Source organism: Camelus ferus, chromosome 5, assembly GCF_009834535.1.
Source record: "Camelus ferus isolate YT-003-E chromosome 5, BCGSAC_Cfer_1.0, whole genome shotgun sequence".
Taxonomy (NCBI): domain Eukaryota; kingdom Metazoa; phylum Chordata; class Mammalia; order Artiodactyla; family Camelidae; genus Camelus; species Camelus ferus.
The window spans coordinates 38,839,773-38,911,861 of record NC_045700.1 but is presented as its reverse complement, the minus strand read 5'-3'; the positions used below and the strand labels follow the sequence as shown (position 1 = coordinate 38,911,861).

General features: G+C 33.9%; 1 long non-coding RNA gene across 1 annotated transcript; it reads right to left on the bottom strand.

The window, feature by feature from the left end:
- Positions 1-56,957: 56,957 nt before the first annotated feature.
- On the bottom strand, positions 56,958-68,342 carry LOC116663641. The gene is made up of 3 exons (XR_004319893.1): positions 68,210-68,342; positions 60,619-60,827; positions 56,958-57,280 (listed from the first exon to the last, which is right to left on the bottom strand). It is a non-coding gene; the product is annotated as an uncharacterized LOC116663641 (long non-coding RNA).
- Positions 68,343-72,089: the final 3,747 nt, after the last annotated feature.

The following is a 72,089-nucleotide window of genomic DNA, read 5'->3' as shown; positions in this document are numbered from 1 at the left end:
ACCTATTTGGAGGGAGATTTGACATCAATAAAATTTAGACTTCCTACCAAATACTTGGTATATCTTCCTTTATGTTCCTCAATAGCTTTTGACGGCTTTCTTCCTATATGTTTGTGCAATTTTTATTCATTTCAATCCTAGATCTGGTATTTTAATTGTTATGGTGAATTGGATCATTCATTCTCAAACTTGCAAACTCCATAGGATGTGTATGTATATATATATATATATGTATACACACACACATGTATATGATAATTATGTGTACCGATAAATGCTTAACAGGAGACTCTCTGGAGGAATAAAAAGAAATCCCTGATTTTTATAATTTGCTGATTTTCTTGGTATAAATATTTCTACTATGGCCAATTTCAAGTTATCAGCATCAATGCCACCAGATATAGAATTAGGAAAGTACGCTGAATTTACTCTTGTGAACTGTTGTAAACCTATTCCAGTACATCACTGTTGCTTACATCTTTTCTAGTCAAATAATTTTTTAAATGATTACAATCAACTATTTGTAAAGTTCAAAGTAAACTTTATAAATAAGAATTTAAAACCTAAGAATCTAAGAACCAAGGAATTTAAGTTGAGAAAAAAAATCAAAATACTTAAACATATTTTTTCTTTGAGTTTATTACTCATCATTACTTCTGGTATACATTAGTTGGGGGAATATTTATGATAATTTGTCTTGGTCTCCCTCTTAGGGGCTCTTGATTTGTGGTTTTCCTTTTCCTTTTGATGCTTAATCTACAATTGGACTTAGAGATGAATGAGGTATACTGCCTTCAATGTGGAAGTCCACCAGACTCAACATGCTTTAAGTCTCCACTCAACTGCAAGTTCTCTGTGCCAAGCAGACTATGAGAAACCACTTAAAGTGTAAGGTTCTTGTGAAATTCTCAAAGCTTTTTAATGTGTTCTCTGTTGGGGCTTCTCCCCAATGCTTCCTCCAACATCAGCTGGTTGGATTTTGTAAGTGTCTGTATCAGGCAGAGTGGAAGCTCACAGAGCACTAGGAATGCTACGGAAATTAAGTGGAGTTCTGAACTTTCTGGTGTTCTTTTAACTCCTTTTGCCATGATAACCCAAATTTACTTCTTATGTCACTAGCCTCATTCTCTTTTGCCTTTATGTCTCAATCAAAAGCCGTCAATGTTTATTTACATTAAGTGAAAATTATAAACAAATGCTGTATCAAGTTGCTTGGGGCTCAGCTAAATTTGACTCCATCATCTTTCTTTGCTACCTTTCTTGCCATCCCAAACTGAAGTTATAGCATCTTTTCAAATATGATTTCTTCCTTGAGGGTTTTCCAGACATTTGTTTGGAAAATATTTCACTTCCTTTGCCAGGATTATGAGTTTGCTAGGTCTGCCATAACAAACTACCATTGACTGGTTGGCTTAAATAACAGAAATTTGTTTCCTCATAGTTCTGGAGAGTAAAAGTCCAAGATCAAGATGTCTGCAGGGTTGATTTATTCTGAGGACTCTCCTGTTGGCTTGTAGATGGTCATCTTCTCCCACGGTCTTCATATGGTCTTTTCTCTCTATGTATCTGTGGCCTCATTTCCTCTTCTTATAAAAACACCAGTCGTATTCAATTAGGGTCCACCCTAAATTATCTCAATTAAACTTAATTACCTCTTTAAAGACCCTGTTTCTAAATAACAGTTACATTCTGAGGGTTGGATTTCAACATATACATTTTGGGGTCAAACAATTCAACCCATAACACCAGAGTTGAAATTCAAACTACTGTCTTAGTTGGCAATTTTCTTAATCTACCTCTTTGATGATACTTAAGCTAGTTTGTCATCTTTAATTCTCTCTTTCTTTTTTCTATATTTCCTTGGACTTTTCAATAGTATTTGGGGAGAAGGGGAATATAAACATATAAACTTGAGTTGATATCTTTATATTCAAGTCTTCTGATGTTTTCCAGTGCCTGTGTAGGAAACAAAGAGAAGAGAGAACATACCGTTAGTGATCACTGTAGGGTACTCATCTACCCTAAACCCAAAGGGCATGAGCTGTGTGTGTCCATCTGCATGAATCTTTAGTGGAGAATAAAACTGAAATGCTATCACATTTAATACTCACTTGAATTACTCCAAAATACTTATAACCTACATTTTAAAACTGATTAATTAAATTTAATTATAATTAAATATTAATACTATTTGTGAGTTAAACATAAACACCAAGGGGATATTTATGCATTTTCTGAGATCATGGCCAGACTATCACAATAATACTTATTTTCTTGGAACAGTTTATATATGTGTGTGTGTGTGTATATATATATACATATATATGTATATATATGTATGTATGATATATATAGAGAGAAATAAATTTAAAATATTTATGCCTTCTTGTGTCTAATTGTAATCTTATTTTCTAGTCATATCAAGACTTGAGTCTTTATCAACTATACCAGCACTGTTAACAAAGATGGTTAAAAATGGGTTTTAAGGTTTCATATTGTGAGAACATTTTCTGTGAATGTATTCCATTCTCTCCTCTTGATGCCTCAACCCACACAATGAATATAACTGTTCCCTTTAATTAAAATGAGAAAATACATTATTTACAAAGCTTAGTCTTAAGCAGAGCCACATACAAGATCTTTAGTTCCCATAATGGGAGATGCACTGTGAAATGGAATAAAACGATAAATTGATAAATCAATTGATAAATTGACAAATACATGGTATGATTATTTGTTCCCTGTTGCTGCCTATCTTTTATCAGTGGCAAGTAAATACAAGAATTATAAAGTCTCTGTTTAATAAAAAGAAAACCATGAGTTGTGTAACTTATCCTACAGTTTCAAAAAGTTTTTGAAATTAAAATTCTTCATAGATCTTTTCACCTTCAACATAATTTTATCTCTTTATAATAATTAACAAAATTCTGTTTGATGATTTCTCCAGTTATTTATTTCAGAAGAACCAAATTAGTGAAGGTAAAAATAGCTTTTAATGGCATGTACTTTATTTTGTATTTGTCCATGGATGCTTTGGTTATACATTGGAAAAATGAGAACAAATGTATTATGAGGTAAACTTCAGATACCAAATAAGTATTCCCTGAAAGGGGTAAGAAAAAAAATGAGCTGCTTACTCTGGGAATTTGTCAGATCTCTAATCTGTTTGGAATTACTTTGATGCCATTATTTAAAGATTAGTTTTGTTATTGTTGGAAGCGAACTTCAGTCTGGCCTTCCCTACCTATGCTGTCTTAACAGTTGTTAGGATTATGGAATTAGGATTTCCTTTCATTCTGCCTGAAGTACAGTTGGGTGTTTCAGCTTGCCAGTGGAATTTTCACATTTGTGCTCATTAAGATGGATATTTCCTGAGAAGGGGGAGGAAAGAATGCAGAATTGGGGGAATCAACTTCAATGGGGCACTATGCTCACACATATTTGATCATATGGATGGATGAAAAGAAATATCTCCATAGCTTTGTGTATAGGTTTCATATTAAATGAAAGAGACACAGTAATGTAGAGAACTATATTTGGAAAACTATTCACACACTCAAAGCATTTCGAAGATATTTCTACCACAGTATAAAAACAGAAAAAGTACACTCTTGTATTATGATGTTTATTTATCCATAGGCTAATACATAGGAATTTAAAACCTAATGGCTGTTCCTTAGGGGAAGCAGGGAATCTAATACGTATTTCATTTTAACTCTGTTGAAAATAAAACGGCAAGGGGCTACTCTGCTTTAGAGACTCCTGGCTTAAGCCCCACTTTTTAAGGCAACTTTTTTTTTAAATTGAAGTATTGTCAGTTACAATGTGTCAATTTCTGATCTATAGCATAATGTCCCAGTCATGTGTGTGCATATATATATACACACACATATATTTGTTTTCATATTCTTTTTCATTAAAGGTTATTACAAGATATTCAGTATAGTTCCCTGTGCTTTACAGAAGAAATTTATTTTTACCTGTTTTTATATATAGCGGTTAACCTTTGCAAATCTCAAACTCCCAAATGTATCCCTTCCAACCCCCTTTCTCCCAGTCACCATAAAATTCTTTACTATGTCTGCGAGTCTGTTTCTGTTCTGTAGATGAGTTTGTTAGTGTCCTCTTTTTTTCTTTCTCTCTTTTTTTTTTCAAGATTCCACGTATGAGTGATATCATATGGTATTTTTCTTTCTCTTTCTGGCTTACTTCACTTAGAATGACTATCTCCAGGTCCATCCGTGCTGCTGTAAATGGCATTATTTTATTCGTTTTTTAATAGCTGAGTGGTATTCCATTGTATAAATATACCACAACTTCTTTATCAAGTCATCTGTCGAATGGACATTTAGGTTACTTCCATGTCTTGGCTATTGTATATAGTGCTGCTATGAACATTGGGGTGCATGTATCTTTTTGGATTAGAGTTCCCTCTAGATATATTCCTGGGAGTGATTGCTGGATCATATGGTAAGTCTATTTTTAGTTTTTTGAGGAGTCTCCTTACTGTTTTCCATAATGGATGCACCAAACTATGTTCCCACCAGCAATGTAGAAGGGTTCCCTTTTTTGCCACACCCTCTCCAGCATTTATCATTCATGGACTTTTGAATGATGGCCATTCTGACTGGTGTGGTTGTAGTTTTGAGTTGCATTTCTCTAATAATTAGTGATATTGAGCATTTTTTCATGTGCCTTTTGGCCATTTGTAACTCTTCATTGGAGAATTGCTTGTTTAGGTCTTCTGTCCATTTTTGGATTGGGTTGTTTTTTGTTAGTAAGTTGTCTGAGCTGTTTATATATTCTGGAAATTAAGCCCTGATCAGTCACATCATTTGCAAATACTTCCTCCCATTCTTTAGGTTGTCTTTTTATTTTGTTTATAGTTTCATTTGATGTGCAAAAGCTTGTATGTTTAAATAGGTCCCATTTGTTTATTTTTGCTGCTTGGTAGGCTACCCTAGGAGAATATTGCTAAGATTTTTGTCAGAGAATGTTTTGCCTATGTTTTCTTCTAGGAGGTTCATTGTGTCTTGTCTTACTTACATTTAAGTCTTTAAGCCATTTTGAGTTTATTTTTGTGTAAGGTGTGAGAGAGTGTTCTAACTTCATAGATTTACATGCAGCTGTCTAGTTTTCCCAACACCACTTGCTGAAGAGACTGTCTTTTCTCCATTGTATATTCTTGCCTCCTTTGTTGAAGATTAATTGATGGTAAGTCTTTGGGTTTATTTCTAGGCTCTCTATTCTGTTCCATTGATCCATATATCTGTTTTTGTGCCAGTATCATGATGCTTTGATTACTGTAGCTCTCTAGTATTGTCTGAAGTCTGGGAGGGTTATTCCTCTAGCTTCGTTCTTTTTCTTCAAAATTGCTTTGGCAATTCTGGGTCTTCTGTGATTCCATATAAATTTTAGGATTATTTGTTTTAGTTCTGTGAAAAATGTCATGCGTAATTTGATAGGGATCACATTAAATCTGTAGATTGCCTTGGGCAGTATATTAAGGTACTTTTAAAAATTCTAAAGTCTCCAAGCTTGGTCCTGAGGAACATAGAAGACTAGGCTGAATCCATCATTACTCTAATAAGTTCTGGTGCTCAGCAGTGAGAAGCTGAATAATCAAAATAGCATTTACCTACTAAACATCAGATATATTTCTCTATTTCTTATAACCCTCAGCTACTCTGTTAAAGTAGGTTATTTTAACCACTTTTATAAAGGGGGAAAAAATGGACTCAGACAATAATGGTGGTACCAAGATGTGAACATAGGACTGACTGTGTTACTCAAAAGCTATGCTGATTCTAACTCATGTTGTTGACTCTGAAATATCAAAAGCCTGGACTCATTCCATGGCTTTTAGTGACTACAGTGCAAATCACAAAAATGGGTGGGGGGAAGCACAGCAGAGGTGAATCATGGTTCTCAACGTTCCTTTTCCACCCAAGTTGTTCAATCAAGCAACTGTAACCAAAAAATGAAAACATCTATTTATAGATTCTATAACCCATTGCTCAGTGACTTCCCAACTAGGGTGCCCTGGAAAGACCTTGGGTGAATAGCAGACGTGCTGAGATTCATAGATATGGAGTATCTGAGTTCTTGAAGTAGTGTGTCTACACCTTGGCCCAAGATGCTTGTCTATCCTCCTCCCAGTGATCCCACCAGGCTTGTAAGCATAGGGTTTCTCTACATTTCAAGAACATCCTTTGCATAAATACTCCAGTTCTGTCTTCTGCCATTCTTCATTTGTCACAGCAATATTCAGATACTAGTATTTCCAGGATACACCAAGTTCTTCTAAACCACTGCGTCTTTCATCAGGCTGACCTTTCTGTTTGAGATGCTAACATCACTGCCACCTTCTTACTAAATTCAGCTTGTCTACTTGGGGTCTCAGATCAAAGACAGTTCACTCTGTGGCTTCTTCTGTAAGACCCAGATAGACTGAAGCAACCCTCCTAGGCTCCTACACACTTTGTATTGTTATTCAGTATAAAAGTAATTACTCAGATTAAAATGGTTTATTTTGATCTTTCATGCCTATCTTCTCACTGTACCCAAAAGCACATTCTGATAGAAACAAATGCTCTTTCTGCCTAAATTGGTGACTGGATAAGAGTAGACCCTCACTAACATTTACTAAATTAATTGCTTAATAACTAATACAGAAAATAATGTTTCCATGTCCTCTTCTTTTTAGCTTTTCTTTCGGCAAAGAAACCAATATTTATACCATCCATGCAATTATTAACAATGAAATTATATTCTCAGGATTATGCATTATTGTGTACATAGAAAGGGTACACCATAGTATCAAGTTACCATTTGACAAGGAAATTAAAGAAGAAAACCACGAGCTAAGAATATTTTTAAAAAATTAAAATAAGAACAAATGCTGTATTCTTGAAGAAAATTGTATTGGTTCCCTGGTATTTTGTCTTAGTGCTCCTTTAATTTAAGCACTTAGACTTAAGTGACAATGTGACTGTAAAGTCAATGGACAGAATCTTTTTTCTTTTTATTTAACAGTAGAACTACCAAAGGGAATTACTAAAGAGCTAAGATATTTTCCATGAATTACCATCAAAGGGGCTTTTGTATACTACTTTCAATTAGAGTTTTAGAATTTATATTCAGGAACACTGATGCTGTGTTCTTTATTTTTTGGAGTAAGTTAAAACTTGAATTTGTTTAAAATAACACAGTCACAGTGAAACATTAAGAATTTGCCTAAAAGTTCTGTCATTTAGGGAGTATGTCAGATACTTGGATCTCTAGCATAAATATTTTCTTGAAATGTCTTGTGAAAATATGGCACTTTAAGAATTATTTCATAATGGTTAATTGTATAGCATCTTTCACCGTACATAAACTTTTTCTTCCACTATTTTTCAAAGATACGTAAGAGTTTAACAACATAAAATTAATCTCATAAAATTCAGAGGAGAAGTTTTATACTCAAGCTTGTATATCTAGAAGTGTTACTCAGGATTATTTATTGGGAATTAGAGAATTAGCACTTGGAGCCATCAAGGGATTACTAGGAAAAATTAGCAAAGTTACTTCATTTTGCTTTGCTGTAAATGTGCTGGGATCAATATCCTGGTAACCACATTTTTTTTCTCACTCATAATTACTTTCTTTAGAAAATTATTGAGAATTTTGGGTAAGAGAATATGCAAAATAAGGTTTTTTGATCTCTTCTCAAGTTATTCTCCAGAAAGTTTTCATAAAATTTTATACCATTAGCAGGATATGAATGTTTGTTTTTCTCATCAAAATTATGTTACTATTTTTAAAGAATCCCTACAACTTTCATCAGTTAAACTTTTATTTAATTTCATGTTGATTTGTGGTGAGGGTTAGTATGGTCATAGCTACTTGTGTCTGTAATGTGTGTGAATATCTGAATCTTTTCTCCATGTGGAAAAACGGCTGTTTGTCTTTCTCTTGTGAATGTCCAAAGGCTTTGTATGTAGTAGATATGTTAATTTTGCCTGTAATATGTATTTCAAATTTATTTTTCTACATTGTTATTTGATTTTTAACATTATTTATGTTGATTCCTGACATACAGAAATTTTTAATTTTAATGTAATCAAAATTATTATTTCCTATTATGGTTTTTGTGTTTTATTTCCTGCTTGTACAGATTTTTCACCCAGTAAGATAATGTTCATGTTCACCTGTGTTTTCTTGGAGTGTGTTTTAGTCCACTGTGATGGGGATAATGGTATGGGGGATTATATTCTAAAATGTGCCTTAGCATTGAGCATGAACAAGCCCATGCTACTATTTTCCAATCACGTGAGGCTTTATGCTTAAAGATCTTGAACATTCCTTCCAACTGAAAAACTTTCCGATTTTATGATTTTGCATTGTGATATTATTGCTGCCAGCATAAACCTTCACACGTTACTAAATTCATTGGATGTTTGTTCTGAGTCTTTAGAAGTTTTTATGGAAGTTCTGTTTTTGGTCATCCCTTCCATGATGAGACCATAAAATCTTAAAGGTGATATGTGCTTCTATTAAAGGTTAGAAAAAAAAATTCTGATGTATCTTGGGGCTTTTGACAGAATGGCAAGTGAGAATCTTGCATTGCTTCACTAGACAATGGCAGCAGAAAGGACTAGCAGAATGCTGTTTAGTAAGCTCTTCATCCAAAAAAGAATTGTTTTCTGCACTACCATGTCAGTTCTGGTAGTGCTATTTTATTTTGTCTCATGATTTTCCCCCCTTTGATGTGCACCTTACCTCTATTTGCTCTCATGATTATTTTGCATGAATCATAGACACACGGGCTGTGGGGAAAATGACAGGTCATTGTATTCAGACCTCTGTACCTACTGCATGTTATTGCCAGACACTTACATTATTCCCTTTAGAATTATATTTAATCTCTTCCTGAATGTCTTATTGATGATTCCTCAATGACCTCTTTGGGTGGCTATTCCATTGTTAAATTGCTCTTGCCTTTAGGACACTTTCTCTTATAAGTAATTTAAACATGCTCTTCTTATTTCTTGTAAAACATTCTGAGTCAACCATAAATGAATCTTCCCTCTACTGTTTATTATTTCTTTCTTCTCCAGTAAAATACCACATGTCATGGGAGGCGAGCTCTCCATTCAACATGTAGGCCATTCACAAGAAACCTAACGGATTTATAACATTCCCTCATCTATGAAAGGAACATCAAAATGTTCCTAAAATTCCTTTCCAGCTCTAATATTCTGTGATCCTATGATTCCTACATTTGGTTATGGAACTTCTAAATTAGTCTTTGTCCCATAGTTTGTCATGCCTGTGAACTACTAAATCTTGTTCTTTAATTTATTGTTTTTAATTTTTAACCAACAAAAACTATGAATTGCATCTTATAGAATTGTTAATACCTACTTTTATTGAATACTTATTATGTACTACTTTATATTATTGAAATATTTATGTTTTAAAATTTTCTCTCCTAAAGATATTTTCTAGATTTTTGTTGGAGTTAAATATATATACACACAAACACATAATATATATTTAATTTATTCCATTGAAGCTATTACATTCAACATACCCTTTTTTCATTCTTTTTCCTTCTTGTACTATCACATTGTTTTTCCTTTTTCTTTGTCAAGAATTTCTGAGGACATCTGTTCCATGAAGACACTTCACAGAGCTCTTGTCCTATTCTCTACAACACTGTTTTTCAATTCTTTTTATTTCTTTATAGCTACCAAGAATGCTTGTTTATGTCCATATATGTTCAAGAACTCTAGAGCTAGCTAATGTTTCCAAAAAAAGAAATATGTTTAATTCCTTTGGAAACTCAACTTGGAAAGTGGACTGTTTAATCGATAATCTCATGCTGAATAGTTTCTTTGTTGTAGGAAATGTTTGTTTAATTGTTGATAAGGTGAAATAATCTGTTCATAATAGTGAGGAGGTTGGATTCTTAGACTGTCTGCACATGGAAAGACCTAGACCTACCAAGAGATTCTTTTTTGTTATGAGTATTGAACTGAAAGGCATTTCTTGGTCGCTCTTGAGGCAACATTTCCAGATGTTTTACTGAACAAGGTAGAAGACTGGCTAGGAAACTGGCATGTTCTTAGGGCATCTGACAATAGAAAGTAGGTGCAATACAGCCTCCAGCTTTACGCTAGGGAGGTCTGCAAGCAAGGTTAATTCCAGCCTCTGTGAACCTCGGTGATTTGGAGCTTCCACCTGAAAACCATACACTCGTATCTTCCTTCTAATGTCCTCATTTTTTTTGAAAGTTCAACTTCTGGAAAGACTATTCAACAATGTTTTCACAGCTTCTCCTCCCAGTCATGTATCACCGCATTAAATTCATCTCCCCTCCTTGCTACCCTACTCCACGTCTCCACTGTCTTGACCTGCCCTCAGCAATGTGGCTTCTCTGTGTTTTAATCCAGTGGATGCATCTCAACCCTTATCCTACATGAACTAAGTGATAAGTTGCCACTATTGACTATTTTCTTACTCTTGAAACTTTTCTCCATGTTGGTTTCTGCGACAGTCATTTTTCTCTAGTTTTCATCCTGCTTAGGTGAAATAATGGTTAGGTATTCTGACTCTGGTGACAGATTGTCCGTGTTCAAATTCTGACTCCTTCAATTGCTGTGTGAACTCAAGGGTACCAATTAAATTTTCTGTGTAAAATAGCGGGGATTATAATGGTATCTGCTTCCAGAAGTTGTGAAAATTGAAACATTACATCTAGAGGCACTAAGAACATTGCCAGGTAGGTAGTAAGTATCATATACATATTAGCTATTCTTCTTCCCAGACTCATTCCTAGGATCTTTTTCCTCCTTGGATTCTATTTTTCATGTTCTTCAGGTTTCCATCCACTGCCTTTTTCTCTCCTTCTACTAGAAGGAGAAATTTTATGAAATTTTATGGGCAATTTCATCCTTTCTTAGGTATAAATAACCAATAGGATACTGATAGTTTCAGTGTAAATCTCTCAGTTGGTATCTAGACCTGAATATACAACTACCTACTAGTTAACACTTGGACGTCCCATATGCATTTCAGACTCACTATGGTCCAAATTGAAATCCTTTTTCCATCACTTTTCTCTCCCTTTCTATCACAATCCACTCACTGATTGGCAACATCAGCTATGCCCGTCTTTTCCAGGATGTGGTGCACACCCACAGGTGAGCAGGTGATGTGAAGGAAAAAAATATTAGGACTTCTATTTATATTTAAAAATCAAGAATGAAATTTATCTTTTCAGGTATTTAAAACTTGAATTGACCCTGGCTTATCCACTGAGCCAGTGTGTCAGACAGCCATGAGCTAGGCAGGCTGTGAGAAGAACAGAAATACAGGATTGACAACAGTGCCTTTACTCTTTCATTTGCTTTCAGCATCTTATGACAGCATCTTGCAGCTTTTGTGTTCCCAATTAAGCAGATTTGGGGGTTTCATTATATAAAACTCATAAAGAGGACAATTTGCCTAAAAAGCTTCCTTCAAATAAACCAAAACATAAGACAGAATTTTAACTTCCTGACTTCAAACTTTCACCCACATCATCACTTAAGTCACTAAGTTCATATCCATTAAGCCACATAGTATCACTAAGTTCTCCACTCCAGTATCTTCACTCCATCCCTTGCCCACACCTTAACTGAGGCTCTCCTTACTTGTTATTCGATAGTATATAGCCTCCTAAATGATCTCTCTCTCTAGTCCACTCCCTCTGCAATCTACTCCTACTCTATTTAATATTACCCTCTTCACATAATATACATCTGACCATGTAAATACTCCCCTATTTAACATCTACTTGTCTTAGTCTGATCAGACTGCCATTACAAAATACAGACTAGGTGTCTTCAACAACAGGAATTAATTTTCTCACAGTACTGGAAGCCAGAACTCTGAGATCAGGGTACCAGCGTGGTCAGGGTCTGGTGAGAACTCTCTCCCTGGCTCGCAGACAGTTGGCTTCTCTCTGTGTTCTCGTGTGACCTTTTCTCTGTGGGTGCGTGTGAATATATCTATATCTATATATCTGTCTTTTTATCTATCCATCTATATATGTATCTAGAGAGAAAGAGAGATGAAGAGAAAGAGAGTGACCTCTTTCTCTTCTTATAAGGCTACCAGTCCTATCAGATTAGGACCCCACTTTTATAACCTTATTTGACATGAATTACTTTCCAAAAGACTCATCTTCAAATGCAGTCATGTTGGGGATTTGGGGCTTCAACACAGGGATTTGAGGAAGCGGTACGATTCAGTCCATAGCGTCATATATTGGTTCTCTGTCTCCCACCTCATTAGATGCCTGGGCTCTTGGTCCTGACATCTGTGATCTCCGTGATCCTACACCAGCCTGTCTTTTCTGCCTCAGCCCCTCAATATGTCTGACCCATACGTACTAGTTCCCTAAAGCATACCATGTTAGCTTCTTGATTATTAGTCTAGATTGTCCTCCTATGCTCATTTAAAAAATTTCCCGTTCAACCTTGTAAACACAGTTCAGGCATCTTCTCCTCCAAGAAGCCCACAATGTAGTACATTACTTATACTCTATTTTATATCCCTTCACCCCGAGTCTGGGTTAGGCGTCCTTCCTCAGTACTCTGTATAGGTTGATATCACGCTATATTATAACAGTGCATTTGCTTGCCTGTGTCCCCAGTAGATTACAAATTCTTTGAGGGCAGGGTTCACGCTTTATTATTATTAAGATTATTTCTATTCCATAATGGTTAATATCAGATAGTTAGATGCTCAAAAAATTCTTACCAATAAAAGTTTTTACCATCACATATATCTATACAAACTGATAACTATGATTATCAATATCACCATCATAAACTACAAAGTCTTCTACTCTCAGTGAATGTTGAATAACGCCGTTGTACTTTATAGTACATGAGTATGGAGTGACTAAAAGGCAGACAGTAAAGCACTGCTTAACTGTGCAGAAAGGGTGCCGAAGGCTGGGAGTGGAGAACAGGACAGAAATCTGTTATCACATGTCAAATAACAGTAACATATTTGAGAAGGTAAAATATAACCACAGCTAAGAAATATCCCTCTGTCATCAGCTAAGAGGCCTGGATTCTTCCCACCTGAATTCCTGTCACCATGGTCAATCTGTGATAAATCACTGCCTAACCACTTACAAATGACCAACACCTTCCCCCCTGCAGTCTCTACAGTCTGAGGAGCCGTCCTGGCACGCTCGCACCCAGCTCCCTGAAGAGTGAGCGTGGCACTGATCTTGATTTGAATCCCAGTCCAGTTCCAATGACTCAACTGAGAGGGATGAAAAAACCATAGCAACTTTATGTGTATAGGTTAAATGAGAAAATATCCTGGTGGCCCAGGATAGGAAAATTGACCAAGGTCTCCCCTTGCCAGGTTTGCTACTGTATATGCTTTCTTAGTTTTACTTCCAAGTCCAGGGGGTAAGTGGAGCTATTCTCTAGGCAACCTCAAAAATTTTGCTTTGTCTTAAACTCTGTGTTACCTCCTACTGCAGTTTGGAGGAAAGTCTGAATAGAGCAATCCCCGCTCCAGTACACACATGCCCTGACCCATGGCCAAGAAAGACTATTTGACCTTGTGGAACTGCCATAGTTCCCTCTTCTTATTTGATTATATGAGAACAATCATTTCATGGGTAGGTCAAAAGGCCACCATGCATTCCCTTCCTATCCTCTGGATGTCATTGTCATTGCAAGCCTGTTGTCCTATACCATAAGTCTGACAACTGTCAACACTTCCTAAAAATATTGGGGTTCTTAGGACACATATTTAGGCATTAAAAGTTATTTTCACAAAGAATCAGTTTTTACATATGTAGTCAATCATCTTTAGTGTTACTTGGAAGACAAACATTAGGGTATAGCCAACAAATGACAAAAAGTGGTCCAGTATAATTAAGAAACACTCCTTCTCCATCATTGGTGAAGTGTTTGCAATGTTCAATAATTTCCAAAATTTGTACCTGCTAGTGGTTAAAGGGAGATAAAGCACAGTTGGATAATTCATCACAAGATGATTTTTATAGCACCTGCAAAATACAGCTGTGGGTTCTTTCTTTAGGTAACATATGTTTCTGTGTTTTTGAACTGATGACCTGCTTTACACTTCTCAAATATCAGCCTAACAAAATTCCCTTAGAATGGAAGAAATTTTAAACATGTCAAATAGTATGTGAAGCTGAGAATCCTCTAAGGCAGAGGAATCCAGTTTTTAAGAAAGTAGAGAAATAAGCAAAATGACCCAGACAGAAAACTTACCATAAGAGAGAAAATAGCTGGGAGTGGAAAACCAAGTCTTCAGAGGACAAAGATAGGAAAATAATTGGTTCAGAAGAAAAACTTCTACCTGAAGTAGAGAAAGAGCAGGTTGATAACCCTTGTGGAACTATGAAGGAAGAGAACCAGGGCTGTCTTCATAATCATGGAGGCAGAGATGGCCCCCAGTATTAGAGACTATTGTGGAAGTTAAAGGATGGAAGAAAAGGAAGTCATTGTTCACTGGGAAAGGGAACTAAAATGTTTTCAGGCCAAAGAAAATTCAATACTGGGATTGAAACTATGAGAAAATAAAAAGATAAATGAAACAGTAGATGGAAAGCCAAAAATTAATAACTTTTTAGAGAAATGATTGAAAGAATAATGCTTATTCCCCAAATTATTGAGTTTATTCACGTTTCTGTTCCTATGAAACCTAACTATCATTTCAAAACAAATGAAATCAGTTATCATTTTTCTGTTTTCTACACATCAGTTTATAGGTATGTATTAAACATTTACACATGTCAAACATGATGTGTGCAGAGACTGCTCAGTGTTATGTGAGATGGTTATGCAGGTAAGCTTTGAGCCACTAGAACTGGAGTAGGGGGGTGTGAATATATTTAAAAGTTATATTGACAGTGGAATTATATCTACATTTCTTTATAATTCTAGCAATCTTTTCTGTTTGGGCTGCATCTGGAATTTTTTTCTTTCTTTCAAGAAGAATAAAACCCCAATACTGCAGATTATGGAATTATAGAAATAGAGACATAAATAAGAGCATTTCAAATAGATAAGCAATTCTTGGAGAAAACAGATGCCTTTAAATATCATTTTAAAGGTTATGTATTAAAAATTGGAGAGTGGGGGTGTTCACACTAATTTTAGTAGCATTATGCAAAAGAAAAACCATCCCAACATAGGAAAACTTTGGACAAAGAAAGTGGACATTTAGAGGAGTGTCATTAGATGCTAAATGATTCAGGAGAAAAGTATTGATCTGACTCACTCTCACATAACATTTCCCAGTCACATCTGTATAAAGATTTTCTTTTAAAAAAATTGATTATTTGTGAGTGTAAATTTAAAATTAAATTAAATTAAATATTGCAGTGCAATTCAAGAAACATTGGGAGTTACCCTAACCTTCAGAAATCTAGTGAGCTTCTCTTGAAACTCCTGTCAATTCCAGAACCCATGGAAATCAAAACTCCACTGGAGTAGTTGATGTTGGTGCCCTGCCTGTATCCCGTCATTCAACTTTCAACTTCCAGCACCTGCATTTTTACCTCTCTCTCTTTGGGCCAGAAGTGCCAAGAAATACCCTGTGAGAGTAGCCCTTGACCAGTGATTGACAGGAATGGCATATAAATATCCTAGTCCTCGGAGGAGAATAACTCTGAGGTGTATGTTTCACACTGGCTCCCTTTCCCCAGTAGAATTAAGTCCAGTCGCCCACAGTGGCAAATGACTTAATAATGAACTTCTGGGGGCTGCCTTTCCTTCCTTGTCTCATTTCCTCCTTTCCTACCGGTGGTTTCTTCTCCTCCCAAATGAACTATTTGCACTAGAACTCTTGTCTCGGCGTCTGCCTCTGGGGGCACACAACCTATGACACACTGTGAGATTCACGTGTACTCCCAGGGTCATTACACTTTTAGAGGCCCTGCATCCTCATAGGCTAACCAAAAGTGGAACTCGTCTGCTGCTTCAGTTCCCAAAATGAATAGTCACTCCCACAACTTTTACAAATTTAAAATACTTTATTGGGAATTTAGACGGCTGCCTAGGAGGAGTCACTTTTCTCAACATGCAGCTTTTCTCTCTCTCCCCTTTCTCTTCCTCGATTTCCCTTTTGCAGATTGCTTGAGGAACCTCAAATTCTTCTGCCTTCTACTACAAAGAGCAGTTTCTTCTAATTTCTTCTTCCTTTCAGAACTTAGTGCTGGCCAGCCAGCCAGAGACTGAGAGTCCCAGCTACTATTTCAAGAAATTCTGCTTTTCTCAGTGATCACTCTCTCCCTTAAAGGGACTCTGGAGCCAGCAGTTATATTTTCTACACTTTGTTATGGTCACAACCTTACTGCATGACTCCTATGTTCTTAAAGTTTTTATTCTTATATACAATAAGAATAAAGTAATTTTCTTAAAGTTCTGAATAGTTATCTGGATTGGGTCCACCCTACTTGACCAGGGGTGGAATTAAGTTCTACTGAGTGTGAAGCTTGTACAATCTGGGGTATGATTTAAGAAGAGAAAAATACAAAAATATGTTGATGAGCCTTGGAAAGTCAGGAACTCGGAAACAACTTTAGCTTCACGGTGAATCAGCGTTGGTACCTGGCTTTTTTACGCAGAGTTGGCAAGTCAGGATTGTAGCACCTCACAAAATCACCCCTTATAAAACAACCAGAACAGTGAGTGCTTACAGTCTTCTGGGCATTGTTCTAAGTGGTTTACTAGATTAATTTGTTTAATCTATTTTTATCCCAGAGTTACAGATGAGGAAACTTTGGAACAGATAGGTTAATTAACTTGATAGACGCCATGCAACTAATAAATGGCAAAGCTACAGTTTAGATCGTGGTAGTGTATCTCCAACAGCAGTACATATATATAACCTCTTTGCTATAGTGCCTTGAAAACTTTGTCTTCTTGGCCCCTAAATAGCTCCCTATCTGCGAAAGGGAGTATACACCAAAGATAAATCCAGCATAAACAACAAAACTCAACTTGCTACCTTCTTATTACCTTTACAGGTAGTTGAATCAGCCATGTACTCAGGCAGAGGGGTATGCAAAGGTCCACTTACCTCACCGTCTTCCTCTTGGGGCAGTCACAGCAGTAGGAAACTCATTACTTGATTCCCATCAAAATATAACTAAAGTGCCCTATTTAGCCCCAAACATATATATATTAGCATAGGCCTGTTAACCTGTACAGTGTTTTAATGATACAATTACTGCAGGTCCAAATACAGGCTTATTGAGACAACCCAAATTCCTGGGTTAGTAAATGGGCCCAGGGTAGTCGGGTATAAACTCCTACTGAGATTATAATAAATACCCACTGGTGTATTTTTCCAACTTACAAATAGCCACTACCACGGTTGCCTTTTGTCAACTATACTTCGAGTTCATAATCAATCTTCCTATTCTAGTTGTTTGAACCGGAAGAGAATTCTTTCTCCAACCTAAGAAGAAAAACGGTTTTTCTTTGCCAGGAATGCATGATCGATTCTGGTATATCCTTGCTCAGTTAGGAGCAACTGTAGAAGTGTGGGGTGACTGCATATTTTCTCCTTTGGGGTTATAATACACCAGTGTATCATTGATAACGTTGGGACTTTTCTGTTTGTTTCCTTATATTTTAATCTAGCTTGAGTTCATTTCTGTTAATTACAGTGTACAAAAATCCTAAATAACACAGAGGTACAACCCAAACTTTTATTTATTTTAAAAAGCCTTTTCATGAACTTAGTCTCTATTCAGAATTGTAACTAAAAGTAGCTACAACACTTTTAGGATATTACTAACAAAAGCCAGAATGTTCAGATTAATCTATGACCAGGGATATGTCTCAGGGTGATGTGGCCAGGACTGGTAATTTCTGAAAGCAGTGGCGATTTCTCAAGTTAAATTGTATTAAATGTGTCTTTACCAGATAATTCCATAATTCCATGTTCTCCTTTTAAAGATTGAGGTCATCTTATTTTTAGTTTCCAAAGTCATTAATATATTCTGTTTTCTCTTCATAGAAACTTTTGATAATGAATCCTTGCTTTATTAGAGCTTGGGGCTTTTTAAAAGTTCAATTTCACTGCAAAGTCAAGGTCTTAAGAATTTCCTAAGAGTAAATGATTTTTGCTTTATTTTCATCTCATTTACTGGATTGCTTATAGCCTTAACTAAACTTTGATTTAAGATTTCACGTGTGTATGAGTATGCATGCATGCATTTCTGTATGCGTTTATGCACGTTATGGTAACTGTCTAAAATAAGTTATTATACTGAAAACAGAGGCAGGTGAAGATCATTAGTATTAACTTATTAAATGGAAATAAATTCTTTAGTTAATCAGGTATAATCCATATATAGATATTATTTAGAAGTCCGAAGTAAATTGAGTATTTTCTGGGGCACAGGATGTTTCCTTACTAATAATGCCTATTTTGGTTGCCTACCTGTTTATTGTTAGATTTTCTATTCAATAGATAAGCAATTCTAGAAGCTGAAAAACATTTTAAGAAGAATAATGTCACTCATTTAATTTTTCCAAGCAGATGGTGATATATTTTAGTCACAAAAATTGGAAAACGAGTTTGTATTTTCTTCAAATTGTGTATCTCATGAGTAGTTTGAAAGGTTTGGATTATCATCCTTATACCTTCCAAAGGATAATAAAACAAAATTACACAGAAGAAAACAACATAGATTTGACTCTTCCCAGAAGAGCTAACAGTATTTGCATATAATTACAGTCTCCATTGTTATTTCTTTAAGCAAATATTTAAATTTGGAGCTATGTTTACTATTTAAAGTAACATAATATAATAGAAACTGTAGGAACCCTCAAGCTACATGTTTTAAAGTATCTAACACTTGAAAATTGCGTCCTCATACAACACTAGGAAGACTCACTGGGGAAAATGAAATTTTATAATACCTGATTGTAATTTTCTTTTAACAAGCTGAGCAAACCATATGTAAACATTAGAACTATAGTTAAAGCTTAAAGAGCATGCAAGAAAGAACAACCCTTATGCAACAAATATTTTACTTATGGGGCATGTCTTTTTTTTCACTGATTTTGATCATTTTGTGTAAAACATATCCCGCATGAAATACATCAAACATACAGAACAATTCACTTTTCTTTATTTATAGTTTTGTCATATATATACTCACCCTGAAATGATACTTTTTTTGAACTTTACTTTTTACTATTTTTGAATTTTATGCACATGAAATGACACTATCTGTATCTTTGATTACTGTTTTTCAACTTTATAACTTTTTAAAAATTTATCAATTTGTAGATTATTTATTTTCACCTCAAATAATAGTCTAATTTTTAAGATATATTGTTTCAAGATATACTGTTTAACCCATTATACTCTTGGTAAATACCATCTAGATTGTTTCCAAGTTTTAAAATTTTATTTATTTTTAGTATTAATGTATTGCTGTGAACATTCTTAGATATATCCCTAAGCTATATATCTAGAATTGAAATTGCTGAATCAAAGTATAAGTGCACAATTTAAACTTAATAGAAGTACAAATTATTTTGTAAAATTGTGCTACTTAAAAATTTTATTCTTATATGCATTTCATTACTCTAAATCATTGTCAAGGTTCATAATTTACTAATATTTTAATAATTATTAATCTGATGGGTGAGAGACAGTACATTATTATGGGTTTAACTTGCCTTCCTCTGATTACTAAGGAGGTAGAATAACTTTTAGTATATTTTGTGCCATTTGTTTTTTGTTTAGTTTGAAGTGCTTATTTGTGTCATTTGACCTTTTTTCCTATTAGACTGTTGGACTTTTTATTATTGATTTGAGGGAATTCTTCATATATTATATATTCTAATTATACATTATTTATATATTATAAATGCTAATTCTTTGTCATATATGTTTGTTATTTGTTGTGGATTTTCTTTGAGGGAAATCATCATTTGCAAATAAGTTTAATATTTTCTCTATTAGGGAGTTATATGTTATAATTTTATTAATTTAGAAATTTTAAGATGCATATAAAATTTAACAAAATCTACATTTAATAAAAATCTTTGCCCTTCTGTCAAATAATGCTAGCATTAGCATTTAGAATGTTTAAACTCTGATCATCTACTTCCTAATATGCTATTGTATAAGATTTTTATTCTGTCTTGTTTTTTTACCAGCCCCACAAAGTAGTTATTACTATAGTTTTATAGACCTAATCTGTTTAGACATTTTGCCTCATGCAATTGCTTTGTTCATCTCAGATCTCCCTTCTTGAAAGAAGTACATACTTCAGTATTTCTTTTAGTGAGAGTCTTTAGCTTTTAACTTAGTTTTCTTCATTTTTCCCCCCTAGAAACCTGAATAAAGTGAGGGACCACATCAAGCAATTATCGGGAGGAAGAATAGTTTAAGAAGAGAGAATAGTAATTCAAAGGTCTTGAAACGGGAACTTTTTGGCAAACATTGGGAAACAATAGAACACCTCAAGAGGAAAAGAAGGAAAAAGGAAAACTTTTCTAGCAACTGGATCTTATAGGGGAGAAGTGTTACTAACACACTTCATTTTCATTTGACACTAGAACGTATTTTTCTTTTTTTTTTCCAGTTTTATTCACACATAACTGGCATACAGCATTGTAAAAGTTTAAGGTACACAGCATAATGATTTGACTTACATATATCACAAAATGACTTCCACAATAAGTTTAATGAATAGCCATCATCACATATAGTTACAAAATGAAAAAAAAAAGTTTTTTCTTGTAATGAGAACTCTTAGGATTAATTCTCTCAGTTTTCTTAATGTAAAAAAACTTCATGTTTTTCTTCTTTGAATTTTTTTGCTGGACATGTTATTCATTATTTACAGATGCTTTGCTGTTTGTAGAAATCATTTGACCTTCTTCTTTCCCTCTGTTGTTCTTGTTGAGAAACCAGTTATCTGTGCAATTATTACTTACTCATTGTGAGTCTGTCTTATCTCTGGCTACTTTTGAAATGTTCCAATTTAATAATTCCCTTTTAGCCTTGTCTAAATTTCTTTTTTAGTTATTCCATGAACTAATTAATTTACCATGTTTTATATTTTCTAGAAATTCTATTTCACACTTTTGCAAGTTGTCAGTTTCTAATTTGTGATGAACATGAATAATTATTTTATAATATGCTAAATATTCTTATTTTATGTTCTGTGTCTGTTCATTCAAATATCTGCAGTGTTTGTGAGTTTGATTCTGAAGTTTTTGCTTCTGCTTATACTCATTTATAATGTCTTGTTTTTACATGTTTTAGTGACTTTTTAATTTATGAGACTATGTGTCTGTAAACTTACCTGTGGAAATTCTTTGACGACTGGATTAAGGATAGACTTTCCATAGATTTGTGTGTGTTTCTATTAGGAGCCTGGGGGGATTATTAACGGAGTACCATTTTAAGCTAAACATTTGGCTTGGGATTTTGGGAATCCAAATAGGAATCTGAATTCCAGTTCCCAAACCTTATGAGTATAGAATGGTGATTAGAAATTTTCAGGAGAAACATTCCCCCCGCCCCCATTTTCTCTAAATGCACTCAGAAGCAAAGCCAAAACAGTTAAGTGTTCTTTAAAGTGATAGGTTGTTTCTCAGATAACTTACAGAAGACTTTATACTTTTGAGGGATATCTAGCTTCTGGAGGTCAGTATCTGACCTCCACCTAACTTCTGTCCTGCTTTCCCAGATGGTACCTTTGACCAGGAAGGTCAGTAAACACCCTCAAAGCAAAGGCTTCAAGGCTTCCTTACTACCATAGAACTGGTTTTTAATTGTCCCTTGCCTCTTAGGAAATCTCTTATTTTTCCCACTATCTTACGCATCCTTTTTTGTCTTTTGATATTTTATCAAACATGTTTTTTGGTTTTTCTCTCCTTGAAAAATGTTTCTTTGCACATTTAAAGTCCATATTATGAGAAATCAAAAATGTATTATTTCCCTCTCTCTCACCACCAAATTTAGGCTCTTTGGGTGTATAGAAGATTGTAAGTCTAAGCAGAAGCATGCTTTTGGCACCCTTCTCTGGTTCAAAAATGTGTTTGGGCATTTGTAAGTAGTATGATCTTGGGAAAGTTCTTTAACCTACTTCTACCTCAGTTTCCTTATGGGGTTAATAATTGTACCTACCTTGTAGGGTTGGTAAATTATTAAATGAGTTTAATAATTAGAATGGTAACTTATACATAGTATGTACACATAGTATATGTCATAGAAAATGCTAATAGTGGTGGTGGTGGTCTTTCTGAAGTAATGTCTTCTTATTAGAATTGTTTGCATAGGCAAGGATGGTTAAGTTAGGACAGGGAAAGTCTGTAAAATTTGACTTGTAAACTGAGTTAAAGATGAGGGTCTTACTAGTAATAAAAGCCATACTTTGGGAGGAGGGGTTCCTGTCTCAAGATGGAAGTTGTGCACTTTGATACTCAGCTTGCTCCCCTTAAGGGTCAAATCATTGATCTCCATGGCAGTAGGTCCAGAGTGCAAAGCTGCTAAAACTTCTTGATAAAAATCACCTGCATCTTTGTTTAAAATGGTTATTTTCAAAACCCTTCCTTGAAGATTTCTGATTCAATAAGCCTATGTTGGGTCCTAGGCAATTAAGTTTTAAAAAGTGCCTGTAAGAGAGGAAAAACTTTTCCTTTACCCTCTTCTGTTCAAGACCTGGGCATAGTAAATTAAACTGACAAAAAACAGATTGACAGGAGCAAAGATTTATTATACATGTAGGAGTGGTCATTGGTGAGTAACTCAAAAAGGTGGTTAGAATTTAGGACTTATATACCTAGCTTAGTAGCGGAAAGACATGAGGTAGAAAAGACTCCACTGGGAAGAATATAGGTTTCTTTAAGAAGGATCAACTTTTTTCCCTTAGAAGAACAAATAGGAGATAAGAAAACTTGTGATAATATTTGTCTACACAGGAATGCATGGTCTTTGCGTTGTCTCCAGGGCTGTAAAACCCTCCTAGTAAACGGATTTATGGTAGGTTTACTTTTAGTCTCTCCCCTAAAAGTGGAAGCAACCTCAGAGGGAATTCATGGCAGTCCTCATTTTTCAGAAGTTTCTGCTTCTAATTAGATGAGGGAGGCTCTGAGAAGGCCTCTTTCTGCATCTGTTGAATCTCAAATGTCTTCCACCAAAAATAATCTTTATACCAACTCTGGAGTTGCAAGTGGGTCCTCACAGGCCCGAGGGAAATCTAGGAAATCACTAACCTATGTCATCAGGTACTAAAATATGCTAATTCTGATTTCACTAAGATAACAGACCTCAGGGAAGTCACTTACATTTCATTGCCTTTCATTTCACTTAGATAATCCTGTTGACCCTCTGTCATCAGCCAGTTGAAGAAAAGTGGGTATGAAATACATATGAGCATTTGGAGAAGAAATAACAGATCCAATTGCAACTAAATAATTTTCCATGGATAGTTTTGACTCTCGTTTTGGTGTTTGCATTTTAGTTATGTCCTCTAATTACGTCCAGGCAGATCGATAACCGTTTCTTGAATCCTCTTGTACCACGGTGCAATTTCCTCTTCCATAGTTTCCCTCACATTGACCCAAACCTCCTTCTACCTACTTAGAAGTGTCTTAAAAATAAACATTTTTAGTGACTTCACTTGGAATGTGTGGAGAGCGAGCTCATAAATGGAGGGCAGCCAGCTCAGCTCATATCATGTATCGGAGGGTAGTTGAATCCATTGTGAATAACAAGGCTTGTCTTCACATTGTGAACAGCTTTGTGAAGAGATAAATAGTCCTAGATTTCTGCAAGTCATAAAGCAGAATATCTCATGCATGTTAGAAAAACAGCTTTAGCTACTAACATAAAGACACACCTTCTGGTTTCTCTCTAATATGTATCCCTGATTGTACTTCACCAAATTCTTATGAGTTGAAGTTTTCATCATGGCTTTCTCACTTTATTTAGAATTTTAGGACTGTGAGGCTCCAGATTCAGATATATTAAAATATTCAATTGAAAACATGTTCCCCAACCAATAAGAAAGTTTGCAGTTTAGATATTTTCTGCCCATTTACTACAGATTATGCATGCTTAATTGAAAAACGGATAAGACAGCGTGTTTCCTGCCTTTCTCACTATGTAATCCTGCTTCCCCAGACTCCACCCCCTGCAGCCAACTTCACTAGAATAGAAAAAGTAGACATGACTTGTAATAAAAAGTACCTTATTTTCTCTATACATTGCATCAACTCTGATTATTGAGTATAGCCTTATGGCTCATTTGTTTCTAGCATTGTGAGTTCTGAGGAAGGAGCAATTAGACTTTAACAATGGGATTCCAGAACATAATGGACAATATGCCAGGTATTTAGTTTCAGTATCTTCATTTCTATTCACATCTCTATGTACTGTCCTTAATTTAATTTTAGTGCCATTATTGTATCTTCTGTTTAATTTTTTTATAGCTTGCTATAATTAAGCTTTTATTTGGAAGTCATTTTAAAACCACTGCTTCGTTGTCATGGAACTGTTGGTAATATGTGATTACATTATGTTGTCTTTTGCCAGGACACTCTTGTAAATGAAGCATTATCCTCAGAGATTTTCTTGGCTGAAAATGTAAGTAATTAAAAATGAAAACAAATATTATCTGTTACATATGCTGCAATAATAAATACTTCAGTATAATACAAGTTAATGTCTCTTTTGGGATACAATTTAATCCTGCTACAACATGTTTTATAAATGGACAAATAAACGGTTAAGCGCTTAATATCTTATGTATTACGGCATGCAGATGCCCAGGGCTTTTATATGTTCTCTTTTTGTGTATTTGTGCATTCCTTAAGAGGCATTATCAAGAACATGTTAGCATTATTTGTTATTTTAGAATAATGCCAGCTGTGGAGATGTGAAAATACAACAAAAAATTCCCAATTAACACCAATATAAATGATAGTCTAGGAAAATGAGCACTCATTGTCTATAGATTTTAGAACAAAACTTAATGCATCCTATTTGGAAGGTAATTTATCCATATGTATTAAAAGCCTAAAAGGTACATAACCTTTACCCGTTAATTTATTTCTTGGAAATTATCCTATAATCATTGAAATACACACAAAAGGGAGTGCACATAATATTTATCATTTTATTATTTATAATATCAAAATATTATAAATAACCTAATCTCTATATATCTATAGAGAACTGGTTTAGTAGAATATAGGAAATTCATAAAATGGAATACTATGTAGCCATTAAAAACCAATTTGTAAGGGCAAAGCAAATGACATAACGTAAAAGTATATATTACATGGATGAGGAATAATGATCAAAATAGCCTTAACCAAGAACAGCATTCCAATGATTATCTGCATCTGTTAAAAAAAACTGTTGGATTTCATGTAAGTAGTATCAGTAGCTTATTACTGATTTTGTCCACACTGAAGGAAATCTCCCAAAGAAAATTATTAGATTGACTAGTTGAATAGACTGATTTTTAAAACAAACAGGTTTAAATGTTTGGTATAATGTAAACAGCTCAGACTTTCACAAACTATTTTCTCAGCCTTTAAATAGCATGCATGAAACAATATGTTGTACTAAAAATCCAGGCAACTATATAAAAAATCAGATTTTTAAAAGGAGGTAAAATATTTTCAGGGAAACTGCTGTGAGGTGCTTAGAAATTATATCTTTTTTGGTACAAGGATAACTTTACCTAAGTTTGGTTAAAATGGAACATATTTTTTGACTCTGGCCAAGTGAGATTATCAAATTCTTTCTTCAAAATAGCTGTAAAACTAGGCAAAAGCAACTATTGCAGCCCACAGAAAATTGACAATTGCCATAAAACAATCTGAGAAGAATTCATGCTTGAAAATATGCTTAATGAGTGGAACATTGCTGTACACCAGAAATGGACACATTGTAATTGACTGTACTCAATTTTAAAAATGTGCTGAATTTTAAGCAATATTATTTTGAGTCTGTGCCATTCTGGCTGAGGCTACTTTCTATTCTGCCCCTACCCCACCGTCCTCCCCAGTTACCTCTGCTAGGATGCGGTGGTTTGGCAGCACACTAAATTTGGAGTGGTGGGTGGTGTCCGTTCCCAGCAGCGTTGTTAGTAAACATGACTTCACAAAGGCAGGTGAAAAGGGGAGGGCCAATGATTCAATGTAGTTAGCCTTCAGCTGCCAGGTAAGCACAGCTTAATTCTGTTGGCTGGGTCAAGCTTAATTCTATTAAGGTTGTATACATGCTCTGTATACATATTCATACACTCTCAGGCAACCCTTAGGCTGTGCACGTGCACACAGGAGACTTGAAAGAGCCCACATAGAAGGTAAAATCGTGAGCAGATCTTAAATATTATCACCAGAAAAAAAAGAAATGGGAATTATGTGATATGATGGATGTGTTAGCTAATGCTGTAGTGGTAATCATTTTGCAATATATAGGTATATCAAATCAACATGTTGTACGCCTTAAAGTTACACAATGTTATATGTCAATTATATCTCAATAAAGCTGAAAAATGGCCTGAAATTTGGAAATGACACAGGTCTATCAGTAAAAGAAAAAGGCATACTAGCTGATCACTGACCAATTCGACTAAGATATTTAATACACACACACAGACATATTAGGTATATGTGTATATGTATATATCTAATATGTGTTTTATACACACGCACACGCACACATACATATACATTTTTTTTTTATGTTTTAAAAACTCTGGAGTTAGAGTATACAGTAACTAAAAAGAAAAACTCAGTAAACAGCAAGAAACCATGGAGGCCAGAGAAAGTGGCACAATATTTTTCAAGAACTGAAAGAAAACAGCTGTCAACGAGAATTTTATATTCAGTTAAAATTTCTTCACAAATAAAGGGGGAATAAAAAAATTCTCAGAGTCTAAGAAAACCTATTCTAAATAAATGACTAAAAGAAATTCTCTAAGCAGAAAGGAAATGATAAAAATAAGGAACTTTGGAACATCAGGAAAAAAAGAAAAAACAAACAGAACAAAAATATGTCATAGATTTTCCTACTTCACTTGAATTTCCTAAATTATGTTAAATGATTTAAGGAAAACTTTTAGCAATAATATAATTAAATTAAATAAAAATATTTGAAATATGTCAATTAAAAGACAGAGATTGGTAAAGTGGATAAAATAAAGATAACCAAACTATATGCTATCTACTATAATCTCATTTCAAATATATTCATATAGGTAGGTTAAAAGTAAAAGAATGGAAACAGATAAACCATAAAGACATTACTCAAAAGAAAGCAGGGGTAGCTAATATAAAGTAGATTTCAGAACCGAGAAAATTAGCTGGAAGAGATAAAAACATTTGATAATGATGAAAGGGTAATTCCATCATGAAAAAATATTATTCCGAAATGTGAGTACACCAAACAACAAAACTGCAATATGTGTGAAGCAAAAGTAATAAAACTGAGGGGAGAAATATCCAAATTCACAGTTACAGTTGGAGATTTCACCACTCTTCTCTTAACAAATAATGGAAAAACTAGAGATAAACATCAGTAAAGGTATAAAATAATTCAATAACATTATCAATCAGTAGGATCTAATTCACTTTTTTAAATTGAAGTACATTAAGTTACAATGTGTAAATTTTTGGTGTACAGCACAATGTCCCAGTCATGCATATGCATACATATATTCCTTTTCATATTCTTTTTCATTAAAGGTTATTACAAGATACTGAATATAGTTCCCTGTGCTCTACAGATGAAATTCGGTTTTTTAATCTGTTTTTGTATATAGTGGCTAACATTTACAAATCTCAAACTCTCAAATTTATCCCTTCCTACTCTTTCCCCAGTAACCATAAGATTGTTTACTTTGAGAGTCTGTTTCTGCTTTGTAGATGAGTTCATTAGTGTCCTCTTTTTTTCTTTTTCTTTTTTATATTTTACGTACAAGCGATAGGGCATTTTTCTTTTTCTTTCTGGCTTACTTCACTTAGAATGACGATCTCTAGATCCATCCATGTTGCTGCAAATGGCATTATTTTATTCCTTTTTATGGCTGAGTAGTATTCCATTGTGTAAATATACCACAACTTCTTTAGTCAGTCATCTGTCAATGGACATTTAGGTTGCTTCCATGTGTTGGCTATTGTATATAGTGCTGCTGTGAACATTGGGGTGCATGTATCTTTTTGAATTAAGAGTTCCTTCTGGATATATAGGCAGAGTATTCTATATATGTCACTTAGATTCTGTAGCTTGATTGTGTTGTTCAGTTCTGTATCCTCATTGATTTTTTGTCTAGTAGTTCTATTAATTGTTGAGAGTTATGTGTTTAAGCTCCCAACTATTTCTCTTCTCAGCCCTATCAGCTTTTCTTTCAAGCATTCTGATGGTTTCTTCTTTAATGCATAGACATTTAGGAATGTTGTATCTTCATAGTTGTATGTTGTTTGGTCATTATGTAATGTTCCTCTGTCTTACCACTCTTATTCTGTAGTATTGGAAGTTCTAGCTACTGTAGTAAGACTAGGAAAGAAATAAAAAGCATACATACTTATTGAAAAGGAAGAAATGAAACTGACTATTTGCAGATGACATAATGGTTTACATAGAAAATTCCAAGGAACCAATAAAAAACAAAACATAACAAAACAAAAACCTATGAATGAGCAGCAAGGTTGCAGATACAAGATCAACACACAAAAATTAACTACATTTTTATCTACTAACAATGAATATGAGGAAACTGAAATTAAAACACAATGCTGTTTATAATTGATCCAAAGAAATATTTATTTATAAATCTTATGTATGTATAGGATTTATACTGATAATTCAAAGCTCAGAAAGAAATCAAGGAAATAGCTCAGTGGTAGAGTGCATGCTTAGTATGCATGAGGTCCTCGATTCAATCCCCAGTACCTCCATTAAAAATAAATTAATTATAGAGAGACATACATGTTTATGGATTGGATGACTCAATGTAGTTAAGATGTCAGTTCTCCCCAAATTGCTCTTTGTTTTGCGATCAGTGTGATTCCTATCAAAATCCCAGCAGTAGCTTTTGTACATACAGATAAGCTTATACTAAAATTTACATGAAAAGGCATAGGCAAAGAAATAGCAAAAAACAAAACAAAATAAAACAAAAACATTGAAAAAGAAAGTTGAAATGGGATGAATCACACTAAGTGATAGTAAGACTACTATCTTACTAAATATCGATATATTGATAATTATTGATATATTGCCTACAGTAATCATGACAGTAAATATTGATGTATTCCTGCAGTAATCACGACAGTATGGTATTGGTGTTTGGATAGACACATAAAACAACTGAACAGAATGGAGAACCAGGAAAAAGTCTCCACAGATATGTCCAAATGATTTTGACAGGGGTACAAAAGCAATTTAATTCAACAGAGAATGGGAGAATGGTACCTATTTCAACAAATAATCCTGGAGCAATTAGGCATCCATGGACCAAAAAAAAAAAAAAAAAAAGTAAAATTAAAAAATTATAAAACTTTTAGGGGGAAAAAAAAGAAGAAAATTTCATTATCTAGGCCTAAGCAAAGAGTTCTTAGAGACATCAGAAGCATCATTCATAAAAAGAAAGATTGATAAATTAGACCTCATCAGAAGTGTTCTCTGAAAGACTGTGTCAAGAGAATAGGAAGATAACTGCCGACTGGATAAAAATACTTCAAATCATTCTGGTTAATAGTTTCACAGCTGCTTATAAAACTATATGGGCATTTACCATCAGTGATTGCCTAGGACTTGGGAATAAGAATAGAGATTAACTGTGAAAGGGCGCAGGAAACTTTTTAGATTGATGAAAATGTTCTAAAACTGGACCTTAGTGATGTTTTCACATTTTTATAAAAAATATACCAACATTACTGAATTGTTTATTTACAATGGGTGACTATTATGATATGTCAATTATTTATCTCAATAAACCTACTCAAAAATAAACACTGATATTATTACATGTAGCAAGTATTTTATTTGAGCAAATGTACAATACTGTTGAAAAAGCCTATGTCCTTCAGTTAACCCTTGTATAATCCAGAATTTTGATGACTAATTGTTCATTTTCTTCTGTTTCCTATGTTTTGTGATGCAAATTACTCATGTCATTGTTTTAAAGTGAATATTCACTTGATAAGTTCATAATACATTCTGTAAAACTTAATTTAAGAAAACGGATTCTCTTTTCAAACTATGTTCTTATACAACCCATTGATTTCATCATTTTTAGAAACGTACTTCACACCCTAGTGTTTCCTGATGCTTCAGTAGTTTTTTGAGCAGGTGAACACACAGATGTATAGCTATCTTTATCAGGAAACATTTGTTTAATGTCCACCTGTGCACATGTATATTAAATACTCAATTTATTCATTTTGTTTTTTGCATCCTTATATGGTAAAAATGCTGTAACAGTATTTCTCATACAATATTCTAAAATCAAAAATTAAAAGAACTCTCAACAATGTTGGAGTAGTGTCAGATGCAGAGCTAGAGAATGGGAAAAATCTAGAGGAAGCACTGAAATCAAAGATAACATTGCATGTCTTAAGTAGAATTAAATCCTGCCTCCTGGTCTTTAAAATCCAACTCTAATTTGCTCCTTTTCTCATTGACAATGTATGTACTTTTATTTTTAATATCAGACCATCACAAAAAAAGCCCTTTTTATGTGGCTTACCTGTACTTAATGGCATGCAGAACTGCTAAACATATGTGGTCTTTGACCTTAAAGCAAATAGTTTAAAACAAGTAACACATATATGAAAGGTAAATGAGCGACTAAAACGTATGATTCTAATACTATGCCTTCACCCTTAAAATATGCTTATTTGTTCTTAATATTTTATGAAAATGGTAATGGGCATTCCTATAACATAGAGTCATTTCATTTTACATGTATCTTCTTTTACTTTTATGGCTCCATGTAAGGATTTCTGAGGCTTGTGTTTAAAGGGGTATAAAGAAAAGTAAGGGATGTCACAAAATAATCTATATAGAGAATTTAAAAGTTAAGCTTCCTTATTTTGGTCGTTGTTAATTTTGAAAGGTTTTTTTTTTAAGTCTCAGAGAAGAGGGCCAACTAGATTTTACAGCGCTGCCTGCCAAATTCCCAGGGTACCCACCAGTGTTGAAAGTCTCGTGTCTTTGCTGAACGTGTGAGTTAGTTGACCAAGCAGTGACTCATACAAAGGAAGAGGAGAAAAAGAAACCCTAGTGGGACAGTGGAGTAAGTACTCATTGTCATCTTCTCCACTGCAGAAAAAAATGGAAAATGCCACTATTAATTAAATATCTGTCTTGTAAAGGCAAAGTGTCTTCAAATAAAGCCTAACAGAAGTGAAGAATTACAATGAAAGGAACATATGTCCAACATACAGATGGTTCTATCTCCACTTCTCCAGTTTTGAAACCAATTGATACTTTAGAATTGTTACAGGAATCTCAGATGGCATGTGTGATGACTGTTCCAAAGCAATAACAGAGAGAAAGAAAGGTATGTATTTTATTTTAATTGAAGTACAGTCAGTCTACAATGTTGTGTTTATTTCTGGTGTACAGCATCATGCTTCAGTTATACATATAAGGAAGGCATTATTAATCAGAAAAACTTCTAAATTTTTTAAATAAAGGAAAATGGTGAAATATATCAATAGAATCCACTATGGCATTCGTATTGTGTTCATTCAATGTCACAAATGCTTAGATTCAATTAAGAGAGGGGGCTAAAACACAATAATAAAAGTGTCTCATATTTGTATACCACTTCTCTGTACAGGATGGAGACTTAATAAAAAATGGGACCTACTTTCTAAATCAGCAGAAAGGATTTCTGAAGGAGGTAGGCTTTTAGTCCTTATTTATTGAAAATTGCTATGTTTTTCAGGCTCAAACCATGCATCAGACATTAGCCCTCCTGTACACTCTTTCCTTTCCCCCCTTCCTTTTTGCTCAGTGGATGATAAGGATACCAAATCAATAGCTGAGGAGAAGAAGTAGATATAACATTCCCAGAGATGCTGGAGACAGGGAATAGAAGCAACAATTCATTTCTCTGTCTCAGGTTAGATTGTATTTATACCACCTGCTATGCTTGTGGGAATAGAATCTATAGTAGTGTCTTTAGACCCAAACTTTCTTTTAGTGACTTTCCTTTTTCTATTCAGTGTGATAGGATTTTTTTTTTTTTTTTTTTTTTTTGTCTGGGAGAAGTAGCCTATGGCACTTGGCTGAAGAGATGAGACTTCAATGAGATATAGGAGACAAAGAGTGACAAATTAAAATGACAAGGTTGTCTTATAAGATTGTGATCCAGTGAAATGAAGTATTTCTGGCCCAGTCAGTGTAGACAGCGTTATGCTATGTTGTAATAGATTGCAAGACCTGGGCAGCCTATATATGTCTTTGAGATAACTGAATTTGTCACTATCAACACTCCTCCAAATTGTGTCTTTCCTGGCTTTTGAGAATAGGTGTAATGGACATAGCAATAGATACAAGTCAAGTATTTAGAGATTATCTTATCTTTCCTAAAAAACTACTTAAAAATTTTTTAATTATATGTTAGTCATTGGCATGAAATTTACCAAAGGAAAAGCCTTAAATAGATAATTAATAGCCCTGAAAGTGATGGTGAACTTTTGCATTTTGTCTAACGAGTGTCATGTTACACCTGTTCCCTCATAATGCTGCCTGGTAGTTGACCATACATTCTCTCCTGAGCATCCAGTCTGCCTGCCAGACCTCTTTACCTGGTGTTAACAACATCATTCCAAATTCATCACACATTCAGTAAAATTTGTAGACTTTCTTATATAAAATGTGGAAACACAATTACATATTATCAGACAAAATTCAAGTTTAGTCTGTATTTAGCTGCTTGGTACTGAATAGGGAAAGGAGAGAGAACAGAATTGTAAGCATGCTTGAGTAGGAGAAAATCTAGAGTCATCTCTAATATGCCCTTCTTTGTCATCCCCTACAAAAAGTCACATAGTTGTTTCTTTGCAATGTTTCTCACCAACATTTTCTCCTTTCCAGTCCTCCTTCCACCTTCCTCACCCAGGTTCTCATTTTTTTTCAAAGTGAGAAATATAATTAATTTAGGGATTCTAACCATGTTACAAAGTACTCTCTGTGGAATAATGAGAATACATAAGAGGGTAATATTTTGCTTTTATCAAAGTTCCTCTTGATGATTGCAGTCAATTATGTTAAAGAATTGGGGCTAACCATAGTAGGTTGTATTTGTTGTATATTTTGGAAATATTCTAATTTGGAAATATTCTAAGATTTCTTGAGGACTCAAGCCAAGAAAATGTTACACCCTCATAAAATAGTTGGTGTCTTCAGCTGTGGATGGCCATGTTTTTTATCTTTTGGCTGGCTGCAGATGTTTAGTTTCTGGTCTATTGATGCAATGACTACAAAAACTAGAGGATGGTTTCCTTTTTTAAAGCTACGTGACACTTCTAGGATGGCAAGATGATCATATTTGTGTTACTTAAATGCCATGGCCATTTTCCTAGTTTAGAGTATACATTACTTTTCATCGATATAGTATGAGGAGTATTTAGGTGATTGCTGTTTTCCAAACCAAATTCTAAAAAGTTAAGATAATTAGTAAAATCTTGAATAAATGAGTAATGTCAAACTTGATTATTGCATAAATCTTAGACTCCGCAAAGTTCAGGGATCTTGGAGCAACTTTTTCATACCCAGCCTTAGGAGTGGGTACAGCAATAGCCGTCTGGATGCAAAAAGGTTTGAATGGAACAGTGTCTTGTAATTCAGAAATACAAAGGAAAAGTTAAGATAGAGCTATGATTCTTGGGAATAAAAGAGTCCCCTTTGTGGAATCAGGAAATCTTACATACACATTCCCATAACATGAGGAGATAGAAACTACCTCTCAAAGAGCCCATCTTCACCAATTATTGTCTTACTTTTGAAAAATTTAGATTGCTTTACTCAGTTCCCATTTTTGAATTTTCCCAATGTGTTGAGTAGAGGAAATTAAAAGAGAAATAAAAAAATTTCATAAATAAATTAAAAATACTCATAAAATTCAAGATCCAAATGTGGCTTACTTTTCAGATCCATGCAGGTAAGAATCAATGAACATAATCTCTGTTTTGTAAAGTTAGTGTTCAAAAATTGATATTTCTCAATACACAATTTTTCCTCTAGAGTCAATGGAAAGAAAAAAATAGATGACTCATTTCAACATCAAAGATAACAGTATAGGAATGAACTCAGTGATTGTCATAGTAGACTCAGTTGGATTTAAGATGAATAAATAGTTTTAATAAATTGAATTAATTAGATTGGGCTTAAGTGTACATGCAGACTATTTTCTCAAATGATATACAATAACTTGTTCAAGAAGTGCTGGTGTATAATTGCCTGAAGTCAGAGGATAAAAAAGAGAAAAAGCTGAAAATCCATTATGTTCGTGTTAACAGTCTAACTAAACTAATTAACTGCTATCTGAATTTTCACACCTCTATTTCATGATCTTTCTTGCTGCAAACCTCCAAGCTTCAAAAGCAACAAACAAAAAGCATTTGAAAGAGAACAGCACTAAATATAATGCAAAATATCACATTTTGGAAATCAGTTGCTCTTATTTTCTCCACCTTCATATATTTACATTGCTTGACCACCAACCTTGTCATATATACTCTGTCTTTATACTTATGTCTAATCACCTATGTGCACAAAAATAAAATAATAAAAGTTTCTATACAGCTATCTTAACTGTGCTATGTGTATAGCTACTTTTAAAATTTAATATCAAGAATTAGAATTCCTAATACTCTAGATAAAGTTTAGAAGATCTGCGAATTCAAACTTTTAAAATAATTAAATAATAAATTCAAGTCAAATACCAATAACCAGCTCTTCACATTTGTTACACAATATTGCAAATGTCTAAAAGGTTTTCTTTAGTTGCTTTCTGGATTTTAATGAATTAAACACCCAGTTACAGCTAGAATCAGTTTATTTGCATACCCTTCCCTAACTGGGATTGGCTCTTTTATATATATATATATATATTTTTTTTTTTTTTTCTTTTCTTTCCCCAAAAGCCCTACCTCCAAATACCATCACACTGGGCATTAGGATTTTTTAAAGGTCTTTTTTTTAAAAAAATGAGGTATTGTTGATGTACAGTATTCTATAAGTTTCAGGTGTAAAGCATAGTGATTTACGATTTTTAAAGGTTATATTCCATTTATACTTATTATAAGATATTGGCTATACTCTCTGTGTTGTACAATATATCCTTGTAGCTTATTTATTTTATACATAGTAGTCTGTACCTCTTAATCCCCTATCCCCTACCCCTATCTTGCCCCTCTCCTTTTCCCTGCTCTTTTATATTTAATTTTTTAAAAGAGACATATGAAAAGGAAACAAGTTTTTTAAATTATGAAGTTATGTTTATATAATAGGAAAGTGACCAGCAGCCAATAAAAATCAAAGACAAAACTGTTACATTGAACCATATGAAATTTCCAAAATGTGATTTTTTTGTCTTATTATATAAATGGTTATTTAATATGGGTCAGTCACATTTTATTCTAGTTTAAATCAAAATTCCTCATTTCCTATGTTCCAGTTGACAAAGGCTGTATAATATAATGAAAGATCTCCCCGAAAACCTTAGGCTCATTACTATTTAATGTCAGTATGCCAACTTTACCCCTGAAAATTTGAAAAGTATATTCTTATTATGTCCTGATTTCTAAATAACAGTGTCTTCTAAGTCACTGTAATAAAATGTAGTTTATTGAAGTTGCAGTTATGCACATAGAATATTGTTCTCTTGTAGAAGATATTCTGATGTTACTCAACAATTGTTTTATAGATATGTATTTTATTTGTGACTTACTTTATATAATGTAATTTAGTTCAATTTCATTTATAAGAAATGATACTGATAGTATTTTACATTTCAGTAAATACATTTGCACTATATTATTTTATGTAGTTAATATTTATAGCATGTGTAAAATATAATAAGCCATAATATCTTTATATTGATTATTTCTTTGTAGTTTCTGATTTACTTTAGAATTGTGAACAAAACTACCCATGAACAATTTTCTTATTGTTCTTAATAAAAATTCTTTCTTAATGACTTTTCATCCATGATTCATGAATAACTGAATCTGGAATTACATAATCAATTTAAATAAATTAAGGACACACAAACCACAAATCATGTTATGTTCTAAGAGCTGAATCTGCTACTAGTCAGTGTCATATTCATGAACTGAAATCTTTGAGAATGATCAGACCTTAATTTCTTGTATTGCTAACCCTCTTTCATGCTCTCTGGTGTACAGATTGTCTGGCTAATTTCTACAGTTGAGTTTTGACTGCGAAGTGACTTTGAAGTTCAGCAGGACACAATTCCTGTATGTATCCATGGCTAGTTGTGCAATTTGCGAGAACACTCAGTTAATGAATCCAAGGTCATGAGTTCACTACTGTGTGGACCTGTTTGTTATATTCAGAGGTTATGGATCACACCACTCATCACATAACTTTCTTGCACATATATGTTACGTGTCACTAGAGAGGGAGAGGTCCATGTGATGGTGTTTGGAAGGATCAAAGCAAATCCACATGCACAGTTGGGGAAACTATTAGAGTGCATGTTTGCTCAAGACTGAGTCAGATCTTCTTCACCCAGGATGCCTTCTGTTCTGTGTTCTATGTTCACATGCCCTCTGCACTCTCGTCTCACAGCACGGTAATGATGGGTCTCTTCAAGTTTGGGGGAGAGAACCCATTACTAATTATGTTCTGCCTGCCTGCTGCATCCTTGATAATGAAAGTGACTCAGACACCCAGAGTCACTGTCAGAAATCTTGTTTTTCCAGCCCTCATTTATGGATTTTGAGTTTTAATCAAGATCATTAAGAACATAAAATTTCTCAAGTTGAGAAACAAACTTCACATACCTAGAATATTCTCATATATTATGAAAAATTGAATCAAAAAGCAATTTTTCTTTCTAGTTATTTACAAAATCATTTTATAAAACTTTTGTTTGTTATCACCATCTAGTCCCTCCTAACCTTTAAGACATAATCTCAGGTAATTTAATGTAAGCAGGAAAGTAACCAACAACATGAAGGAAGATACAGAGTTTAGAACTAATATCCACTCCACTGGATTTCATTTTCTAACAACTTAATCCTTTGCCTATAAATATTTATGTTCTTCAAGTGTTAATAAAATTATAAAGAGCAGTCACCAGTTAGTGCTAGAATGCAAGCCTCCAAATGTAAAGATTTGGAATAGCTGCCAGCCACATAATAGTATATAAATAAGGCAAAGAATATTTACAAATAAAATTTCCAAAGTCTAAAAGTAAGAGTATTAAAACAATTCAACCAGACATGTCAATATTGAAATTTCTATGTAAATGTCCCAAGTTATATTATAACTTAATAGTTACTGGTACTGAATTGTAGATGGATTTCTTATACACACTCCAAAAATACAAAAAGGGTTGTAGTTTATACCAAGAACTCCTGTAAAAGAAAAAGATAGGAAACAAACTAGACAAATGGTCAAGTACAGCATTGCTACTAATAAAGGGAGAAATGCAAATTAAAATAGCAAACTACCTGTAGTAACATATGATAGTACTCAGTGAAATTTAGTGTGCAGTTATCTCTACCACATGACTCTACAGTTCCATCCTTGAGTATGTACATTATCTAGAGAAACTCTCGCTTAGGTCCAAAGGAGATGTGTACAAAGGTGCTTACTTCAATGTCGTAGGGGTGTGTGTGTGCATATGCGTGTGTGCGCATGTGTGTTGGAAGGAATCTAAGGGTCCATCAGTAAGGAGCTGGGTAAGTACGTGCGTGGATGTGCATGGTGAAACAGTACACAGCAGTCAGAAGCAATAAGCTACAAGTACACAGAGGAAGTCTTAAAACTAGAAAATGAAACAAAAACACAAAACTCAGAAAAGTAAAAACAAGAACTGTATGATAATAGGTATGTACAAGTAACAACCCCAATATACACAAAACAGTTTTTTGAAGGATTCTTACATATTTTACAAATTTACTTTCATATTAGAGTGAGTACCTATTACGAAGAGGAAGAGGGGAAGGAAGATGAGGACAGTGAAGGAAAAAAGAGAAAAAAGATCACTAGTTGATCACTGTTGCAGAGAGGAAGGTAACAAGGTATTGTGAACTGAAAAATTTAACTTGTTCTCTTGCAGCTGAGATTATAAAAGAGAAAGACAGTGGAGGAGGAGGAGGAAGAGGCAGAAGATAGAGGAAGCAGAGAGGCTCAAACCAGTTACTCCTAGTCTACTAAATTGCTCAGGATGTTATTTTAGGTAAGTTTTGAAGTCAAAGTAAAAGTGAAGTCTGTTCTCAGAACACCGTTGACACCAGTGCATTTAGTGGATGGAAATGATTAGTTTACCTTATACTTTCAGCAAAGACACCGCTGGTTCTCATTCATCATGTGCATCGTAGATTCTGGCAGTGATACTATCAGATTTTATTAATTCAGGAATTGTTTCTCTAATAAGGCTATTTGTGTGATGACATGCCCATGTGACTTCCAACACATTTGGTGAACTATTACAATCTTAAAAGAGTACATTGGGCATATTGAGCTTGATTAGAAAAAGTGCCACTGATTGCCCTACAGCTAAACTCTTTATTAATTTGTACCATGCAATTCCTAGTTTGAAATTCATAGGCATTTAGAAAATTAATCCTTCACAGAGAGAGGATAATTCAGGTGGTGAACTTAGTAGAAGGAAGGCCTTTTGGGTATTTACTCTGGACACATTATTCCCAGCAGACCTAAATGAAGAGCACTCTCTGAACCATTTGCTGCAGAAATCCTTTCAGCAAGACAAGTTCAGATGTTGGTCTTCATCAGCTTATGGTGAGTGAATAAATCTTGCATTTTACATGGTCCTTTGCATGAGTCTTAAAGTGCTTTACATAGTGCTGCTTTTTTTTTTTTTAAGTGGTCAGAAATATAAAATCTCGGGCTAGGAGAAAACAACTCATACTACTAACCACACACACACACACACACACACACACACACACAACAAAACAAACAAAACAAACAAAAACGCCACCCATTCTTCCTCCATGGAGAAATCTGTGTTGACAGGAAAACCTTTCACCATGAAGTTGACTGTGACATCACAAGCATAAGATTATAGGCAAATTTTCTACCAGCCAGCTACGTGGGAACTTCAAGCTGAATTCTATTTTTGGTGATTTTGGTTCAATTCTCAGAGGAGTTTTGTGGCATAATTATCAAAAAGTGCAGAATTGACTCCAGAGTGTAAGTATGTGAAGTAAAAGCTGGTTTCCATAGAAAAGGCAGTGGGATGATTAAACTCATATTAAATAACATTATTTAATAGTTCCATATTTCTTCCACATAACTCAAAGGACCAAAAATAAATTCACAGAGCATTACAAAATAAGTGTATATCCAGTTGGAAACATTGTTCAAAGGGTGATTAGCTGTAAAAATTTTTTCAAACTGAGTATGAATAGGTAGCACCTTGGAACTCAGTCTTAACCTGTATGATAGTAACACAATAAAGAGATGCCTATATGCTGTACATACCATGTGCAAATGTGTGTATACACACACACACACACCAGGGACACCTCCCTGCAGACTGAAAGCATAAATGAAACTTGAATTTAACAAACACACATATATCTTCAACTTTGCAAAGATCTATCCTCGGTTGTCTAAAGAAAAGTAAAAAGTATTTTTTTTAAATAGGTACATTGAAAAAATTTGGGGGTGGGTATAATTAGGTTTTTATTTATTTGTTTATCTTTAATGGAGGTGCTGGGGATTGAACCCAGGACCTTGTGCATACCTACCAATGAGCTATACTCTCCTCCCTGTCAGGTATATTTTAAAAAATTGTTTTGCTTATTATATTATTGTCCATGCTGACAAAAATTTATAGGATAATTAATAGAAAACACTTTGAAACATTTCAGGTCCACGTTTTCTCCTTTTTCTGTCAGTATGTTCTAATATTGCATCTAAAGCTAATCACGAAGACTGACTTTTTAGTTGATGATGACAGTACTCATGAAGCTGTTGGCAAATCAGAACTGTCTCCTGAGCTGGGGAAAGTGACCAAGTATGTCTTTCCTTTTTGTTGTTGCCGTTTTAAGAAAAATCAATGGAGCTGAAAAACAATCATGCCAATTCCTAATGAGCACCTAGACTGGAGACTGTGGGCTGGTGCAGTATGAACTAATCATTTGAGCAAGGTTAGGCGGTTGATTGACATTAGCTGGGACATATAACATTTCAGGTGTCTCCCTGTGAATTTGGCTATGTACGTAATAGTTTCTGGACTGCTTATAACCTCCCAACCTTCAGCTAAGTCTACATCTGCCAATATCTGCATGTAGAACAGAGTGTCCTGATTCCTTTCTGATAATGCGGTAATAGCTGAGTATGACAAGCTCACCCTCTGCCAGTCTTCATGCCTAACACTTGATTTTGTGATACTTTCTTAATCTTAATTTAAAATAAGCTTATATAGTCTACTAATAATATGGTATGTGATTTTCATGAATAGGTATTCTGGGGAAGGGGTCAGTTTTAGAAATAAGTAGGTTGTAGTTGAAGGTCCACTGGGGCCTTAGGGCCGTAACACATCTGTGGCCAATTCTGAGCAGATTTCCAGGACATTTCAGCCATAGCCTCTGCACTATGCTGGCAGGTTTGTAAACATCTTTAAAATAACAAAGTGGGTGAGAAGGGTGGGGAATAGTGATACAGTAGCAACCAGATTGACGGACACACCATATGATTATCTTTAATTCCTGATTTTTTTAAAATGTGCAGATTATTAATTCTCAGAGCATGTCTAGAGCAACAAAAGAAATGATCTAAATGTCTATTACCACCTATTATCTGGGACTACATTAAGAAGGTGCTGGTCAGCTTGGCTTCATTTGTCCTCCAGACGCTGCAGAGATGTGAGGCCAGGCCAACTGGGGTTAAAGCAGGCAGAGAACTGATACAGCTGGGGATCGTTAAGAGTGATCAAGGGCCAGCCCCAAGAAAAAGTCAGCTGAAAACAAGGCTGAGAGCTCTTCCAGGCACAGAGGCAGAGTTGTGTGCATTCAGGAAACAGCCTGACCCCATCCAGGGAACTTTGTTGATTTAATTAGATTTTGTTTAAAATTCCAGAGTAGGAGCAGCTTGGTCAGCTTTGATGCAAAAATTGGCAGGGGGAAAGAATTGTTAATTTTCAAAAGTAATATTATTGGAGCATTTAAGAAATATTAAGAATTTTGGTCATGGTAAAAAAAAATATGTAATACAGCACACAAATGACTCCATGCTGATATTATCATAAAATATTATCATCTTTTCTTGACCAATTAATACATAGATTGTGGATTTTAGTGGGAGCCTGTTCATTTATGTACTTTTAGGTTATTGGTATTCCTTCTGTTTCTGGCTCACATTTTCACTATCTCACAGTACTTTCCGGATGACTTTCCAAATAAATTATTTGCACTCAAATCCTTATTTGAGAGTCTATTTGGTGAAACTAAATCAGGACGTACAAAGCCTAGCAATTACTTAAATTCGATCCTTACCTCACAGAGCTATTTTGAAGATGACATTTGATAATACATGTAAAAATAATTTTTAATACTAAAGTGATACATGTGGAAGTTATTCAGTTTCTTCCACCAAAACTATGAATTCTTTAAGACAAAAGAAATTTATTTCTGTGCCATTTGTAATTTGCAGAATTAAACAAAATAGAGAAGGAATTTAATATTAATAAATATCATGGACAAATGCTAGAATTCTGATGCTTACTTGGTCACCTAATGTATTTTGAGAACTGAAAGAGGATTTGTTGTTCCCATGGGTACATATTTATGGGACATACTGCTGCTGAGTTCTGCTTTCCTCTGTGGTTCTATGAGAGTAGGAGTAAACACAAAAGTAGGGAAGGGAGGCAATGAAAGGGGCAAATAGTACAGTCATCCCTCTTCCCTCCGTATCCTTGGGGTATTGGTTCCAGGACCACTCGGATACTAAAATCCAGGTTGCTCAAGTCCCTTCTACGAAATTGCATAGTATTTGCATTACTATACAATGTAAATGGAGGGCTGACTGTATTAGCTTAAACTTCCTAAAAGATCCTTACCTATGCTGCTCCTTGCTTAGAAAAACAGTGCTGAGGAAGACAGACAAAACTCTTGAGTCCTTAGAGTTCCAATTATTTTCTAAGGATAGGTTAAAACCAAGTAAGATGATCGAGGAGGAGATGGACTCAGTTCATTTTTGCAGGCTTTCCATGGAGCCCTGGAAATTTCATCTCTTCTAGAATTTGTTTATTTAGGCATAGCTTACACAAGCGGTTCTCAAAGTGTGGTCCTTAACCATGAGCGTTAACATTATCTGAGCATTTGTTGGAAGTGAAAATTCTTTTTCTATTGATATTTGTATATATTGCAAAATGATCACCACAGTAAGTCCAGTAACATCCATTACCATACAGAGTTACGAATTTTTTTTATTGTGATGAGAACTTTCAAGATCCATCCCTAGCTACTCTCAAATATGCAATACAGTATTATTAACTATAGACACCATGCTGTACATTACATCTCCATTACTTAACATTTTAAGAGTAGAAATTTATACCTTTTGACCCTCTTCAACCCATTTTATCCACCCTAGCCCCCTGCTTCACGCAGCCACCTGTCTGTTCTTTATATCCATGAGCTTGTTTTTTGTTTTGTTTTGTTTGTTTTTAGATTCCATGTATGAAATCATATGGTATTTATCTTTCTCTATCTGACTTATTTCACTTAGTATAATGCCCTCAAGTTTCATCCGTGTTGTTATAATTGGCAGGGTTTCATTCCTGTTTATGGCGATAGATAGATGTATATCTCACATATTCTTTACCCATTCATCCATCAACGTACATTTTAGTTTGCTTTCATGTCTTGGCTGTTGTAAATAATGCTGCAGTGAACATGGGAGTGCAGATATGTTTTTGAATTAGTGTTTTTGTTTTCTTTAAATAAATATTTAGAAGTGGACTGCTGGATCATACGGTAGTTCTATTTTTAACTTTTTGAGGAACATCCATGCTGTTTTCCACAGTGGCTACACCATTTTACATTCCTACCAACAGTGCACAAATGTTTTCTTTTCTCCGTATCCTCACTAACACTTGTTATTTCTTGTCATTCTGATACAGCTGTTCTAACAGGTGTGCAATAATATCTTATTGTGATTTCGATTTGAACTTCCCTGATTAGTGATGTTGAGCATCTTTTCATGAACCTGTTTGCCATCTGTATGTCTTTTTTGGAAAGATATCTATTTGGATCCTCTGCCCATTTTTAATTGGATTATTTGTTTTCTTGCTATTGAGTTATATGAGTTCTTTATATATTTCAGATATTAACCTCTTACCAGATACATAATTTACAAACATTTTCTCCCATTCAATGAGTTGCATTTTTATTTTGTTGATGATTTGCTATGCAGAAGGGAAAGTCTTGAGCCCCACCCCAGACCTACTGAATTAGAATTCCAGGTGATTCTGATACATTGTAGAACCTCTGGCCCATGGTGATGTTTTTGGATAAACTGAGAATGCCTCTGATTTAAAGTGGGAGTCCTATTACCAGTCTAGTCTCTTAAAAATCTGTTGGGCCAAAGCTTGCCTGTTTCTGTTTTTAGAACATCTAAAATTGATGATCTGAGTTACATTATCCAAGCTTCCAGGTGCTAGAACAATAAGAGGAATTCAGGATTTCTAGGAATAGGACATTGGAAATCAGATCGTACAAAACTTGGTGAGGGTAGGGGAGAGAAGAAACCTATGACACATTCCCCAAGGAGGACAAAGCTAAGTTAGCAGTGAGAATGGATGTGTCTGTCCCAAATGACCTCTGCAAAGGTCAGGAATGGATACCTTTCTAGTGCTGTCTGAACAGAGAAAGAAAGGTCTTGCTGATGTACAACTTCTTTCCCCCAATCCATCTCAATGATACTCAAATATATCATTTTCTTGGAACAGAATATCATTTATATCATTCTTGATCTTGGCTTTGTTGCTTGATAAAAGTCTTGGTTTGATCTTTGTGTATGGTGACTCCAACATTCTTGATAGTTACTGATTCTTAGGTTAGTAGCATTCCAAGTTAATATGTTCAAATTCAATATTTCCATGGACAATTTGATGCATTTGTATCTTGGACAATCAACTTAGGACTATATTAGTATTTGAGAGCTAAGTGTAGAAAATTGAAGACAGTCTGAAGTGAAAAAGAAATAACCAGAGGATTTGAAAGCAGACTAGTGGGGAAGGATTAGGGAATTGAGATTAAATATTTTAGAGAAGGGAAGACCAAGAGGCAGCCTCCCACTTTACCTCAGGTTTATGGAGAACAGTCGCTGGTAGCATCCTCTTCAGTGACAAGAATAAACTGCAGTAAGTAGGATATAGTTTAACTAGAATGACTTTCTAGAATTAGGATTAATGGCAATGCCTCATAATTAATGGAACTGAACTTCAGTGGAAAACTGAGCAGTGACGAAGAGAAGGCAGTCTAAGCGTTTGTATTCCTAATCTAGGTTTGGGAATGTTACTGTGGATTCTCACTGTTAGAAATGCAATAGATGACAAGGTATTATGGGAAGTAATCGGTTCTATTTCGCAAATGGTTCAACTCCTGTTATTCATGGATGTTAAAAGGATATTTACCGTCTATAATTTAGAAAGCCTTAAAATCAGTGTTTTACCATTTAGCCAAACCTACACTATTTCTTTCCCCCTAAATTTGACCATTATAATTTCTACCATTTCCAAACGTGGAATATTCTCTCCTGGAAAAATTTCCATTGAAAGATAAACTACTGAGTATTATAAAACTACTTGTTGAAATCTAAAAAGAAAATGATTAGGCTCTAATTAGCTCATTAATCAAAAAGAGTGTTCTTTTCATGATGGAAAGATTGGAAATATGCATGTTTGAGAGGAGGATCTACAGAAGCCTACTGGCATTCAAATCCATATAATTTTTAAACTCAATAGAAAATTTGATATTTGGTACTTATATTTCAATTTATTTTTCATGTAATAAAGGAGTCAAGGAATTTAGTAAATCAATAACATATTTGTTTCAGTGAGAAAAAGGTTTGGCATTCATTGTATTTTTAAGTGAAAAAAAATTAATGTTTGAATTTTAGCAGTTCCAGGGGAGCTGAAACCTTACATATGTGTGTCTGTGTAGGTGGAAGGGTGACTAGATATATGCTTATGTATGTGTATACATGAACATCACATGCACACTCATTTTTCAGATTTCTAAATAATGTCTAAAAACAATCTCTCAAGAGTTATTCCAGGACATGACTGATGTAGATGAAATCTTTAGACTTGATAAATGATGGAACACTGGAGAAATCTTGGTTCAGTGCTACTTTATTAAATCTTTGATTTTAAATGGAGAACAGTCAGTGTTATATAACCAATTGAAAAAGTATAAAATCTAAAACTACAATGTGCTTCAATCTTAAAAATAATTGGATTTCAAACTGATAGGTTTATAAATTGTGTGTTCTGAGGTTGTAAGAAGAGTTAACATAGAAGTACTGCATGTCAATTTAAATAGTGATGATTTGAATGTGTTCACAATTATCATTGCATTATTTTATTAATCTTTCCACGTCTGTTAAATAACATTTACAACACAACTATATAAATCCATTAAATAGATAAATGTTTTGATTATCTTTTATTGTTTATTTTTCATCTTCAGGGATTCATTACATTGACTATACCTTTCAAAACATAATCTACAGCTTAATTAAGCCTTGCAGTTATAAATTTTGAGCCAACATATTAAGAGAGAAGTTATTGCTTTGGGGGGTACAATATTACTAATGAATGTTTTGCTCTGCGACACCACTGCTGATGTAAAATTCTGAGTCTATCCAAAAGAAACTGTCCTTGATTTCACTATTCAGAGATCATAAGTCAACTTTTTATGTACTATAAGCTTCTTACGAACAAAATCCAAACCCATTGATGGCTGAGTAAATTTCACAGCTTGTAGAAAAGACACATATCATTGTAATGTGTGAAATTTTAATCAAAAATGTTATGAAGGAGAAAGGTATACTGACTGCTATAATTAATGTGTTCTGACACATAGATTTAGCAGGCACATTTGTGGACTGTGCTGTGCTACGTTAACTGTTCCATTGCTTAAGGACTGTCAGAGTTTGAGGTGTGTTCCTATGCTATGGTTTCACTGCTCGACACATTTTCCCAGAACATCAGCTTTGTCATGAATTGAAATGTAAAGTCATTTCTTCCTTGGCTTTTCTATTAATATTTAGTTAGGTGTCATGTGTGTCGGGTGATAGGGTGTGTTATCTTCCTTTTAAAAGCGGCTTAATTTAAAACTATATAAGCATTGCTTTTAAAGTGAATCACCTTGTTTTGTTTCTCTTCTATTTAAATATTATCCAGTGTCTTAAAGGTGAGAGTGTTGAGTAAAACTAATTGAGATAATGAAGAAATTAGGAACCTTTTACCCACATGTAACACAGCAAAATAAAATATTTTCATATTAATGCCACATGTATTTCATAAGTAAATAATACTTGCTTGACTTCACAAAGTCAACAAAATATTTCTCCATATAGGAAATAAGCTCTGATTTTAAAAAGGACACTTACTGTAGATTTATAATTTGGAAGTAATATCAGATTTATGAACTATTTGTAAAATGCTACTAAAAAAATATTCTTTCATGCCAGACAATAGGTAAATAGTGTCATGCCAGACACTGGGTTAGACAGTGGCTCTGTATTTCAGAAAGATTCTTCTGAAAATTATAGATTGGGTTCCTGGCTCTGCTGTGTCAATCTCCTTGCAGGAGATCTACTGCAGGCTCTCTCAGAGCACTGCCAGGGTGGTTGTGCAGTAGACAAAAGACATACCTGAAAGGGGAAGACAGATATGCCACTTAAATAAAATAGGAAATGAATTGGCCAGCAAGTTGGCATGTCTGCTGAGACAAATCATGGACAACATGTCTCTCAACAACAAAACTTATTTGTTTTCTCTTGCCAACAGATTCATCACTGCCCAGGCAAAACAGGCAAAATACATTAGTGTCATGGTAAACTGATAAAGAGAAGTGCCTCAATCTAGCATCCTCAATGGCGAAAGTCTTAGGGCAGTATTGATCTGTGTTATATAAATCTTGTTTTCTGTCTGCAGAAGTGAATCAGGAATGACCTGTAAGGTTAACAAACATTGTAATGTCTTTCAGCTGGGGCAGATGCCTGTGAGTTCCACACATTGTATTTGGTCAAGTTCCATCTTGTCATTTTACCGCCAAGAAGCTTAACTAATTGCTGGCAATCATAAGAATGTTTGACGGAAGGAGAGAATTCCTACGATTTTTACCCCCACTCTCATCCCCTCTTTTTTTTTTTCCCTTAAGTCTTAACAAGCAGTCAAAGCCAAGTAGCGGAAAACAATCAACACTGAATTAGTCAGCAGGAGTCTTCACTTAGTTGAAAGTTTATGTAATTGGCATGTCATGTTTCTGCATTGCCAAGAACAGACCTGATTAAGCTGATGCACTTTGTTTCAGTAAAGTTTGACAAAGAAAGCTTCTCATCCTTTTGAGTTACATGTCAGGGTATGTGCTTAACATGATTTTCTTCTGTTCATAAGGAAGCAAAGGCTTAATGTGTACTGTGCGAATTGATAAAATAAAAATTCTCACCAAACTAACATTTGATAGTCAATATTTGGGGGAAAAAGGAGATTATTGGTAGTGAAAGATAATCATGAAAGAAATTTATTAGCAGAAGTACAATTACCATAATAACCTGCCTTATTACGTAATCAGCAAACTTTTAAAGGAATGACAAATTCCATCTTATTTTATGAGGCTTCACCTGATCACATGTTTTCTCCACAAGCTTTCATATGTCTTATGCTTTTACTTATTAAAAAAATTGGCCCTGTAGCCTTAACAAATTTTTACAGTGGAAGCTCTCTTTAGAGATGAATCAGCCATCTGAATTTGGTCTGCTAACTTTTTACAATGCTTTATTAGACTGTGTATGATAGATTTTGCCCTTATTTGGAAAGTCAGTCTTTACAGCAAAAAAACAAAAAAAAAACAAAAGCCCTAGCATTAGAAGAGATTCTATAAAGCTTATGATACTTCATGTGTATTTGCTCACACTAGTGTTCCTCTTGTTATAACCCTAAAACAAACGATAGATTTGAACTTGGCTTAGATTATTAAAGCAACAAGAGAGCAGTTGCTGAGGGAGCGGTCCACGCATCTCTTACGTCATAGTTGACAGTATAAAGGCAAGATTCAGGGAACTAATGGACTTTCTTTTTCTTCTCCCTTTTTGTCATAGAAAGGTCAAGCTGGTTTTCAACATTTTTATGTATGTCATTCTCAATATAGCAACAGAATCTCTTATGGAAAACAATGTAAGTAAATGTCTCCACAATGCTACTAGTCACCTGATCAAAAGCCAATGTTGAAAAACACTTCTAATGACTGTCTCTTATGCATCAGTGCACCTACTAATGAGCTGCCAGAAAAGGCTTTGTAAAGCTTTGCTAAGATAGAGCAGGAATGTGAGAAGCCTGAGATATAACTTCCCTGCTGTGATCCCTGCCTTTCTACTAACAGGGAGCCTAGACTCGGAGCTGCTAATGAGCGTGCTGGAGCGAGTGTCCAAACCAATGCAGGCTGGAGACAATTCACCTGTCTGCTTTCAGATCCGGGGTATGATGCATGACAGTAAGACACTCGGTAGTAGCTTTTCTTTAAATAATTTAGATATTTATTGATTTTCTCTCTCTACCCCATATTTTTATTTAGTCCCTGCATTTTACTTTCTTTCAGTGATTTCTAGCACCATCAGAGAAAAAGGAATAAGGAATATTCTTTCTATTGCCTTACTCCTCCCCCCCCCACACATATACAAGAAATTAATGTCATTATGTCATATAAAAAGCAGTATGGAATACCTAATTAGTTTTTCTGTAGGGAAGAGAAAATACATGCTTTTCACAGGTGGTATTTATAAAATGAGTCAATTGAAATTAATAGCGTTATAAAAGCCAAAATGTGGCTTATTCAAATTAAAGGAATTCAGAATATGGCATGTATTTTAAAACAATGTACAGCGTAAGCTGAAGACTTTTCTCACTCTAGTAACGTCTTGTTCACCATCTTTATCCATAGGCAAAACCCAGCAAGATCTTTATAAAGAATGCTTACCCAACTTGGTTGGTAGAAATTCCTGGCCTAGAAATGAAATAGTTAACTGCAGGATACCTTTCAAGTTTGATGCTAAGCTGTTCACATTACACATTTTGATGCTATGCTTCCTTTAAGTTTTCCTAGAGGCTATTTTATTAATTTTTTTTTTAGTCAAACAAAATTACAGAATACAAACTGTGTAATTTCACCAATTTGCAATGCCACCGTTATCCCAGAAAGAGAATCAACATCCCCATCCATTAATTACAATCCTGACTCTCTTCTGGCATCCCAGGAGGCAGCCGCGCAGTTCACATGGGCTAGGGCTATCTGCCCCTTCCAGTTGTCAGTGTTCCTGTTTTCCACAGCTCACCCTTGCTTTTTCTCGGGTTGATGCAACATGCCATGAGAAATCGCAGGCTCTGTGGCAACTGGGGAGATAAGAATGCTGTGTGCCTCGGCAGCCCCTTTTATCCAAGGATCTCCAAAGAGCTTTATAAAAATCTATTTTTTTTAATCCTCTGGATACCCCCATGAGATAGATATTAGCCAGACTTCACAGCTAGCAGAGCTGAAATCAGGGAGCATCTACCTGCATCTCAGCCCTGAACCCTCCTTGCTGTTGGATGGAGTGCAAAGAGAGCTTGAATTCTGAACCCATTCTGACAATGTAGGGAGAGGGTTGGATACATCTTTCCTGCCAGGAAATTTGCAAGGCCACAAAGAAATTGAGCTGCACATAAGTACACTTTTTAAAAAAGTAAATACTAACAGAAATAAAAATAGTATCATAAATGTTTGAGGTAACAACTGTATTATGAGAGATCTGATCTGGAACTTTGTCACCAAGAATTCCTCACTTTCTCAAACTTAGTACACCAAAGTACCTGTTTTAATTCTTTATTTGATAAACAACTTGCCAAAAAAGTAGGAATAGAGGTTAACCAGCAACGATTTTTGAGCAAAACTCAATTCTGTAGAGAGCCCCTCAACATGTAAAAATCAACTTCTTCCTCTCAGAAGACATAATCTCAGAGGAAAGACAATAAATAGTTAAACTTACAAACATGATATGCATATCATGAATATAACCTGCTACTTCTAAAAAGTTACATTTTGAGAATTTCACTATCTGTAGCTATAAAATATTGAGGAAAAAATGTGCCTTTTACTGATGCTGTTTGTGGAATTCTTTCATTGTATTGCCACATCTAATGGAAAAGTAAATTCTTAATTAATATAGAATTTACTTATTAAGAAGTGATCTTGAAATACAATGGAATGTTCTGTTAAGGCGTGCTGAGATACCTCAGGGGCTGAAGTAGATAAATTATTGTCATTGTCCTTTGAAACTTTACATATGTAAAATTTTAGCATAAAATTTTATCTTTTAATTTTAATGGTCAAAATATGTATACATTTTAAATGTATAATTTTCTTTGTTTCCTGATCTAAAATATTTTTTGCCACTCAGTGGCCAAAAATTTCAGAACCTAAATAAATATCTAGTATATAAATTATCAAACCAAAGCTATAAGAAAATCTGCCTTCTTTTCTCTTTATTTTCCTTAGAATCTGAGCTTGTGGAGAAAGGCAGGTAAAAAAGCACAATGTTATCTTAGCCTACCAACAGATAAGCTGTATTCTTCTCTAAACAAGTGAGTTTCCTAATAGTAAGTTAGGACCTTGGAAAGAGATGTTTGCTCTTTGAGCCACTAAGGTCCCATTATAGAACTATCACACTGAGTGGTGCCTTACGCTCAGTTTAAATTTTTATATTTCCCACTTCTATCAGTAAAATATTTGAGCAAGCATCCTTAACATATATTCATTTATATATATATCCTATTTTATACCTGAAGAGACTATTAAGGATGAGAGAAGATAAAGGAAATATTTTAATATTTTATTTATTAATAGGGTAAAACAGATTTTGCTTCTAGTAATGTTATTAATGATAATATTTTAGGAAATGATAAATAATTGGATATGATTGTTTTGGAAATCTTGGTTAAACTCTTGGTAGTATAGCAGCTTCCACAGACTGGCTCTGGATTCAGTTTATTTTGATACTTGGTTTTGTTAACAGAGCTAGAAGTAATACCTCACAAAGTTATTATAAAGGAAATGCATTTATGAAATCATTATACTGATTTTAAAATTCCATCCCCCAAAATATGCAAATATTTTCATTTGGATGTTGACAGTCAATTTCCATCTGTCTGATGACAATTTTTTTTTTATTTGGTTGGACTGAGTGGAATTTTAATATTTTAATGAATATCTTCAACATTGCTGAAATTCTTCAATTGGGAGATTTCAAAACCTGTTAGAAAATTCTTTCCAAGTTTTTTTTTCCTTTTTAAGTGGACAAAGATGCATCACTTTGATTTCAAAAATCCAGAATCATCTCTAAATATCTATTTTCATAATTCATTTTCATTATATATATTTCTTTCAAAATAGTTTCTCAGCCCTTGATATAAATCTCTTTACTTAAAGAGATATAGTAAGTATGTTTATTTTTGGGGGAAAAAAAAGCTGGTTACCATACCACTGGAGTCATTTGTCATCTTTAACAACTTTTATAAAATAAAAACCCGTATCTCTTCTGAGAACTTTCTTTTTATAAGATAATCAGTGAAGATTTTCATGGCATTCTTCATGTTATTCAACACTGCTTTAAAGGTTCTACTTTTTAAATGGATTGCTTTTATGAAAATAAAGCCCATTCTTTTTGTCTTGCAGTACGAAAACTGCAATTTTTTATGATATGCTAAGGGAAAAACTATGTAAGGCCATCTCTTTCAACCACATTGTGGAACCCAATTCTTTCCTCAAGTCGGAATACATAGCAATGAGCCTCTCTCCTTTGGACCAGTGTTGATATCTAGAAAAGCAAAATTTCTTTCTGTTTCATAGATTAAGATAAATTTCACTAGAAGGTCTGGTATTTTCCCATATCCTAACAGCATGATTTGTCCACTTTGGAGACCATCATTACAAATAGCTACAAGGTGTGGTGAGGACGATTAGGAAGGCTAGGGACCAGAATAGAATGTTGTTGTGGCTAAAGCGCTAGCCAAACATAAAAGTAATATTGGACAATTGAACATGTCACAAACATTAGGAAAATTCTGTGTATTGGCTAGTCATAAAATTAGTATACAGAAATCAATAGATTTCTCACATGCTGAGGACATATTGTGTTAGAAAATAGTGACTAAATTGTCATTTTTAATATTAACACAAATACATCACACCAAAAAATAAACCTAAAGAGACATGTTCAAGATCTGTGTAAAAGTGTAACACGTTCTGAGAGACATAAAAAAGAAGACTTAAAAAGGGGAGAGAACTATTTGGTTCGTAGGAATGAAGATACATGTGGGTGTGCTAATGAGCAGAGGATTCTGAAAGACTGGCTGCCATCTTATCTTCTCCATGTAGCTTCCTTCCTTAGCTTGAAAATATGTCTCCTCTATATATAACTGCACTTTAAAAAGAAATATTGAAAGTACAGAAAGACAAAATTAAAAGAGTTTTCCTGTCAACTCTTTCTGCTGCTTCCTCCGTAACACTAAATAATAAGCTCTCAAATCTGTTAATCTGTCAACCATAGATGGCTTCTGTTGGTTTCTCATTAAGATCAAGAATTAAGGTCATTAATATTTTCTTCTTCTTAAACACCTTTAAAGTTTGTGAATTATATTTTTATCTTTAGTTATATGGGTTACCTCTAAAGATCAAATACTATTCTTAGCCTTTTATTTCTTGATCCATAACTTTTTGGTGTTATATATAACTCATCTATACATAAGATGACATTGATTCTGTCTCTTTCTTCATCCCTTTCTCTTACCCCTCCCAATTTTTGTTAGCTGTGTCATTAGTTTGTATTGTCAATTCTTTCTTCCTTCGTTTCTTCCTCTCCTTTTCTCTCTCCTTCCTTCCTTTGCTTTTATATAATTTTATACTATATAACACATAGTATATATAATATAGCATAATAAAATTTATGTATATTTATATAGAATAATTTAATTTTCTATACTTTATATCTAGATTAATTCTGAAAATTGCTAAAGATTAGTATTTGAAATATTATAGTAAAAATAATGAGTTCTGTAGAGTACAGAATGCAGTATGTAATCACTGGTTCTGTAGAAAAGCAAGTAGTTTTTTTTTAACTTATTCCATTTCTGTTAAAGAAGGATAACCTAAATGTCAAATTCAAACTTCTTTTATTTTCTTAAAATCAGTGCCCCAAATTTGGATTATGGCTTTCTTGAACAGGTGGAGTTTCTAATTATATAGTTTTCTCATTAAAAATAGAACTATATTCTCTTTATATTACTGGATACATGATGAAATTCAAACAGACTACTTTCTAAGACTTAAAGCACTCCTGGATCAGACCAATTATATTTTGGATCTCATATCCTCCTGTTTCTTACATTTCATTTTCATTTTCTAAAATATTCTAATTTTTTTTTAAAGAGTAGATGAATGGTGAACTTCTGATGCCTTGGAGTTTCAAAAAAAAAAATGTTCTTTATTTCACTACTCCCACTGGTATGCTGGAGCCGGCTCATACCAGCTCACAAATACTGACTTCTAAGTATCTCTTCTCAATTCTGTGACCTCACTTTTGGTGTCTTGAAATTGGTCGTGATGGAATTTATTCCATAGAAATAATCAAATAATACAAATCAGACTGGCTATTTTTTTTTTTTTTTGAGAGCTGGTTGTTAAATTCTTCTCAGCATACCACTTCACCCACCAGGTTGAATATAGAATTTTAGATTCAAAATTACTTTCACTATATATTTAGAAGGTCTGGAAAATAATCTTCTATCAGTTACTCATTTTATCTTTTTGGTTCTTATTTGTTCTTTGTTTCTCTTATATTTTCTTGTCTCTTTCTTCCTCTTTGAAATGCTTTGAGTATTTGTTTATCCACTTAAATAGAATATAAACTCCACTAGGGCAAAGACTCTTATCCACTACCATGACAAAATCCATGAGGATAATATGTAGCACTTAGTAAGCATTCAACATATTTTTGACTAATGAATGCATCGAATTCTGTTAGAAAAATTTGTTCTTCCCAAATTTACTTCCCATGTCTTTTTTACTTTTTACTCAAGTGTTCAGTCTCTTTGATGTTTTACTCTTGTTCAGGGAGTTTTTCAGTAAATTCAGTAAATTGCGATTATTATAATTATTTTTTATTACTTAATCAATCAGTTCAAGTTCAGGAGCTATTTCTTGTTCTCTACTCCTTTTAAGTAGCAGCATGTTCTTGTGTTTTAGTGCAATGTCATCTCAATGCTATTTGAGAGAGTATTTTTGGAATTCTTTTAACAGCCCTTTTTCTTTTAATTTTCTCTGCTTCTGCTGATGTTAGCCTTTCTGTCTCTTTATCTCAGTCTTTTTCTTTTAAACTACTGGTATTCTCTAGGTCTTATGATTCTTTAGTGATTGTTTTTTATTTATGGATGAAGAACTAGTTTGATTAAAATAGTTAGTTCATGTGGTTTTCTCTTATTATTATTACTGGCCCCTAACCTGATTTAAGAGGACAAACAAACAAAAAAAAACCCAATGTGAGTGGATACAGTTTGTTACCAATTGAAAGGTTCATTTTGGTCTAGCAGACAAGAGCCTTGTCACACTTCACTCCATGGTATATGTCAATACTGAAAGTTCCTACTCTGAAGAATCAATATGCTGGGGATATACGCATGTGTGTGTATATGTAATAAACTCATTACTTACATAAAATTTTAAAATTAGCTGGCACTTCTTTAATCCATAGGTTTGATTCCACATGTTTTCGCTTTTAAGAAATTTATAAAATGATTAGTCCTCTGATATTCTTGCCCTCCTCTTCCCTATAATTTCTCCTTCAGAATTTTGAAGTATTTTTTCTGGATGTCTTAATGACAGAAGGTTTTAAAATGTGTGCTCAGTTCTCTGTCTTGAATCATATAATTGATGTACATCTTAGTAACTTATTCAACAATAATTGGAATTCTATTTAGAAGGCTTTTTCACTTCAAGGAAATAGATCTCCAGTAAGATATGAGATATTTGTGAAGAACAGACTTTGCATTATCCGGTTCGCAACTACTAGTATTATATGTATATTCTGGGATACAACTGTAAGTGAAAATTATCTGTAGCACATCTTATGATTTCAAAATATCTTCTTGGGAAAATGGCGATGTAGAAGAGTTTGGCAAGTGTGGATTTCATACTTGAAGAAAAGCCACCTACTTAATATCAAAGTCCCATATAGCTCATTTAGACATAGGACATTGGGCTTTCTCATGGAAAAATGTGTATTAAGTTAATAGAAAACCAAAGCTATTTCCATAGGAAATGTTTTAATATCTTATGTATGTTTAAGTAATCATTGCTTAGTGAGTTATAACAAGAGAAAACTAAAACCTCTATATTTGGTTACCTACTGTGCTTGGACACAAGGGGTTATTGGCTGTAAGATTCCTTATTGGCCCTGCTTCTAGAGTTCCTGGAACTTTTCCTCTATTAATAAATACCCTTAGCTTGAATTTAACTGTGACAAATGATCATTGGCATATCTGTTTGTTTCCAGTAATTAAGCAGGCAGTCTATAACTCCACATACCATAGATTTGTTGTGTTATAACAATCTATATTAATGCCATTAATTTACAATGCTATCTTCTCACTGTGATGTCTCCTTGGCTTTTGGAAAAGATGTTAAGTCAATTACTTATCTACCCAGCACATACACAGTGGTCTTCTGGATTGCTGCCACAATCAACACATTCAGAAAATTAGGACTTTTAAATATCTATCTTTAAGAGATCTGAATCTCTTAAGTTTTTGGTTCAAGGAAAGTGATTCTACAGATCACACTGCTCAAATTGATCAACTTGGGCTGCTTAGCATTTCTAACTTAAGTGTATTTTTTCAACTATAAAACAAGGGAATTGTACTAATTAGTAGTTCATATATATTCCAGCTTTAAATTTCTATGATTATAAGATTCAAAGCTGGCAACACATATTATTATTATTATTATTATTATTATTATTATTATTATTATTATTATTATTATTATATACTTATATATTAACACATAATGTAGAAACTTAAGAAGAATATTTAACTTTGAATGTATTGCCTCATGTATGTTTAAAATTATGAGAACAACCCTGGCTTAGTGTTAAAGTTTTATACTTGGACAACTCTTGAACTTATATTAATGTAAAGATTTCCTGAAATTCTTCTTCAATTTTGGCAAAAAATTTAATTATTTTTCAATGTATTACTAAAGAACATATTGTATGCCAGAAAAATGATTAATAAAAGTTGAAATCAGCTAGTAATTTCATTAAGTGAAATGGGAAATCAGTGGCGCAAAAGGTGAAAAGTAAATGCCTCTTTCATGTTCTCATTTAACTCATAAATAATGCAATTAGAACTTTGTCTTAAATGTTTATTGAGACCATGCTCTTTTAGGGAACTTTCAGACTTTTCTCTCCTTGTGCTTAAATGTTCAATTTCATTAATATAGACTTGGCATGAGTTATAAAGTATAAATATTTTACAGAATCAAAGATCTAAGAAGGGACTATGGAACAGTTGGTGTGTTTCTTAAAGTAGTTCCCTCCAAATTAATTTAAATTGGCTCTGGATTGAACACTGAAAATTTGCTTAAGGACCATAAGAAAAAGGTAATTATAAATGGCAGAGCATCCGACTTAGGGTAGCTGTCTGGTGGGGTGTTTGGTGTTCATCCAAGTTTTCTCTAACAACTTTATTAATTATCTGGAAGAAGAAATAAACAGCATGTTAATTAAATTTGCAGCTGATAATTGGGTAATGTTGCCAACTCCAATGCAAAAAAAAAAAAAATTGGGTTGATATATAATCTGAACCATAAGAAAACAAGAAAGAAATGACAAATATGATAGAGGAAAAGAAAAGAGTGAAGAATCCCAATCATAAATCCTTGAAAAGAATACATTAATAAACAATCTTAAAGATTTATATAGCTAGTAATATAACTAATAATTATAATAAATGTGATAGAAAATGTACATGACCATCTGTAATGCTTTCATATCTTAAATAAAGGGATCATCAATGATCAATTCAAGAAGGAAGCCATAACACAAAAGATTCATGAAATCTTGGTGGTTGCGATTTGGAGAGACCAATGTGATGACCAAGGTAAGAGTATTGTTTATCAAACTGAGTTACGTTTAGGCTTTCTTCTGTCTAATCTTCATTTGAACACTATTGTGAGCCTTTACACAGTCTTTACGTATTCTTGAAGGCTAACAATTGGGATTTTTAAAAAATCCTGAACTGTTTGCTTTTTGAATGACAACTGTATTATGTGCCATGTATCATGCAAACTATCAGGGTTTTTTGCTCACAAAGAATAGTTTCTGTCATATAGTTAAGCCTAGATAGCCATAAAATAGAAGGGAGACAAGGGGAAATAGCAGGTAAATAAAAACACTTAAGGACAAGTTTAAATAAAGATGCAGTTTTTTCTTTCCTCACTCTCCATAATCTAATCTCCTCGTCGTGACACCCACGTTACAGGAAGACTTCATGGATTAAACTCCCACAGTGTCTTAAGATGGGTCCTTTACACCACTCATCACATTACAAGTATATGTTTATTTCTGTCTCCCTTCACTGTATGGTGAGATTCTTAGGGATAGAAACCTCGTCTTCAACGTCTTTGTAACTTTCAGCATCTAGAGCCATGTCTGATACCTAATAAATGTTCACTGACTGAATACATGGCACATGATATTTTGGAAATCTCTCTTGGCTATATTAGCTCTGTGACATTGAGCAAATTTTTACCTCAGAGTCTCATTCTTATTCCTAAAAATGAAGAAAATAATACACTATTTTACATGGATTTAGATAAATCTTGCACATAAAAACCTATAAAAACCTCAGCTCCCCTCCCTTTTCCTTCTTTTTATTCCCCAGGAATCTTAACAAAACCAATCTGGGTAGAGATTATTCCTCTAAAACAAATTATTTCATTAAAAAACAATTTAGAATATTTATGAACATTAGTATTTTAAGGGAATAGATGCTTCTAAGAGAATTAGGCTTTATTATTAAACAGCTATAATGGCCTTATATTTTTTAATACTTAGTTTTTTCTCAAAACTTGTAGTTTTCTTTTTAGATTTTATCCAAATTTTATGTTGAACTCTATATGCATTGTTAAGTAGGTGTTAAGTGACTTACCTTGACTTCTCATAATGATAATATGTGAAAAGATCTTATGATTTATGTATTTGGGAATTTTAAGACAATTATTACTTAGAACACTATATGACCACTCCATAAAAATATACATCATCATAAAATAACTGCATATGGAGTATTTAATCCTGAACTTCTAACGATGAAAAGTGAAAGTAGTTACAATAATCATTATTTTCAATTTTATGTAGTTAAGTGGTTTTACACGAAAAATTAGCCTTCCAAATGACATAGTTATAATGCGTTAATGGTAGCATAACGTGTTACTACATTATGCAACATAATTTCATGGATATTATGTATGGCATTTTAGAAACTCATGTACTTATAGTTATTAGAGGATACTCAATTTTTTCAGACCACATTCTTCTTAACCCTATTACTTAATGTAATCCTTGAGTGGTTTCTCTGCCTTGATGAGGTCTTTGTATGGATTGTATAACCTGTTTTCTAACAGTTTAACTTACAGCTCCCCAATTTCTTCATTATCAACTTTTTGTCTTATTCTATTTCTGATGGAATATTTAGAATATTGTCTTAAACAGATCTTTAAGTCAAGAAGTAGTACTGATTCAATGTACATAATTTATAAAAAGTGCTTTGGTTTTGAAAATTGACTATGTAGTAAATCTAAAAAAATTTAGATGGAATTGGATATTTCTATCCTCATTAACACCAAAAATAGTGCTTTATTCCTCATAATTCATTTAATTCTTTAATAGCAAATTATTTATCAAAAGCTCAACATTCAGTTACCACTTCCTGAGCTACCTGCTTTTTGAGAAACCATGCACATAGTGGTTAAAAACCTTGCCTTAAAACAGAACTGAATTGAAATCCCAGATTTGACAGTTAATTCTTGTGTGGATTAAGGCAAATTAATTGCTCCTAAACTCAATTTCTTCACATGTAAAAGAAATTTAGTAATCATCCCTCCAAACATTTTTTTTTCTTAAGGATATATTGAAATAGAATAGCTAAAATCCCTGGTATATGGTAGTTCAGTACATGATAACAGATATTGTTATTCCAATTGATTCAGTGTGTCAGGTTGTAGTATTACAAAAGTAAATGACGAGTTCACAGTTTTATGGACCTAGGAGCTGAAACAATTAAATGATCAGGGAAGATTAAAGTCTTTGCCCTCAAGAAAAACCATATAGTGTCTGTCGAATAAATTAAAAAACTGCTTACAAAGATTTTTACTGCATTACCTTAAGTGGAACGCAGTGTGTTAATTTTTGTAATCAATATATAAGCAAAGTACTATAGATATTTGGGAGAAGAGAACTGAATGATTATGGTTGAGGAGGATGAGAAAAAGGTTTAGAGATTGGCATTTGGAGGATAAGTGGAAATCAAACATTTGAAGAAGGCTGGGGAAGTTTTCAAAGCAGAGAAAACTATGGACAAGGTCCTGAAAGCATTAAATTAATGAATGTTTGCAAGGTCAAGATTTCGACTATTCTATGAATGAGAGGTGTAGAGTTCAGGAAATAAAACAGTGGTGGAGAGTTATGCTGTGTTACATTGATCAATGAGACAGTATATGTGAATTTGTTTTCTGCAGAAAATGGGGAGATACTCAATTATCAGAATAATACCCCAAATTTAAAAGATATATTTCTGTATTTGCATGTGTACATGGAATGTTTGTCTGAGAGAACTATGGTAGCATTTTAGGTTCTATTCACAATAGCCCAGAACCTGCCCTCTAGCCTCTTACGGTATATTCAGACATTGATTGCAATAGATAAGTGAAGGACATATAGAAAGTGGTCTGACAATGATCAGCATGTTTGGGATGGTAAGTTAGAAGGAAGGTGATTCTTATGAGTGTTTGGATGGGGTAAGGAAGTACTTACAGTCTGAGAAGACCCACCAAAGGTGAGTGGGCAAGTGCCAAGCAAAGGATTTATTTCCCAAAACAGAAGTGATGGTGGCATTGCTCCCAGCTGCAGTTGCCTCTGTTAGCTAGTAACAAGCATGCCGTTTTTACCCCAGGTTTGTTCTCTTCACTCTTCTTCAGGCCAGTCTTTAAGTTTCACTTTACTTCTTTCCTCTTCTGCTTTTCCTTGGAAATAGGACAAGAAATGTCTCTGGTAAGAAGTCTGAAGTGGAGGGAGTGTCAACTAATAATATAATCAATGTAGGGTGTTGAGTCAGTATGGCCTTGGAATCAGAGTCCCCAAAACAGCTTCAGACTGGGCATGGTACTCAGCTGTTCTAAGGCTGAGTTGCCTCATCTCTGTAGTAAGGGTATTAATAACACCCCCTCTACAGTGTTACTCTGGGAATTAAACTCAGTAATGCATAGAAAGAACCTAGCACAGTTCTTAGCATATAATATGTGCTCAGTACAATTTAACCTTTATTGTTATTTTAGTGGTAAAGGCACTAGATTAATGCTTTTGGAAGAGCTAGTTTCTTCTGTCTTTGCTGGTTATGGACTGAATAAACTAGAGAAAGTCATTTAATACCTTTGACCCTTAGATCTAAGTCCATTAACATCTCACCCAGGTACTGAGAAAAATAGAACAGTGTGTAGGATATTGCCATTTGAACCATAGAAAGCTTTACAAAAGCAAGACATTATTTTCATCAATGTGTTGTTAATAGTAATAAAACCTAATAACCAAACTTATTTTGGGGTCACAGATTAAAGACTAGTTGTTATAGAGCTGGTTACCCTGGGGCAGCAGATGTCAGTACATGTTACTGGTTTAGTCAACTGAGATTTTAGAGTTTGTTATTACTCATAAACTAGCCTACCCTAATTTATACTCTGATTTTAGAACATGGTTGCCAAGCAAAACAGATTGTTAGTGTGGTTCTGTGGTATCTGCATCAGGTAGACACAAGTATTTATTTAACCAGAGGGGTGGATCTTAAAATATAGGGATAATTCATCAGGTTTTTTCACAGTCTAGTCTCCATAAAAATCAAATATTTATCTTTGCTTTTTTTCTAGTCTACTCAACCATCATAGCTGCCTTTTCAGTAAACTTATATTGGTATAAAAACATTTTAGATAGTGGGAATTTAAAATTGTCAGTGAAAATATATAAGTTAATATTCTTTTTATACCACTCTCTCATAAGCTAATTGCTTCAAATTCTTCTGTTAAAGAGGATTCCTTGACCTGCAATGTTGAGAAAAGATCAGAATAAATCTATGTTGATTCTATCACTTTGTGAGGCTCTGCTTCCATTGACAATTTCTATTTGAGCAGTTCTTTACCCACTAAAATGTTTTTAAATTCTTTAAACAAAATTATTTCAAAGAATGATGTTAAATCATTAACTATTATGTGAAAGTATTTTGTGAAACTATATAAAAAATGATTTGTCATGATTTGAAGTTTTTACAACTTTTTTGTTATTGTTGAAATATAGTTGTGTTAATTTATGGTGAACAGCATAGTGATTCAGTCATATGTGTGTGTGTGTATATATATATGTTCTTCTTCATATTCTTTTACATTATAGGTTATTAAATAATACTGAGTATACTTCCTTGTACTATACCACAGGACCCTGTTGTTTATCTGTTTTATCTATAGTAGTTTGTATCTGTTAATCCCAAACTCCTAATTTAGCATCCCGCTTTCCCCTTTGGAAACCATATGTTTGTTTTCTATGTCTGTAAGTCTGTTTTGTAAATAACTTCATTTGTCCCTTTTTTTTTTTTTTTTGGATTCCACATGTAAGTGATATCATATGTTATTTGTCTTTCTCTGACTTACTTCACTTAGTATGATAATGTCTAGGCCCATCCATGTTGCTGCAAATTACATTATTTCATTCTTTTTCATGGCTGAGTAGTATTCTGTTGCATACATGTATCACTTATTCTTTTTCCAGTCATCTGTCAATGGATATTTAGGTTGCTTCCATTTGTGGCTATTATAAATCGTGCTGCTGTGTACATTGAATTTTTTTTCAGATATATGCCCAAGAGTGGGATTTCTGGATCACATGGTAAGTCTGTTTTTAATTTTAAAAATTTTTTTAAGGAATCTCCATACAGTTTTCTAGAGTGGCTATACCAGATGTTCCTGCCACCAGCATAGGAGAGTTCCCTTTTCTCCACACCCTCTACAGCATTTATTGTTTGTGGACTTCTGAATGATGGCCATTCTGACTGGTGTGAGGTGATACCTCATTGTAGTTTTGATTTGCATTCCTCTGATAATTAGTGATATTGAGCATCTTTTCACATATCTATCGGCTATCTGTATGTCTTCATTGGAGAAATTCTGTTTAGGTTGTCTGCCCCTTTTTTTGGATTGGGTTCTTTGTTTTTTTGTTACTGAGTTGTATGAGCTGTTTATATATTCTGGCAGTTAAGCCCTTGTCAGCCCCATCATTTGCAAAGATTCCATCCCCTATGTTGTATTTCCATTTAGTTTATGGTTTCCTCTGCTGTGCAAAAGCTTATGAGTTTAATTAGGTCCATTTGTTTACTTTTGCTCTTATTTCCATTGCCTGGGTAGACTGCTCTAGGGGAACATTGCTAAGATTTATGTCAGAGAATGTTTTGCCTGTGTTTTTTTCTAGGAGATTAATATTGTATTTTGTCTTACATTTAAGTCTTTAAGCCATTTTGAACTTATTTTTTGTGTATGGTGTGAGGGAGTGTTCTAACTTTATTGATTTATATGTGGCTGTCCAGCTTCCACAACACTACTTACCTAAGAGACTGTCTTTTTCTCCATTGTATGTTCTTGACTTCTGTGTCGAAGATTAATTGTGTAAGTTTATTTCTGGGCTCTCTATTCTGTTCCATTGATCTATGTGTCTGTTCTTGTGCCAGTACCACACGTTTTGATTAGTTTAGCTTTGTAGTATTGTCTTAAGTCTGGGAGGGTTATGCCTCCAGCTTCATTCTTTTTTTTTTTTTTTTACAGTATTGCTTTGGCAATTCTGGGTCTTTTTTTGATTCTGTATAAATTTTAGGATTATTTGTTCTAGTTCTGTGAAAAATGTCCTGGATAATTTAATAGGACTGGTATTAAATCTGTAGATTTCTTTGGGTACTTTGCCCATTTTAATTCTTCCAATCCAAGAGCCTGGGATCTCTTGCCATTTCTTTAAATCTTCTTTATATTCCTTCATCAATGTTTTGTAGTTATCAGTGTGTAAGTCTTTTATCTCCTAAGTCAGGTTTATTTGTAAGCATTTTTTTAAAGGTTAACTATTACTTTTTAATCTGACGGTGTTTCCCCTGTAACTTAACATAAGCCTAAATAAATCAACATTTCTCTTGGAGAAAGAGCAACCCTTGAGATCTTCTGGGGGCCGTCTGGAAAATCTCAAAGTTAGTTTGAGGTCAGAAAGACTTGATTCAGAATTTGATTTTGGGAAGTTTGTCAGAAATGTCAAAAGGTTTAAAACACTTGATCATATAGAATCACAGGTCACTGTAAAAGAATATTTAATTATCTAGTCAGTCATAGTAACAAAGGATTTCAGAGGTAAATACAGAAGTTTACATAGTTGTAAAAAACAACAACAACAACAAAAAAACCCCAAAACCTTAGCTTTTTCAATATTGAAAAGACTTAGTTTTCCTAAATAACTAAATATCTGATTAAGATGACATGAAGCATGGAAATATTTTCCAAGGCACAGAATCTTTGTTTCCTAGGCAGATTACATTAAAGGTAAAGAAAGACCTTTTATAATATTTTAAGAGCAGACAAATAGTCTGAGAAATTTTGTGATTTTAAAAAAGAGAAAATTAAAAATCTAATTTTGCATCAGTACATTATTGAGATCATCTAAAAAACCCTTATAAATAAATCTATTCAATTTAGCCAGCTTTGACCTCACAACATAAAATTTCTTTCCCTTTTGCAGCTTTCTATATCCCTTTAGATGTTGTCTTATTCTTTTTCCTTTCTTGATGTTGAACCATTTTATTTTAGACATTCTTTTTCCTTAACAAAACACATCCTATATTCCTTGCATACTCTTCATAAAAAATACATCCCATTTTGTCTCCTACTTTGTATATACAAAATTGTTTTCCTTCACTCTTGTTTCTGTTAGTTCTAACTATTATTAACCTTTATTTTCCAGTGAAAATTAAGAAGTAGGCACTTTGTCATTAGCATCTGTAGTAGGTTAGTAAGTTTATAAATAGTGATAAAATTTATAACTTTTAGAGACATGTTTTTTATAGCACTATTTGTTGTAGTAAAAGACATTTATTAACAGATCCAAATATCTTTTGTCTCTTTATAAAAATTAAAAAGCCAAAAGTAGATAAATTTAAACTTATGTTTATCAGTCAATGCCTCAATACATTATTTGGAAAAAATCTAAATATGCTATGTATATCCATTATTTAGCTTAACTTAATATAAACTTTTATCTTACTTAAACATTTAAATTACTTGTTTTTAACATTTATACTTAGCTATTTGATGTCTAAACTCCATCATATTTTTCTTCTTGTAACAGATAGCATGAGCTTATTTGACTAGTAAACACAGGTAGAAAAAGTTGTGTTTGCATTACATTTAATATTTTTTGTTTGTTTTTCATTTTTCTGTTTTATTAGGTGGAATTGTTACAATTTGCACATATATAATATATTGCACGTACGTACATATACACAATATACTGCACATATTTTTAAAATTTACATGTGTGTACTGTTCATTGTTTCTAAGAACGTTTAAAGCTTTAGCTTTTTAAACTTACTCTTTCAAAAAACCAGCCTTGATTTTATAGATTTTTTTTTCTTATTTTTTTAAATGTCTAATTTATTTGCTTCCTGATCTTTATTATTTCTTTCCTTCTGCTGACTTTAGGTTTTGTTTGTTCTTCTTTTTCTAATTCTTTTAGGTGGTAGGTTAGGTTGTTTATTTGCGATTTTGTTTTGTTTTTTAAGAAAGGCCTATACTGCTATGAACTTCCCTCTTAGGACTGCTTTTACTCCATTGCATAGATTTTGTCTGGTTATGTTTTCATTGTCATTTGTCTCAAGGTATTTTTAAATTTCCTCTTTGATTTCATCATTGACTCTTTTTTTTTTTTTTTTTTAATAGCATGTTGTTTAGTCTCCATGGAATAATTCCCCCCGACCCATTTCTGTTTCTGTGGTTGCTTTCTAGTTTCACGCCACTGTGGTCAGAAAAAGTATATGAAATAATTCTTATCCTCTTAAATTTGTTGATACTTGTTTTGTGTTTGAGTCTGTGGTCTATCCTAGAGAATGTTCCATGTGTACTTGAAAAGAATGTATATTCTGTGTATTTTTTGGATGTAATGTCCTGAAAGTATCTATTAAGTCTAACTGTTCTATTGTCTCATTTAGGATCTCTGTTGCCTTATTGATTGTCTTGGGCAATCTAAAGATTTAATGTGATCCTTATCATGTTACCCAGGACATTTTTTTACAGAACTGGAAAAAACGATCCTAAGATTTATATGGAATCACAAAAGACCCAGAACTGACAAAGCATTATTGAAGAAAAAGAAGGAAGCTCGAGGAATAACCCTCCCAGACTTCAGACAATATTACAGAGCTACAATAATCAAAACTGCAATGGTACTGGCATAAAAACAGACATATGGATCAACTGAACAGAATGGCGAGCCTAGACATAAACCCACAGACTTACTGTCAATTAATCTTCAACATAGGAGGCAAGAATATACAACGGAGAAAACAGTCTCTTTGGCAAGTGGTGTTAGGAAGACTGGATAGCAGCATGTAAATCAATGAAGTTAGAACACTCTCTCATATCATATACAAAGATAAACTCAAAATGGCTTAAAGACTTAAATACAAGACAAGACACAATAAATCTCCTAAAAGAAAACATAGGCAAAACATTCTCTGACATAAATCTTAGCAACATTCTCCTAGAGCAGTCTACCCAGGCAATGGAAATAAGAGCAAAAATAAACAAATGAGACCCAATTAAACTCAAGCTTTTGCACAGCAAAGGAAACTGTAAGCAAAACAAAATGACAACCTATGGAATGGGAGAAAATATTTGCAAATGATGCTACTGACAAAGGCTTAATTTCCAGAATATATAAACAGCTTATACATCTTAATGACAAAAAAACAAACAACCCAATCCAAAAATGGGCAGAAGACCTAAATAAGCATTTCTCCAATGAAGACATATGAATGGTCAATAGACATATGAAAAAGTGCTCAATATCACTAATTATCAGAAATGCAATTCAAAACTACCATGAGGTATCACCTCCCACCAGTCAGAATGGCCCTCATTCAAAAGTCCTAAAATGATAAATGCTGGAGAAGGTGTGGAGAAAAGGGAACCTTCCTGCACTGCTGGTGGGAATGTAGTCTGGTGCAAGAATTATGGAAAACAGTAAGGAGTTTCCTTAAAAAAATTAAAAATAGACTTACCATATGATCCAGCAATCCCACTCCTGGGTATATATCCATAGGGAACTCTAATTTGAAAAGATACATGTACTCCAATGTTCATAGCAGCATTATTTACAATAGCAAAGACATGGGAGCAACCTAAGTGTCCATCAACAAATGAATGGGTAAAGAAGTTGTGGTGTGTGTATGTGTGTGGGTGTTACACACACACACTCACACAATGGAATACTACTCAGCCATACAAAAATAATAAAATGTCATTTGCTGCAACCTGGATGGACCTGGAGATTGTCATTTAAGTGAAGTAAGCCAGAAAGAGAAAGAAAAATACTATATGATATCACTTACATGTAGAATCTTAAAAAAAAAACACACACACAAATGAACTTATCTACCAAATAGAAATAGACTCAAAGACATAGAAAACAAACTTCTGGTTACAGGGAGGGGAAAATGGTGGGAAGGGACAAACTGGGAGTTCGAGACTAACTACTGTATACAAAAAAGATAAACAACAAGTTTATACTATATAACAGAGAACTATATTCCATATCCTGTAGTAATCTATAGCGGAAAAGAATATGAAAATGAATATGTGTGTATGTATGACTGAAACATGCTGTATGCCAGAAATTGACACAACATTGTAAAGTGATTATACTTCAATAATAAAAGAAAATGTTTTAAAAATATAAACAGATGATTCTAAATCACCTGTCACCTTCTGCCAAAAATACACTACGCTTTTTGAAACATGAAAAATGGACTAATAAAAATGTATTCATCAAATCAATTAGTTGATGCTCTCCCTTTCTTTTCTTCACCCAGAGGTTTAGATCATCTACCCCACACAAGAGGCAATCATAACAAAAGCTTCTATAGATGACCTGTTTATTGATCACCTAATAGCCATTCTCAACTCCTTTCTCCCGGTCTGTGCTTCACTACAGAGACTGAGAAGTCTAGCTACTTTCTTTCCCAACCTCCCGTGTAGATGGGAATAGTTTTATGATCAGTTCTGGCCAATAAGCTATTAAAGGACATCTGCTGTAAGCCTTCACAAATGAGTTTTCTTACCTGATACAAGAAGAGACACTCTTATAAAGTTCTCGTGCATGTCATTCTGCTTCCCACCTTTGGAAGTGTTTGTGTGATGACATCATGGTTAGAGTTGTAGCAGCTATCTGTGATCAACAAGTAATAAGTCAAAAACGATGAGTGTATTAAAGCAGAAGGATAAAAAGATTTGGGGTTCTTGATGATAGCACTGAGCTCATTATGTAACCGAGGGATAGCTTGAGTCCAGATTGCTCATCCAGCCAATAGTAAATGTCAAATACTGGCTAAGTAATTCAGTGTGTCTCAAACTTGCTGCTAGAGTGTAGTCACCATCAACATCATCTGGGAGGATGTAAAATGTAGACTCTTGGGACTTGCCTCAGACCTACTGAATCAGAACTTTAACAAGGTATCCAAGTGACTTGTATGTACTTAACGTTAAAGTTTAAGAAACCCAATTAAAGCCCTTGTAAGGTAGCCATGGTGTTATTGCAATTGCAAGTTATTTTAACTAACAGATCTGCTAAATTGCCAAGGTCCTATTGTACTATCTGTTGTTTAGTATATAGTACCCTAACCTTTAACACTTATTTCTCCACATTAGAATCACATAAATACTATACTTCTGTTTCTCAGTTTTTCACAGTTAAGAATTCATATAATTTTAGCTTTTCTTTCTGCTCTATTGTCTTTTGTTTTTACCTTCTTACCAGAAGAAAAAAGTTTTCACTCTATCCTTCCTCTTTCTTTAATTTCATTTATGAAGGGCCCATTATCAAATACTTATGTGTCTCTCTATATAAAATAAACATGTACTATAAAATATATATTTATATAAAACATATTAAATATACAACATATGTATATGTATGTATATATATAAAATCTACAGCTATATGCTAGTACTTCCATTGAAAAATTAAATAAGACATGGGTCTTGTAATCAAGATACTACTGTATGTTATTAAACAACTCATCTCTTTTATTGAGGAAACTGAAATATAAATTTTGATAAAAGGAAGAGAAATAAATGAAACTAGGACAATACTATGTCATAGTTAAGATAGAAAAAATAAATCCAGCCTCAAAGTCCTTAAATGCATTCCATGTAAGATTTTCACAAAAGACCTCATTTGCTTGTCAATTATTTAAATTAAAAAACTTGCCGTTTTACTCAAGAATCAAGATTAAAGATATATAGTACTAACAACAACATTTAGTTTTTATTCAGTGATATCTAAAAGATGTGGTATCTTTAAGAAGAATTTATTTTTATCCCTGAAAGTTTACACTATTTTAAATTCATAAAAGCTAATGATTTTGTGGGCTGGCCTGGAGCCTTCATCACAACCCATACATTCCAACTGACACATAGACAAATTCTGGGAGTTCAGTCTATTTCTTTGGTAGCAAAACCTACTGTATTGCCTGGAAGTTTGATATTTGACAATACAGTACCATTTCATTCAAATTTATGGGAACTTATTCCTTGTTCTTCAGAATAAAAAAAAATGTTATCACTTATGGAAGGTCTATTTTGTTCTAAGCCCTATTCAAGACACTTTTCATGCATTCTCTAATTTATTCTTCACAATATCACTATGATAGAAACTAGTGTCAGAGATGAAGATATAACTATACCAAGAACAGATGCAAACCAAGATAACAAATGATATGTAACAAAAGATTTGTTCATTTCCATTATGAACATGGGTTTCAAGAAGCAAAGGTATGTTTTTAAAATTTTTTGTAAGGTATGTAATTTTTTTTTTTCTGTGTACATTCACCAAAATTTTCTTTTTAGTTCTCAAGGAAAACTTTAATTGAAACTGATGGTCCCATGAGACTTCTGACAAAATAACTTTCTAATTTGTGCTATGTGGTGTTTTATGTGGTTCCTTGAGACAGAGTTGGGAACTGGGGACAGCTACTCCAAAAAGCTTCAGAATGAGGCCCGCCATTGCTGGTGCCCTTTCTACCTGCTGTTCTGGACACCAGATGCTTATCTCTGCTGTTGTGACAGTTGGGAAGGCACTGTGTCTAGATTCTTTACATCATCCTGCTGGGCCTGTTCCTGAACTTTTGACAGTAACTGCTGCTTAACGACAGCAAGGCTGTTGGTGAAGTAGCTGTTGCTCATGTTAAGTGATCTATGAATCTATGATCAAACACTGTAGTCTGGAGAAAGTGGGTGTAGAGTTAAACGTGGCCCAACCATTTAATAAGATGAATTGTGAAAATGTTGTAAGGAAGACCCAAGTACAAACAAGGCTTAACACCGTGGTCATCAGAATATAAAGTCTTCCTTTTACAACATGCGGATGACCTGGCTGGTGTTTTCAAATTCAGCAGTGAGTTGCATTTTTGATTGGGTCTCAGAAGTCAGAGGGACTTCCCAAGAGTCCATTTTCCTAGAAGCCAAATGCTAGTTATTTGCCTCTCCTCTGCCTGCCATAAGTTCTCTATGATTTATATTGGGCAAGGCAGAGATTGTTGTCCACTTTATAAAAAGGTTAGTTATTAAGGTTTTATGTTTTACGAATTTTTTTTAAAGATTTCAAAAAGGCCACAAAGAGCTGTATGATTATGGAAAATTTAAATATCAGAGGAGAAAACCATCCATTAGTTTAGTAAACTAGAAAATCAATCATAGGTTTTTACACGGAAGAGATTTAGATGACCTCAAGACTATACCTCTGCTTCAATTAAACCTGGACTTTTTAGAGCCAGATAAAGACTAAGATAAACAGAAATACGTTCGTGCTTTGTAAAACTCTGAGCCTTGGTGCCCAAATTGGGTTCTGCAGATTAGGCCTCTGTGCACCCAGCAGAGTGAATTCCTAATAGACAGTGAATATGGACAGCGAACAGCAATGTGACCCTCAATGTTGAACAGCCTGCAAGTTGCCTTGAGGAATATTAGACCGGATCTACTCTAGCAAATGGCAGTTAACTTGCAAGGGAAATTTATTGGCTTGAAGAAGTTACCTAAGTCTGAAAATCAGTTTTGTTTTGTGTTGTTTGGATAGAGAAGTGCTGAAGGCTAGATTTTAGAGAGTGTCAATGAGAGAAAATGAGGGGCCAGAAAATAAGTTCCTCCTCACCGATTCCACAGCCAGTTGCTGGACAAGCAAGACCATTTCCATGAAATTTAAATGAGGCATTTAAATTGACTCACTGTATAAATTACTCTACGTAGATATTCTCCTATCTGACATACATGCTGATTTTAGATGGGTCTTGCTGCTACACGAAGTGTAGTTTATGTAAAATGGGTAAGGACTGAAAAAAAATTTAGGTTCTTTGGCCCAACGAGCAGGTTAAACTAGAATAAGAGGAGAGAATACTTCTCCCAAAGCTTATGTTATTTGCAAAATTAGATGCAAAAAACTCTTACCTTAATGAAAAATTACGTTTGAGATCTTTATTATAGAGATATAAGGAATTTACAAGTTACAGTAGGATCTTTCCTTAATAGAAAAAACTGGGTTTCAGGAGCTTATACTGACTGCTTCATTTGAGGTAAAAGAAAAGAATCATCAGCAACTAAGGATAAAATGCAACCTAAGAAATTGGAGATTAAATTTCATGACTCCCCTGAGCCCCACAGGTTTCGTCTGCTGAGAAGTAGAACATTGTCCACAATACAAGGTGGTGAATAGTGAAGGGAGTCAGCTCACCCAATCTGTCATATCTCTCCTTTGGCTTCCTGCCTTCCCCAAATACATGGAGACTGATTTTTCTCTTCCCCTCATGCCTCACCTTTGTCTTAGAGTCAGTACAATAGCTCTGCATCTGAAACTTCAACTTAACTAGAAATGTTTGCCCTGAGGTCAACATTAAACAAATGGGATGAGTTCTTCAGAATAAACACTTGGTCCTTATATCATGTTTCATC